Source organism: Camelus ferus, chromosome 15 (assembly GCF_009834535.1).
Source record: "Camelus ferus isolate YT-003-E chromosome 15, BCGSAC_Cfer_1.0, whole genome shotgun sequence".
NCBI classification, from domain to species: domain Eukaryota; kingdom Metazoa; phylum Chordata; class Mammalia; order Artiodactyla; family Camelidae; genus Camelus; species Camelus ferus.
This window is the reverse complement of record NC_045710.1, coordinates 10,116,266-10,183,077: the sequence shown is the minus strand read 5'-3', so window position 1 is coordinate 10,183,077 and position 66,812 is coordinate 10,116,266. Positions and strand designations below refer to the sequence as shown.

General features: G+C 42.0%; 1 protein-coding gene across 1 annotated transcript; it reads right to left on the bottom strand.

Moving 5' to 3' along the window:
• Positions 1–17,116: 17,116 nt before the first annotated feature.
• Positions 17,117–48,530, bottom strand: DDX1 (DEAD-box helicase 1). Its single transcript, XM_032497059.1, has 26 exons — positions 48,430–48,530; positions 45,743–45,794; positions 45,380–45,443; positions 44,376–44,405; positions 43,675–43,771; positions 41,847–41,894; positions 39,530–39,613; positions 39,221–39,304; positions 38,783–38,859; positions 38,152–38,224; positions 37,419–37,495; positions 37,193–37,307; positions 36,364–36,502; positions 32,219–32,279; positions 28,981–29,079; positions 27,680–27,769; positions 26,760–26,948; positions 26,055–26,106; positions 24,334–24,480; positions 21,009–21,100; positions 19,656–19,728; positions 19,449–19,521; positions 19,323–19,365; positions 18,490–18,585; positions 18,091–18,211; positions 17,117–17,450 (listed from the first exon to the last, which is right to left on the bottom strand). The coding sequence occupies exons 1-26, from the start codon at positions 48,443–48,445 to the stop codon at positions 17,320–17,322; spliced, it is 2,223 nt and encodes a 740-aa protein (XP_032352950.1). The 5' UTR covers positions 48,446–48,530; the 3' UTR covers positions 17,117–17,319.
• Positions 48,531–66,812: the final 18,282 nt, after the last annotated feature.

Here is a 66,812-nt window from a genome sequence, read left to right as displayed (position 1 = left end):
AGGGTGGTGTTGAATGTCTGTGGGAATCTCTGAGCTCGCTGGTCATTTGGAACTGCTCCTCTCTGAGGGGTGATTGGGGTGATTTACGGGGGCACGGCGCTGGCTGCTGGCCTGTTTGATCTCTGGCCCGAGCACGGAGCGCATTTAGTGCGGCCATCCTGCCCCCACCCTGTGGGTCTCTCATGACATCCTGGCCCCCGACAAAGCGATGGGGCCTGACTTACGGCCCCAGTGGGCAGGCAGAAGGGGCAGAGGTGGGAGGCGAAGGACGTTCTTCCGTATCATTTCCAGGCAGGCAGAGCAGTGGGGCAGGAAGAACACAGCTCTGAGCCAGACGCACCAAAGCTCTAAGCCCAGGCCCGTACTGACCGATTGAGAGGCTTTGCGGGCATTTTTTGGTAACTCCCTGTTTGTAAAGTGGAGGTGGTATGGCCTCTTTGGAAGAGATCTGGGGTCAATAAAAATAGATAATTAAAAAAAAAAAATAGACAATGAGTCCAAGTCTCTGGTTTAGAGAAGGCATTCACTGAAAGGTACCTACCATTGTTGTTTCTATTCAATCAGGAAAACTAGCCCTGTGACACTAGCCTGGTCCCTAACCATTGGCCCCGGTTTCTAGTTGGCTTTAGTTAAATGAAAGAGAGATTCGTGGGGGTTTCTTTCAAGGTGGCAAGTCAGCAAGCCCTCCTGCCAAGGGCCACGGGCAGCCCACGCTGGTGGATTGGCCTTTGGCTCTAAGTCTGCCCCGGGCCTGCGGTCCTCCCAAGCCCCCAGACCCCAGTCCCGCGCAGGAAGACAAGGAGGACTCCCGACCTGGTCAGGCTTCAGAGCATCAGGCCACGTGAGCAGCAGCAGCAGCAGCGCCTGGTCAGAGTTCTCAACAATCGTGGCTGATGAATGCTTTAGGAAGGGACGAGGTGTCCAGGCGCAGAGAAGCCTCGCCGGCGAGCCGGAGAGCTGGCCGGGACCCCACCTGGGAAGTCAGTCTTTTTTAACAGGAAGGAAAAGCAAAGGCATCGCAGACATGGCAAAGTGGGCGCCATGGAACCGCCACCAACTCTCAAATCAGGGCCCACGGTGCCGAAGGGAGATAGTGGGGCATGCGGAGCCCGGGGTGGAAATTTAAAGACAGGCTGCCCCCCAACTGTGGGAGGACTTTGCTCCCAGCCGCCACATCCTGGGCTTCGCACACTTGTACAGGGCACAACACACATGCGTGCCCAGCAGTCCTGAGAACGTGGTCCCTGTTGGTTCATTCATAGCCCGGTTTTGTGTCAAGACTCAGGTCTGTCTTTAACTCCCTGCTGAGCGGAGGTGGTGGGCCCAGACGATCCCTCCTGCCCTTCCCGGTCAGCTTTCCAGGCTTTCCCGGGGGTTACACCGCCTCTAACTGTGTGCCCTCCCTGTGGAGCTGCTACAGGGAGAGACAGGCCCAGCCCCACCTTCAAGTACAGGCAGGGAGCTAGGCCCAGCGGTGGTGCTTGAGTGAATGGGTGACAGGCCACGTGGGACTGAGCTGGGAGAGACAGAGGCAACATATGAAAATGGAGAGAGAGAAAAAAATACTAGAGAATCAAGTTCACGTCCTACACAGGACTAGCAGGCTCTGACGGGCGGGGAGGGAAGAGGAGGCCTGGGGTCCGGGGTAGCCCTGACCTTCCCTCTCCCTGCGGGAGGTGGCCAGACATGGCTCCGGCATCTTCCAGGAAAGGTAACCCAGAGATCAGATGGTCAGAACCATAGTCCTTCACAAGGTGAAAACCAAAATAATCCAGGAGGATGAGAACCATGGGGCCCTTGACGTGCTAGGACCAGCAAGGTCATCTCCAACAGAGTAAGCCACAGATTTGGGCCTAAGATGCCAATTATTGTCCAAGAAGAGGATGATCCAATGGCAGCTGAGCTGCTCCTAAGACTTGAGAGCTGTCAACACTTCAGGCACCCTGAGGCTATATTCCTAGAGGTCAAACATCCAGTTCCGAGGAGGTGAGGACCCTGCTTCATTCCACACCAGCCAGACCCTACTTAGAGCATTCCACAGGCCTAGATTCCACTTCTTACTACTGGAACATTTTCAGAGCAGTGACCAGGGTGAGGCGGCCCTTGACATCACACTAAAGGGTGAGAGCTGAAGGGGTGTTGGCTCTGTGGTCTGGAGAAAAGCCCAGGGGGGTGTATTTCTAAAGGGCTTGAAGCAGAGGGAGATTGATCTGGCTTGGGGAGGGGAGGCGGGCGGCGGAGGGTGTGAAGAGCAGCGGAGAGAATGACGAGAATCCACGTTGCAACACAGAGTCGGCACTGGTCCAGCAGTGGCACCATGGCCCCACACAGAGTGTGCTTCCCATCCCCAGAGGCATGCAGCCGAGACGAGCAAAGGCCACGTGGAAGGCTGGAGAGGGTGCCTGCGCAGTGGAGGGCTGAATCCTTCTCCTTTCCTGCATCTTTGAGCTGAGATTCCGTGGTTCTAGGCATTCTTCCAGTGGTGAGCCCATAGTGCAAGGTGTGCGTGTCTGTACGCAGAGTCTCCCTTCGGACAGTGTGGACCGTGCACGCTCGTTGAGCCCAAGGTGCCGAGCTTCGGGTCCACCCCAGAGGTGATGTCACCCTGGAAATGCAAGCCCTCTGGCCCACACCTTTCCAGGTCACTGAGCTGTCCCTGCAGCAGGAAGAAGCGTTTCCTGGCCCTGGTCTCCTCTCAGGGGTCCCCGGCCGGGTATCCTGTTTCTGGCAGGGCAGGGCATCCTGTGGGGGTCCCCGGGGCCTCCACAGCCTCACGGGGGGTGGGCCTGGCAGAGCCCTTGGTGCGGAAATCACAGTGCTTGGGTCAGCTGGGGAGTGGGGCGCAGACAACCCGAGTAGGGAGGAAGTGCAGCCCGGGTTCCAGAGAAGTCCCTCTGCTGTCCTGTCACTGCCCTCACTCCTCCTCAGCCAGTTCTCTAATAAAACCCTTTCCCCGCTGTGCTCAACACTGCCCCTGAACAGCCTACCCAGCCCAGCCACCTGCCAGGCCACACAGGGCAGGCTGGGCTTGTCCCTGAGGAGTCTCCGTGTGCAGGGGGTTCAGTGCTGGCGGGGCAAGGGGGGCCTGTCCCCCAGGAACCTGAGCACAGCAGCACGAAGCCAAGTAACGGTGTGGCTCGGCTCCATCCACACTGAGCCCCTTTCTGAGGAGAATCGGGGATCTGTCAGCTCTGGGTTTAGGAAATTTAGGGCCTGAGTACGTGGGGTACAGTTTGCCTGACCTCAGGTCTTGAACTGACCAAAATCATAAGAAACAAAAAGCGCCCCAGGGAAGCAGCACAGACCGTCCCAATGATTTTGTCCAGTGTGCAGGCGACGGGAAACAGGCAGAGGTCGGGTTAGCTTTTCCTTCCTCGAGATTCTAAAGCAAATTTCCCTGAGCAAAGGGACCAGGCTCTGGGTGTCTATGGGGTAAGTCACTCCCATCCTGCAGGACGTGCGGTCACCCTGCCCTGAGGCATCCCCCGGCTCCCAGTGGCAGCAGGCTCGTCCTTGACTGCCCGCCGGCACTAGCCTTGGATGGGTCCCCATGCTGACGTGAAATTGCTCCTGGCGGTAGATTTGCCACTTAGAGAGTGTTTTCAGGGTAAAGGGACCTTAACCTACCCCCAAAGAACATTCCAGTCCCAGAAGAACCCCCAGTCAACTAACCCCCACCTCCGGAAGGCAGGCTCTGCCCCTGACAGAACTCTGCCCACCTCGGGTCAAAGGGCAGCCTGGCGCTGCTCCCCGATCAGGGACTGGGGGTAACGCAGCCTCGCCGAAGAGGTCCATGGACAGCCACAGATGGACACCAGCTCACCATGTTGTTTGGAAAGTAAAATGAAAAACCCTTTTTCCCTGATCCACACCTACTGGTCCCTCAAGACTCAAACCCCATTTCACTTTCTGATCTCTTCCCCAATTCCCAGATTTTCAAACAAACTTGTGATCATCAGCCCCACACCCAGCGCTACAGTTTCCAGCAGAGATGGAGGACATAGTCATCATTTATTCATCAAAAATAATGTATCAACAGCCTATATAAACCAGAAGCTGGCTGACCATGGCTGCCCTGGCCAAGAACTCAGCTGAATGCGAGCAGGTCAGACAAACCACGAAGCCGTGGGAGTGCATGGGGTCCCGTTGTGGGAGGTGGGAGGCAGTAGTGACTGACAAAGACCGTCAGCTTTGCAGTCAAAGAAACCAGGGCTTGAATCACAACTTGCTGCTCACCAGCCCCGGACACTGGCTAAGTTATCTAACCTTTTTGAACCGTATCATTTTCATCAGTGAATGTCCTGACCAATACGTTCCATACCTACCAAGGTCTGTCTGTAGTGGATATTTGATGTTTGATCGTCACACCCCTTCCTTCCAATCACAGGGCTCCAGCTTCCTTTGGGGAGCCATCTTTCTTCCTCATCCCATTTGTTTCTGGTGGGGCTGTGAATTCTGGATGCAGCAAGCACATGACCTAGGTCTGGCCAATCATGTACCAAATACCCCAGCCACAGTAACTAGTCATGAGTGGGTACAGCATCTTCGCTGTTCAGATCATCGTACTATATCTAGCTCTTGTGCAAGAGCAGCTCTCTGCTTTGGCTGGACTCAGAGGCTCTGAGCCTGGACCATCAGGGGTCACCATACGCCTGAGAATGAAGCCAACCCAGAAAATAGCAGAGCCAAGGAGTGCAGAGAAACCAAGGCTCGTTGCCACCCCGTGCGCTTCTGGATCGAGTCCTGTTGCAGGCCACTCTGAGTCGGGGCCTCTGGGTTATGTAGGCCGGTACATCCCCTTCTAGGCTTAAGCAGTTTGAATTGAATTTTCTGTCACTTGGAATCAGGAGGTTCCTAACGGATCCGTATCTAATTTCTCATTGTCTCTTCATACCATCTGAATGAAGCAGGAATTGCTCAGAGGATATTTCCAAGGATTTTTGTTGTTGCTATGGTGCAGGCTGGTATAGAGGACTGGTTGATGCACATCCATTTAAATAAGTCAACATCCTATCTTGAAATACTAACTTCTAATCATCCTTCAAAATTTACCACTGTCACCTCCACCTAGAAGCCTTCCCTGAACCCTCCGCCCTGGGCCCGTGCCCTCCATGTTCCCTCTCTTGTCACACTTGTAGGTCCTGCTGCTTGTACTCTGTCTGCTTGTCTATCTCCCACACAGGAGAAGAAAAAGACCTGGGTATTAATCATTTATGTGTGCATGCCACAAGCAGGTAGATGAAGGGGAAACGACTGATGAATGACAGAACTGATGAGACAAACTGACTGCCGGATTCACGTAACTCCACCATCAAATATATAAAGCGTATGTTGCACAGGGTGTTAGTTGCCTCACCAGTGTCCAACTTTCCATTCTGGCTCAGGCGCAGAAGTCGAAAAAGAAAGAGAAAGGGAAAGAAGAAAGGAAGGAAGGGAGGGAGGAAGGAATGAAGGAAGGGAAAGGAAGAGGAAAGAAGAAAGGAAGAAAGGAAGGAAGAAAGGAATAAAGGAAGGAAGAAACCCTATGTGTTCTAGCCTCCCTCACAGATTCCCTTGCAGTTCTGGCTAATGAGATGTAAATAGAAGTTGTAGGGTCAAACGTCTGGAAAGATTCTTTAAAAACAGGTAGAGAGCACCTTTCATCCCTCCCTTTTCCCCCTCTTTCTGCTATTCTAAGTGCAGATGTAATGGCTGGAGCCCTAGCAGCAAGCCAAGATCATGAGGCATCTTTGGGAATGGAAGCTATGAACTAAGTCTGGCAGAACAGAAGGGACCTTGGTCTCTGATGGTGAAGGACCAACTACATCAGCTCCAGACTGCCTGCCTCCACATCTTTTTTATATTTAAAATAAATGAATTAGTAAACAAATAATAAATACTTTGTGTTTAAGCCACCATTATTTTGAGTGCACCGCTGTATGTAATTCAGCGTAATTCTAACTGATCTAGCACCAATTCTTTATACTAATATGTATTATTAGTAGGTGTTTCTTTTATTTTAATTATAAAATGAAAAATTTTAAAGTAGGTCCAACACTTTGAACAGTGCCTGTGTGCCAGATATTCTGAAGACACCGGTATGTAGGAGAGACGAGAGAGACATTTTACAACTGATCAAAATCCAAGGACCAGTTTATCACTTTCTCTAGGAAACAAAAGGTATTCTTTTCCTGATTTTAAATCTCCATATTTCCTTATGTTAATTCCAGTCCCCTCGCCCCCGGGTACAGCAGGTGGGAGGCTCTGGGTGATCAGAGTAATTCCTCCACATCTTCCTGCCACGGAGCCTGTGTGGATCAAAAGGCCAAGAGAATGAGGAGAATTTTCTCCTTGAAAATAGGTTCTCAGCCCCTTGAAATGAATGAGCAGCTTCTTTACCAGACTTTCCCCCCCTCCGCCCCGCTCACATTCCCCATGGTTGGTGAGGCAGAAAATTCACAAGAACAAAGCTCTTGCCCTAAAAGGATCTTCTTTTCAGTTTAGGGTCAGTTCCACATTTGGGGCTTCCAGAGGAGTCATCTTTAAATTAAGAAAAGGGGGTGCCATGGCATAGAAGCCAGGGAAGTCACACAGACGAAGGTGCACAGCGCCCTCCCAGCGCTCGCACTGCGCACACCGCACACACATCCTTCACGGGGACCATGAATAGTGCCCCTCAAACAGGCTCCCACGATGAGGGGTGGGGGGGCCAGGAACCTGCGAACCTGGGAGTCCAAAACCTGGGTTCATTTCCCTACCCGCGCTGAGTCTCGGGCAACTTCCAGGGGCCTCATCTAGTCCTTCTGAAAAATGGGCAAACAGCCTGCACCCTGCCTTCCTCACGTTGCGGGCCGTCTGGCCGCTTGTGAAGGCCCTCTGCCTCTGCCCTGCCCCCCTAGGACAGGTGGCCCTGTCACTCCAGTCTGAATAGGCACATAATCTACCTGGGATCCCCTTCCCCCCAACAGCTGTTCAGGACATATCAACATGCACTTGGGTTAATTAAAGTCAACATCCTTTAAGTTTCACCCCTTTTAAAGTGTCAGAAAGCTAGACTCCACATAGAGCCTGGGCTGGTTCTGCTGGGGTGCCGTCGCTGCACGCCTGTTCGTAATCTGTCAATCTGGGGACCAAGCTCAGTATCTGGGGCTCTCCGGGATCAGCTGCCCCCTCTGAGCTGGGCCGGCCCTCACCAGGAGTGGGAATCAGGATGGGGAGCGGGCAGCCAAGCACGCACTCCCACTCCGCACCTGGGGCCAGGTCAAGGTGATCGAGTTTCTCACTCCGGTCAGAAACCCCATCACCCCTGGCTCCAGGGTAATAAACTCAGTCTTGGGGCCTGAGCTGTAACACGGTTCATTTCTGGGCCAAATCCCTGAAGCTGAAGGGCTTATTTTCAAGGACAAGCAGTTTGCTGTTTTCAGCATTTCTCATCAGAAATAGTGCAATTCAGCCCGATCTGCCTTGGAAGCATAATTTATCATCTCACACAGATGGTTGGCTCAGGGTGGGGAGGAGGCTTACTTTCCATTTTAGTTTAGCAAACATTTCCTGAGCCCCTACGTGTGTCAGGCACCGAGCGAGGCACTGGGGATGCACAGACCACCAGGTGGGCTCCTGGCCTGGAGATGCTCATCAGAGTCTTAGAGTCCTACTGTCTGTTGGACCACAGCCATTCACTCCTGGAGTCTCACTAGAATCACCTCACCTCTTTCTAGCTAAGATGTCACCTTTGTTGATCTTTTCAAAAAACTGACTTTTGGCTCCGTTAATTTCCCCTGTTGTTTTTCCATTTTCTGTTTCACTAATGTCACTAATGTCCACTCTGGTCTTTATTATTTCCTTCTTTCTGCTTGCTTTGTGTTTAGTTTTCTCTCTCTCTCTCTTTTTTTTTTTCTTCTCAATGCCTTCAAGTAGATGGATAGGGTATCTATATTGAGATCTGTCTTCCTTTTTAAGACAGTCACTCAGAGCTATAAATTTCCCTCTAAGCACCGCTTTACCCACATCCCATAAGATTTCCCACGATGTGTTTCCATTTTCATTCATCTCAAAGTATTTTCTAATTTCCCCTTTGACTTCTTCTTTGACTCGTTGGTTGTTCAGTATTGTGTTGTTTAATTTCCACATATTTGTTCTTGCTGTTATTAATTTCTACTTTCCTTCCATTATGGTTGAAGAACATATCTGATATAATTTCAGTCTTTTTCAATGTACTGAGGCTTGTTTTATGGCCCAGTATGTGGTCTATCATGTAGAACATTCCATGTGCCCTTGAGAAGAAGGTGTGTTCGGTTGTTGGGTGGTGTGTTCTAGAGATGCCTGTTTTTTCTAGTTAGTTTATGGTATTGTTCAAGTCTTCTATTTCCTTGTTCATCATCTATCTAGTTAGTTGTTCTATCCATTGTTAAAAGTGGGGTATTAAAGTTTCCAACTATTATCATTGAATTATCACCTCTTCGAACCTTTGTTTCCTTAGAGGAAAGTAATTATTCTTGCCTTGCAGAGGTGTAGAGACAGAAAAATGCAAAGCACGGTGCCTCTGCCTGCCACACGGTAGATGTGACTGCTGGGTCTCAGGATGACCTGGCAGAGCAGAGGACAGTGAGGATTTCCTCCTAGAGTAACCGGGTGGCTCTGGGTTAAGCCTGCACAGCTTCAGTCAGAAAAACATAAACCCTTCTTAAAGAGGAAAGTGAGGCTCCAAGCCTGTCTACTTCTCTGGTCTTATACTCAGGATACACAGATCTCCTGTCCAAAAAATAAAAATGAAGCCGCTAGCAAGTCCTAACTTCTTATTTTGCTAGCTGATGTCTGAAATTCCTCCACAGAAATTTCTTGTGATAAGCTATTTATCCATCTATCCTCACTCCCTCCCTCCATTTCCTTCCCTTCCCTTCCTTCCTCTCATCCTTCCTTCTTTCCAACTCAGTGAGTGCTTACTGACTCACCTTCTCTGGGTCAGACACTGATCCAGGCACTGAGGATACTGAAATCAGACCTGTGGTAAAGGATCTACCCTACCTAGGAAGAGACACTGACATGAAAGCAGGTAAATAAAACGTAGGAATATAAATGTTATAATAAAGGAAAGAACAAAGGGTTCGGGGTGGAGGCACTGAAGAGGAAGTGACCTGCCCGGGATGGGGGGAGGGGAAGAGAAGAGGCGATCAAGACGGCTTCCCAGCAAATGTTAACAAAACTGAAAAGAAGTTGTCAACAGCGGCTCAAGTTTCATAACCCTCCCTGCCCCTGCCAATCTTCTCAGGTAGGAGGGGGCCCACGGGAGGAAAAGGAGGAAAACAAGAGGATGTTACACGGAGTGAGTCATCCAGCCTCAAATAACCGAGAACTGCAAAGGCAAAGTTCTTGACTTGGAAGTTCGCCAGCCTCCATGCTACAAAAATAACCATGATGAATTCACATATTTCTCTGCAAGGATGGGTCCCCCCAGAACACTGAAGCCTCAACCATAGGAAACAGAGCACTGGGCCCCATATGTTCAAAATCCTGCTCCTGTCTGGGTCAAGATTTTCCTGCAGAATTTTAAAGCTGTATTTTCCTATTGCAAGTGGTCCTGGTCTTCCATCCTGTCCTGCATGAGACCCTGGAATAACGATTCCTGTTTAGGGCTAGAAGTCACCAGGGGCCTTTCCGTTCCGGGTCTCCGTCTGCACAGAAGCATTGTTGGGGTTGTCAGGTGAGTGGATAGGCCCCCCCATAGCACAAAAATAAACTGATCAGTAATTGTCATAGGCCCACTATGTACACTGCAGGAAGGGAAAAGGGGGCATAGCCCAGAAACCTTCTACTAGAAGGATTTCTGATCCACTTGAAGACACAGAAGGCGAGGGAAGTCATGGAACAGTTTTGAAAAATTCAGAGCTACCTAAGGTAACAGGCAAGACCAAGCATCAGAATGCTCCCTAGAGCAGAGCACAGGTTCTGGAAACCGACTCAACCTGCGGATTTGGACTTAACCTTTCTGAAACTTGGATTCCTTATCTGCCAAAAAAGAGCGTGTTGGCTGTTACATGAGGCTGAATGCAAAATCTCTGGCTCGTGGTTGTTATTCAAAAACATGGTGTTCCCTTGCCCCCATGAAGGAGATGAGAGTGACTCAGATCCCTGGCGCTGGGTGGAATCTGACAGGCACAGGGAAGGTGGGGAGGCCTCCCAGCCGGCACCACAGCCACGCCGTCCCAGCAGCAGGGACTCAGGGCAGCACAGGGCACAGTGGGTAAGCACCTGCCTTCAAATCCTGGCTCCACTGCTTACCAGTCAGGTGATCGTGAGCAAATCACTAACCTCTTGGTGCCTCAATTTTCTCATCTGTGAAATGGAAACACTAATAGAAACCCCCTGTAATCGGGAAACCCCTGTCTTCTGGGGTTATGAGGATTAACTGAGTTAGGATGAGTAAACACTTAGAATAATCCCTGGTACCTAGGGACGGGTCAGTTCACGTTAGCCATTGTTATGTATGGAGGGAAGTGAGAAGACCAAGTTCAGTGTGAATCAGGGAATAAAAGAAGTAAGAATAGGGATGCTGGGACCAGATTTTAGAGGACCCCAAGTGTCCAAGTTAGTCTGGACTTATTTTAGTGGCAGTAAAGGCCCACTGCAGGTTCTTGAATAGGGGCCGACACGGATTAATTATAAACTAAAAATGGTGGAAGCAAATGAACTCCTGGTGTAGCTTTAAATTATACCAGAAAAGACCGCTCTTGAATAAATGACTCAGGTCTCCTGCTTCCACCCTTCAAGACCGTATTCTTTGGAAAAAAGTAGAAAGCAGAGGACAGATCACACATCTGGTGGTTTTCCCACTCAGATCTCTCTCAACCTTCAATCCTACTTGGTCGGCAGGGAGACGGGCACTTGGGGCGTCCGATCATCATCTTGGTTTTTCAAATTAGGAGCCAAGGCCACTTTCTGGAGTGACTAGGCTCATTGTCTGGGCTGCCTGTCTAAGCCCACACATCCTGCCCTCACCCCAACCCAGACCCACCCCCAGGCAGGCAAAGTCAATTGCGGATCATCCCACACATCTCCACCGAGCTCTCGAAGGGCAATGCGGTAATTCCTGGGATCACCGGGTAAGTGGCAGGAAGATGAGCAGGCGTGAACATGATACCCCACCGCACTTCATTCAGATCCGGGCTTTCAGACACAGGCAGCACCATGGCAATGACTGAGGAAAAGCAGCCTGTGCTCTGGGGACGGTAATGAGAATGGCAATTAGCATAAGTGCAATTTTGACACGTGTGGAAGTTCTTCTGTGTAGAGAACTCCCAAATGCCGGGCCCAGGAGACAGCGGATGCGGTGGTCCTGTAAGCGCTTTGTGACCGGAGAAACCACTGCAGCACAACCTGTGTGGGGCCAACTCATGGAAAACAAAATCCTAATGCATATTTCTTGGCCTTGGGGATCCAGAAAAAAAAAAAGACCACAGACTCTGACAGATGTAATGGGAAATAATTCCTTTGAATCTGTGATTTGCTTAGCAGTGAAAAAGGATGTCAGGTAATCCTTAAGTGACCCCAAGTGGTAAAAATATCCCAGCATAAGTGTTTAGGTCTCTGTGGGTGTTCACAGTGTGACATGAGCGCCACCTGGTGTACCTGACTGGAAATGAGAAACGACAGACCGAGAGCTGGCGTCCTTCCTCGTGGTGCTGCGCTGAGCCAACAGTGGGGAATGGATAACAATTTATGGACGGAAGCATCTCAGAGAGTTTGTTATTACAACCAACAGAACTAACACCATCATTTCAAGTGCACAGTATTTAACGATATGGGTATAATCCAATGTCTCGAAATTACTAGGTTTTCAGAGCCAAACAAAATACATCAAGCTTCCAGCCTGTGTGATGACAGGTTAGCCAGTTCTCTCCCAAATACGAACTCTACGAAGCGTCGGGAGTGCCTGCTGCCCCTGACTGCCGCTAAACCTGACTGTCACCTCTCTGAGCTTCGGTCTGGACGACTGCTCCCCTTGTCCCTTCCTGCCATTACGTCACAAGTTCCCACAGGACAGGGTCCTAACCGACTCCCACACCCCCCAATAGCACTCCGTCCACACACTACCCAAACCACACTAACATAACTAATTGTTAACACTTGAGCAACATTTCAGGATTTCAGGGGAATCACACTACAGAAAAGGAAAACCAAAACTCATTATCAGACCCTGTTGCTCCCATGGGACTCAAGTGACACCATCCCCATTGGCCCTCTCTCCCGGACTCCAACCTCTGCCCAGACGACTCCTGTTCTGATCAGGATTTCCATGCCAGACTCTCTTCTCTGAGACCCTGGCCCACCACAAAAAGTGCAAAGCCTTTACCATCCAATTACTGCCCTGCAGAGACAACCTAGGAATGCCTCTTCAAAGTCCTACTTGGCAGCAGCAAATATTTATCCTTTAACTGGGATTTAAGTCAAGGAATCATACAGGCAACAGCCAACCTGAGACTTTTCCTGTGAACAGAATGAGTTACCAAGCTGGGGAACAAGATTCGAGGTAAAATAATGGGTTAAACCAATGATTTCTACAGTCTGTCGAAAGCAGAGGAAATGTTTTAAATAAAAATAAAGTGGTAATGTCTAAAACAAAAAGGAAAAAATTAAAAGGCCAAATGGGTTTTGAAAAATTGAAGCACCCTTAAAAGATCTGAATCCCCAAAGTAACTATTTTGAAAATAAAATTCATCTGGTTACAAAATTTATTTTTTAAATAATCTTAAAATAATACACCGATACCATTTTGGTCAGTTTTTCTCTACAATACCTTCTACTGTGTAGTGACAGCAAGGGCTCCAGCTTGAATCTAAACTACATTTAACTTTAGGACACGTATCAGCCGGGCACGTGCAGAGGGCACAGTGATCTGCAGCAGGATGGAGAAACGTCTGCAGTCAGGCTGTTGGAAGCGGCGCTCAACCCTGGCTGCACACGAGCAGCACCTGGGGTGCCAGGCCCCCCTCCGGAACAATAAAACCAGACTTTCTGGAGGTGAAGTGTAGATAGACACTGGTATTTTCTTTTAAAGCTCCCTGAGGTGGTCCCCATGTGCAGCCAGTACTGAGAACCACTAACCTAAGGGAAGGAACCACAGCAAAGGCAGCAGACCAGCCCTGGAAGACAGGGATCCCAGGCACGCAGGCACCTGTCACTCGGGTATCCTCCGTCACCCTGCCTGTGTCTTGGGGTAACAGATTGCAGTGAGAATTAAAGCACGAAGGGCCATCTCTCCACAACAGCGTTTCTTGGTTTGCAGTTCAAGGTCCACCTGCTTCATGATCTTCTGAGGAATCTGTTAAGGTGCAGACTTCAGGTCCCACCTTGGACCTCATGATCCCTGCCTGTGACTTAACTGACGGGAAGTCAGCGACATTGCCGAGATCAGACCCAGGCCTATCTGACCCCAGGTTCTTTCCAATTCCCCTCAACGCTTTTGACCAGTAAAAGTGGAATCTGTCACAAAACCAGAGCTTTCGATGATTTTAATGAAAGGTAATTACTTAAAGCGACAGAATGGAAAACAACAGTAAAAATTCCCCTTCCACTCCTCCCACCGAAGGAATCCTCTATCAATTACTCTGGAGCAGCAAAATACTGTCCCTCCCTTTCCTTCCTGTTCCACTACATTTTTTCCCTTTTAACAAATATTCCCTTTTCCCCCCAAATAAGGTCACTTGGAAAAAAATTCCTGATAGATGTCAGTAACTATAGGGAAATAATAAAATTACTCTCTAAGGAAGCCTACCCCAGGTCTCATTTTATATCGACCAACACATTTCTCATATTTTACAAATCTATTTTAAGCTGCAATAAAATGCATAGTTTCCTCAGGTCAGAAGAATAAGGTGAAAAATCTGACTACATAGTTTTGCCCACTTAGAACTGGCCGGGAAACAACTTTTTTTTTTTTTAAATCTAGGCCGTTCTCGATCATTGCCACACACACTTCTACCTTCAAAGAAAAAGAAAAAAGAAAGAAGCCTTGCTCCTTACTTACATTAAGTCTGGATCCCTGTCTGTAGTGATAATGATGGTGGTGAGGCAGGAATGGGGGGAGCGCACGGGGGATAAAGAGAAATGCAATCTCAAAATGACCCTGGAAAAGTGTTCACAGGTTCATTTGTTTTTATTCAGTGATCCAGTTTCTAGGAATCCAGCAGATGGAAACAACTCAAAAGACAGAACAAAGATGTTCACAGCAACATTAAGTGAACACAAGAAAACTGTAAACAGCGTAAATACTGTAAAATGTGGTCTGAGAGCCTCTTATTGGCCAACTTTTGCCAAATGCTTCACATAATCCTGAATGATGAGAATCACCTTCACCACTTTTATAAACAAAGAAACACAAGCTTAGAGAGGCTAAGGACCTCGCTTCTGTCATTCTGCTGGTGGGACTGGAGCCGGATCCGCACCCGGGCCTGACATGTGAGGCTCCCATCCTCTTCAGTTCCCCTAGACGCTCGAGTCGCACAGACCACAGCACTTCCAGTGCATTTTGCAGCCATTGAAGTATTCATAACAAGAAAAATACTTACGTCGATGCAGATGTAAAACTGCACATACGGTGAGATCTAAACTGTACACCAAAACATTTTCAGAAAAAAGAAATGAGCCAAAATGTTGTTTAGTGATCTCTTTCTCTGGGAGTCAGGACACAAGTAAAAAGTAGGGAGAAGGGGGATTGCTCTAACCCGGAGTTCCTATTTCCGTCAATAACAGGAAAATCTATATTAAGAACGATACAGAAATGTTCTGTCCATCTTTAATTAATGCCGCTGGCTGGAGTCCTTTAGAATCAGTTCTTTTAAGGCAAACATCCCCAGGCATTGAGAGCATTTGGTCCTTTTATCTGGTTTTCTATGTTTTCTCTCATGTGGCTCTGTCCTAACAAGAGGCTTCTAGTACCTTCCAGATTAGCAATACAGCAAACACTTAACCCGGAGTTAGAGCAGCTCACTTTGGTTTATTACAATTTGGACAGCAAAAAAAAAAAAATCCCCAAACACAAGACCACTTCAGTCACTATGAAAAGTGTAGCTCTCGTGAAGCCTGAAGGTGGCTCTGAAGAGAAGGAACAGAGAAGGAAAGACGAGGTGCGTAATGACAGAGACCGTGCCAGGACTCAAGACCCCAGGCCGTGTCTACTAAGGGTTGACAAGGGGGCCGGTCACTTCTGTGCAGAGGGAGACGGACAAGAGATCTGTGAGTTCACTTATCAATTCTTACACTATGCAGCGGACAAAGCTGAAGCCATGAGTCGGAAACACCAACATTCGCTGGTTGATATTTAACATTTTCTGGACTTTCCAGTGCCTCCAGTGTCTGATTAGACAGGGGCAGAGACCGAAACACACGGCAGCTCACATAAGACCAAGTTACTGTGACTAGGCGGCCTCTCTGAGTGAGCAGCTTTCACAAGGTCACCCAGGTTCCTTCTATCTTGTTGCTCTGCCATTCCCCAAACATGACACTCTTCTAAAGATAGACACTGGCTCACTAATACACCAAGTTCCAGCCCAAGGCGGGAGGGGCAGGACAGATAGAAGGATGCGAGCCAGGAGTGGCACGGGCCACCTGGCCTCGTACCCCGCTGACCAGAGCCTGGGAAGGACAGTCCCCAGCCAGGTATCTACAACCAACTGAAGCTCAGGAGGCTCTATATCTAAAAGGAAGGAAAGGGGAGTTAGCATCTCTCATGTCTCAGTGACCACATCTTAAACAGACTTTCACAATCATCTACGTCCTTAGCATTAATCCAGAGGCTTGAGGAATGGGCATCTGGAAGTGGGGACCCAGGGTAAAGGGTAAGGATGCACAGCGATGAAAGTAGGTGTCCAGGCAGCCCCTCCCTCGGTCTGGTTACATGCAGCGTCCTCTTTTAAAAACTCTGTTGCCTGAGTAATTTCAGATGGATGGTATTTTGAAGAAGAAAAATCAGACAACCCCTTCCACAGTCTAGGCAGCATTCCTCTCTGACCTACCCATTCTGACCTGACAAAGGGAGAGCAAAGAGTAAAAGCCAAAACCAGGAAACCCAGGTCCTGGTTCCAGCTCTACAAACCAGGCCCTGTGAACACGTATTCCTCGAAACTCAGCTTCTGCATCTATAAACCACAACGTGCACAAGATCAGAAAGATCTCTCCCAGCTCCAGCCTTAAATGGTCTAAATCTCAAGTCTTTTCTTGGCCATTATGTCCATTAAAAATTCATTTTCAAAGCAGAGATTAAGGGGATGAACATTACAAGGAGCTGTCATCACACAGCTTTGAGACTGGTTATGGGAGTTCTAGGAAATCTCCAGAGAAAGTGGTCTACCTGTAGGAGACAGAATGGTACCCTCGTAATCATTTCACACAAACTATGACTCGGCAGACTAGGTAATGATTTTCCCAATGTTCACATACTGAATTCCACTCAAAGTTTTGTTTGAAGAAAATAGTTCAGTGCTAAAACGAGGTTAAAATTATAATAGCCTTTGCTCTTAAAGAATCTCTAGGGCAAAAATAATTTTCCCCAAGAAACTACTTTATAAACCAAGAGTCAAAAGGCACAAAATCACAACTGTATCTATATAAATTTTCCCTTTTCCCTCTGGTATTTCAGGCAAGTGTCTTTTGGGAAACATATTTCAAAGAACTGCATTTAAATGTATGACCAAGAGGGACACCAGAATAGTTTTATCTTTATAGGTTTGTATCATCTGGAAGGAAAGGTTCTTAAAAAGAAGGTAAACCTTCAGAGACGGATCTTCGCCATCACCATCACCAAATCGGGCACCAGCCCTAGACACAGAACCCGTTCTAACGCCCTAAACAACTCCAGGCTTCCAAGCTGACCCCGCGGTCCTTCCACCTCGGGATCCCCCAAGTTTTTCTTCCTGTTACAGCTCTTCTTGAGCTTCAGCGTACACCGAGGTGACCACAACTACCTCGAGACTGTCTCCATTCAGGATCACCTCCTGGGGAAACCCTACTCAGGGCAGTCACCAGAGGTTCCACTCAGGTCCTGTGCCAAAGTCACATACCCATAAACTTCACCTCACAAACCCAGAGCTTTCTTGAAGAAGAAAACCTATAAAATAACTTTAAAGTAAGACACAAACTCTCGTGAAAATACAGTCATCAAATTTATTATTTTCATTAGGTCACCGTTTATGAAGAATTCCTAAGACTGATGTTTCCTGACATGCAAGCGTTTGCATTAACAGCTTAAGTTACTATAAATACTGCTGCTTGTACTGCAGTACGACTATTTAGAGTTTTAATACTACAGCCTTTCATTATTCAGATCTTATTCAGGGTATGTTAAAATCAGAAGGTTCTGAACAGCTGGTTAGGAAGGTAGCCAAGATGCAGGAACGATGTCTGTGCCTCCTTTTCAAGGGCAGCCAACTCTTGAACTGTAGGTGCCAAAACATCCACGTGGCCTTTATAGTTTCCACCTGCGTCACACAGGTGAAAGCAACGTAAGTGACGTGCTTGAAATAACGTGTCAGCAATACTTTCGCTCAGTTGTATCAACTTAAACAGGGTTTCCAGCAACAGAAAGGTACTGCTGGGAAAGTCATCTCCAGAGCCCCGAGCTTTAAAAATGTTTCATCAGTTAAATAAATGATACGGCCTTACGAACAGCTGTCCCAATACCCGTACCATCCCCTCCCCGATCCTCTTCTCCTTGGTTTAGAAACCACTAGTTTAGCCTGAATCTTAAAAAAAAATTTCAGGAATGAGCTAAGTGTACTGCAGGCAAAGGGAATAAGCAGCATCCTGGGTTACCACCGTTCAAAATGACCACTTTCCTTGTCTTTCCTAATGACTCCACAGATGTTCCACTATTCTTATGACATTAACCCCTCAAGAGAAGCAGCGAGGCCGCCATCCTGCATTCACCCAGAGATCACACAGCAAAACACGCGGCAAGACGGGCATGGACAGAGTGCTATGGGGGTAATAAGGAGGGGTGACTGACATGCTAAAAATACACACTTAACGTAAGGGAATGAAATGCTCTCTTCTTAAGCTAAAGCTCAAAAAAGAACAGACTCACATTTAAAACAGAATTAGAAGTAATGCAGTGCTTACCACCAATAGTCCTTTTTTGACCATAAGTAACTTTCCCATCAAATTCATCCACAGGTACCTTTATATCCGGCTCAACCTGAGAAATGGTACAGTTCAGATGTTCTTCTATCTCAGACAGCAACTAAGACAGGGAGAGGAAATTAAAGCATTTTAAAATAAAAATTTCATTTTAACAGCCCTGCATTTGAACAGCATTAAATAAAACCAGGAAGGCTATAATACTTAGCATAAATGGAAGTGAGATTTCTGAAGTGATAAACTCACAAGCTACAATTTATAAACTACAATAACACAGTCACTCACTACCTAACTGACAAAAAGACAAAAGCTGATACATAACTTTAATAGACAAATGCAGCCTATTTTTACCAACTTTAGTAAGATTTTTGTAAGTCTCACCTGCATCTCATTGTACCATATGGTACAGCCTCCATCTTCCTTGAGTCTTGTGTTGTAACACCCTTTTCCACGGCTGCTACATACATGGTACCAAACCTATATTAAAGAAAAAAAACATTAATATGTATGGAGACTGAAACATGCTAGATATCTTTGTTCTCAATTAGTTTTTTAAGACAGACTGCTGGTATGGGATGTCACCCAGCTACCACCACCATTCAGCAGCTCACTGACTAGGTTTTCTGAAAGAGTTCTTTTTGCCAGGAATCCAACACTTTTTCTAAAACAGACATCAACTACAGAAAGGAATTCTCAGGTAAAAATAAGGAGAAAGAAGCAAATGTTAGAGAATGCTAAATCAAGATTAGTATCAAAAATAGGGTTCAAGTGTTGTCTGTAAGATTATAATAAAGAAATAGCAAAAAGCAAAATGAACAATTAGTTTGGGCAACGAGTTTGTGGGAGTTCCTCACTCTTGGAACTCTTCTATAAATTTGTATCAAATTATTATATCAACTTATATCAAAATAATAAGTTAACCCTCTCTCCCATAAAATGTCTACCATGGCATGATGCCAGAGAGTTTAAATGCTTTTCTGTGAAAACAATTATATTAAAGCTATTAGGGAAGATTGTGCTTTGTATTTTCTCCTTTCTAAACTTCACCCTACTAGCCGTCAATTCAATGAATATAGAGAAAAAGATGCCATTAAAAAGTTCATTTACATTCCATATGCAACTGAATTCAGTGAAAGAAAAATCAAACTGCTTTTCCTTCCAACATCTAAAATGACAACACAAACAAAGAATATATGTAGCACTGAAAAGGTTACCTTCTCCTTTTCTGTTGCCACCAGGGAAATAGCCAGACCCATCCTGAAAGATTTTTAAAAGCCTTTATTAGACTTTACTCCTGAAGCACAGACGCTTAAAAAGGAAAAAGGAAATGACAGGGCTACCTCTCAGCTCTTCCCACTCTGCCAATTCGATGGACGTAGTTTTGCTTTTCATCAGGCAAGGTAACATTTATAACTGTAAAGAAAAACAGTTTATTACCAACTGGCATTAGTTCCTGAAATTTTCAAATATATTTGATGTTCTAAATATCTTAAACATATTTATGTACTCCATAAAATTCAAACTGCAAGCATAAAAACTTTTTTTACCATAAGGAACACCATGGATGTCAATTCCTCTGGCGGCTACATCTGTGCAAATCAAGAATCTTACATCTCCTTTCTAAAGAGAAGAGAGAGGAGAGGACGGAATTTATTAGTATGTGTGCTAAAAAATAAACACAAATGCCACTTTCCCACCAAATGAGACCTCTAGTAACTAATGTACCATCAGACCAGAGGTCCAGTCATTCATAATTCACTGGACCAAGTCTTAATTTTTAAATTATATATAAAGGGCCAAAACATGACATTTAAGGTGAATAAATCAGTGACTCATTTTTGCTTTTCTTTTTTCTTACATCAAAGTTATTAAACCATTGCTAAAATGTGTCTTTATCTTTAGAAATCCTGACTGGTAATTCAAAAGAAAGACAGAACAAAATGTAAAAACATTAAGCATTACTTTTATCCTTGCATTAAAATAAATTCAGAATACTACGTATTTTACCTCGAGGTTATACTTTTTGTGACAACAGATAAAATCCTAAAGAGAGTGGGCCCTTGATGCTTTTACCAAGAAAACACAAATTAGCCTTCAGATGTCATTTGTGCCCCCAAGGCACAGCAAAGTTATCAATTTGAAGTGGGGAAGGGCACACTGACTCCTGGTCCAACACAAAGCCCAGGACAGAGAAGGGGGACACATGCTGAAATGAGGCCATGTGCCATGCTTTAACAACCACATCAATTATGCTCAGCACGGACACATAATCCAAAGTTCCTAAGCCTAGTACATCCCACCTTTTTTCATATTATGGGTCTGAGAGAAAGGGTGTGTGTACTGCACCCTGGAGTAAACCCGCTATGACAGACGGATGAGAACGCTCGTGGGTGGAGGCTCCCGACCTTGAATTCTAAAATGGCTCAAGTCCTACCCATCTACACGGAGAACTATGTAGCCTGCTCACAGGCTGCAAGCACATAACTGGGACAGTCTACCCCAAATAACTCAAAATGTATTTAATTCTACAAAACCATAGTCTGATACCTGTCTTAAACTAATCTGTAAATTATGTTTCCTATGGGTATTAAAACCAGCTACTAAATTTAAAAAAGGCTCACAGACATGATTTAACTATCCAGTGATGCTTCTTCTAAAAATATCTACCTGAAAGATTTAAACTAAAACTTAAGTTGAAAACTCTTATGACAGCAGTGTTGTTCCGACAGAGAATGTGTAATTAACCATTACAGTGGTGATGAGGACACACCAACAGAGGCAAAATGTTCTGAAATTCCTAGGACAAGAATTGCTTTAATAATATTAACTGGAACTGATTAAAACTAGATACAGCTCCCCTTTTAAGTATTAAGGAAATGCAGTCAGTCAGTTATCAGTACCTTGAACCTTTCCAAGTTTTGCTTCCTCTCGTGAGGCTTTCTGTCGCCATGAAGACAAACACATGAGAACTGGTGTCCTTTTTTATCAGGTCCTAGTGAACAGCACATTTAACAGTTAACCTTGGAAAACATTACGCCCGAGACTATGTCAAAAAATCAGTAACGTTTAGACTACAGTGGTATCATATACTTCTACGGAAATCTATACTCTAACCTGTCACAGAGCACGGTTAACAATTTCTGTCATAGGTGAAATGTCATTAAAATGAACTCCATGAGCATTAAAACTGATTTGCTTTGAAGGACATTTTAAGCAACCTTTCCCAATCTGAAGGAGCAGACACAGCAATATGCCAACCAAAATACATCAGTAAGAGAAAAATATCATGTGTAAAGCAGGGACCTCACCTATCCCACGTAAAGAAGAATCAAAAAGTAAACAAAAGAGATCGTTCTTGGAAGAACCAAACTAGACATTATGAAGTTCATGCCCTGACTAAAAGGCCACGCCCACAAGCTTGCTCTCCTCAAGGTTTTCTAAGCCAACTCAGTCATGTGGCTTCCTGGCCAAAGCAGATTAGAAGCAGCAAACGGGAAGGATGGAGAAGTGGTGTTTTCTAGGCAGGTGCAGTGGCAGCCAATCCTAAAAAAGAAACTCTTCAAGTAGATCCAGTAATAAAAAACAGTGCAGTCTGGACCCGAGTAAAAGCCAACAACGGCCTTCTAGAACTCAACAGGACCTCAACAGGCACCATCATGAGACAGCCCAAAATAACAATTACTCCACTGAACTACTCTCCACAGTACATTAGATTCCATAAAACACACTTCAGAATTTAAGGAAACGATACAGTTTGAAAGACATCCACCCAAAATGACTAGCCAAAAACTAATTATGCAGAAGAAAGAAATCACTAACTAGAACCTCCAAAAGCTTACAGCTAAGGTCGTACTGCATCCTGAACTGAGTCAGCTGGCTTAAGAAAACATCACAGACACCCCTAGTCCCTGGTTGAGGTGCATGTGTGGAGGAGAGATTCTCCTCCCGTAAAGTGCTGGAATCTGGGACGTATGAGGCTATTCTGGCTTCAATAATGGTTTGGGAAACTTGTTTTCTAGGCAGAAGTAACCAGAATACACAAAGAAGGAAGGTACAAGGAAGGAAGGACATTGCTGCTTGACCTTCAGCACTCCTAGCCACACAATCGACTCCTCCATTCAAAAGCAACATGGAAATGAAGAAAGATTTATTACAAAACAGTCACCATTACTAAAACAATCAAGCAAGTCTGTTTGCCAGGACTCTGGGGGAAAAAAAAAGTTACTGAACCATTCCCTATAATAAACAATGTAACATGTTTTATATGACCATTAGTTCACACTTTTTAAATTGTTCAAATTTTCCATATCCTTTTTGAGTTTTCTAGCTCCTTGATGTACATCAATTACCAAAAGAGATGTGTTAAAGCCTTCCCCACTATGGCAGAATTTGTCTGTTACTTTGTACTTCTGTCAGTTTCTACCTTACATATTTTAACTTATTATATTTTCCAACACAGCAGAACAGAAAGACTTCCAACAATGAACAGCTATATTCTCACCACCTAAACTTTACCACTAACATTTACTGTACTTGACCACAAACTATCTATCCACCCCTCTGTCCTATCAACTCATATTTCTGATACATTTCAATGTAAACTGCAGATATCAGTACACAGTTCAGCATGCATATCACCAACTAGAGTGCAGAATTTAGGGTTTTTTGTTTTCCTGTTGAAGCTGAAGTTACATACAAGGAAATATACAAATCTTTAGTGTACATTTGCTGAGTTTTGACAAATGCGTACACCTATATAGCCCGAAGCCCTATCAAGATACAGAAATCATCCACAAAGTACCTTCAATGCCCTTTCCCAGTTATCTGCACTCCCACCCTCCTGGGAACAGCCACTGTTCTGGTTTTTTTTCCCACTACAGATTAGTTTTGACTCTTCTAGAACTTCAACAAATGAAATCACATGGTATATACTCTGGTGTAAGAATTCTTTCATTCAGTATGCTTCTGAGATTCACCCACAGTTGAGTCTGTCAGCAGACTATTCCTTTTCAGTGCTGACTAGCAAGTATTCCATTGTATAAATACCTTGCATTTTGTTTAGCCATTCTTCTATTAATGGCCACTTAGTATACAGTTTGGAGCCATTATAAATAAAGCTGCTATAACCATCTTGCAGACATCTTTTCTCAATGTATGTTTTCACTTATCTTGGGTCACTACTCAGAGGAGGTGAACTGCTAGACCACAAGATAGGATGTTTAATTTTATAAAAAAACTATAAGACCTTTTACCAAAGTAATTGTACATCAACAATGTACGAGAGTTCTGGTTTCTCCACACTCACACCAAAATTTGGTGTTTTAAGTATTTTTAATCTAATCATTCTAATGAGTGTACAGTAGTAACACACTGTCATTTTATTTTGCATTTCCCTAATGACTGATTATACCTAGCATTTTTTTCAGGTTGGCTTATGTATTTGATGTTATAAGGAGCATAAGGTTATAAGCATTATATCTTCATTGTAGATTGAATACTTTATTAACAAAGTAACCCTTTTTATTTCTAGTAACATTTTTGTCTTAAAGCCTATGGCATGTCTTATTAACACAGTTAGACCAACTTTCTTTTGCTTAATATTTTAGCAGACATTTATATATTTTTTCATTCCCCTTCCTTTCAACCTTTCCATGTCCTCAGGTTTCAGGTAAGTTTCTTGTAAACAGCATGCAGCCTGATTTTATCCAGTCTAACAACGATGGCTCTTTATCAGAAGACTTCAGTCCACTGATGTGTATTATAGCATTTACTCAAATATTCAGATTTTTCCACCAGCTGTATTATTCTACAGTTTCTACAGCAACTGTTTTGCTTTTTCTCATTGTTCCCTTCTTCCTTTCTAACCTTTTTTTAGATTAAGTTTTTTTCCTCATTTGTTGGTTGAGAAGACATACATTCTATTATTTAACGATTACACTTAGAATTTTAACATTAATCAATAACTTTCCCTTTTTCCAAATGACATAAGGGCTTAGAAGGCTGCGAGTCACCTTCACTGTAATGAAACTGTCCCTGTGTGGAAAGTTACCTCATTGTTTTTCCCAGGGCTTATCATATGGAAAAGTACTGGATAAGCACAGATACTTACAATGCATCATCACTGCTTTACATTCTGGGCATGTACGCTATGCTGCACCAACGTGAGATTAATAATCTATTAAGTGAGGAAATAAACACAGTTTATTTCAAGTGAGGAAACATTACCTCCTCCTTGTTGCATAAAATACTGCTCCAAGTTATCACAGTCGATTTTGGTTCTACAGAAAATAATTGCTTGATCCATCTTGTGCTCCTTGATCGCTCGGACAGCATACTCCCCCTTCAGGATTTTAATAGCTTCAGACCACATCTCTTGAATAACACAAGAACAACAAAAAAAAAAACCCACCAGAATTTCAATCTTAAACTGTCACAAATGCACATAATTACAATCATAGACTTATTGCTTAAACTCACCAAAAAAAATCAACTTTAATACATGTATTATAGACAAAATCAAGAAATAAGAAGATAGGATGAAATGGGGAGATAATCCACTTGTCCATTTATTTTCATTTCTCTTAGTGTTTTTTATGCCAGTTTATGGGCTACCAAAACACCCACCACCATACCTCTTGTAAAGGAAAATGTACATGTACACACACACAGACCCCCACCCACACACAACACTCTGCTCTTCCCTCTCATGGAGAACTAATCATATTCCGCCAAGGATTAACTTCCCTAAACGCTCAATAAATGTTTACTCAATCACTTTAAACCCTTTAAAATATAGTAAATGTACCTTCTGAATCAATCTAAACACCAGGCAATTCACAATTCACTCTGTGAAATAAAAATTCTACATCAAACCTAGTTAGTAATTTTTTTAGTTGCCATCCTCCAAATGTCTATTTTCCAGCATGAAGCTGGGCTACAGTTACTCCTCAGCTGTCTAATAAAAAATTTTAATTCTGTAACCCACCAAGCCTAAGGTCTCTCTAATTGTAGTAAAAATTAAGCAAAACTTTAACAAGGAAAAATAATATGAAGCAGTAAGAACTGTTATTTTATAAAATGCAGTCCCAAACGGTGGGATGATACATTAGTTTGTCTACCAGTGTCTCTGCTCCTCCCCAACAATAAGGCAACAATAAGGCCAGGTGAGCACGCACCTTATAAATCTGGAGTTGTACATAAAACTAAGTTCAAAGGTACTCTCTTTAACCAAAACGTCAGATAATTCACCTTTCAGAGACCTGTCAAAAACCTACCAATGAATCCGACCATGAACAAAAATGCAGTCTAACCCTTGCCAGTGATCCACCTGAGACGTGTGATATCAGACACCTGCCCTAATGGGTTGAAGATGGAATCTAGGTTCTAAGCACTATTCCTGTATCAGGATGTGTCTCCATGTATCTTTGAAATACTGTGTACCTAAATAAACTGGCTCAATTCTGCTCAGAAGCACCTTCACTGAACCAAAATGGTTAAAGTGGTAGATTTATGTCTCCTTAATCACACAAGAAGAATCAGTAAACTATTTCAAGATCCTTTCTGTATCTTTCACAAAGCTGTGGCTAAAGATACTTCCCTTTGTTACTTAATTCTCAGATATGAAGCCTCTAGGTGGCATTTCTCTTGGAATTCAGGGCCGATGTAGAATTTGTCACCAGAGAAATTTGCTGGTTTCCTAGGAAAATGAGAATTCTATAATCTAAAATATTTTATTTTGATCCCAGGAGACTAATACCTTCAATTCAGTGATTGATAATCCTCTAAGTTTACTGCTATCAGCTTTTCCCCCATTTCTTCATTATTTTTATTTCTTTATTTTCAGATTTCCTGTTCCTTCACGAAGAGTCGATAGGGCATAAATTCAAAAAACAAATCAATTCATTTTCAAAATCTTTCAGCACATTTTGTTGATTCTTCTAACTCACCTGGACTGTTAGCACCGGGTCTTGTGTTATCTTTTGTGTGCACCTCATCAGTCTATCCAGAGGGAAAGGTAACAAAAGAGGTGAGGAGCGGTTAAGTAATGATTCAGAACAGGTATTTTTTTTTTTTAAAGGAAGAACTGTATCTAACTTTAGACTGCATTCCATACATACGTCTTTATAACTGACAGGCAAAATCATTCTTCTGATTCAGAAAAACCTTTTATTAACTGTAGGTCTAAAGCTAATTAATTTTAAATGTAATAATAATAATAACGCAAAGGTAGTTTTTGGCATATTGTGTATTTACAATAAACATAACCTTATTATTATATTAACGTAAATCTAACAGCAGTGGAAAAAAATGAAAAGACAGACACATGAAATTGATTTTTAGGAAAATAAGGCACATTAAGAAGAGTCTAAAACACTCCTAAAAATGGAAATCACTGTATCAGAAAGTAGACACACACATACATAGAGCGTGGGGGGGGAGGGTAAACCTATTTACTTAGAGAAAAGTAAAGCACGAGCGCATCGCTTATTCCACACCTTACAGACCTAAAGTTTTCTGGTCGATGTGCCAGCCTTCTCTTTTCTTAAAGGTACAGTATCTGGTTGCTTCAAGCATCACCAAGAGCCCAAGGTTAAATTAGCTCATGAATGCCGACTTCTACACAATATTTGTTAACGTCATAAAGTACTTACTCTAATGTGGTTTTTGCCAAGCCTCTCCCAGAGTCTGTCAGCTTTGGGATTCACGGGCACAACAACGTGGTGCACAGTATCTGGAACAGAATCTTCTCCTTTCAAATCCACCCAGGTAGGAAAGTGCATTATCTTCTCAGACAGTTTCTTCACATCAAAAGAATGCAAAGTGGCTGAGCAGACAATCACCTAAGAACAGAAAAATCAAACTTTAGATAAGCTTTTAGTTTATTATAATTTATAATAATTCTACCATACAAATACAGATGGGGGGCGCAAATTATGCTAAACCTGGAATCTAAAGGCACGTGCGCTACCTGACTCTGGAGCAACAACTAGGGGGTGACTTTGGGCGGGTTAGTCTCTCTGAGCTTCCGTCCTCTCACTGCCACAGAAACCACGCCATCTACTCCTCAAGGTCCTACAGAAACTAAGTAGGATGGAAAGGCTTTTAAAAATCTTAAGTCGTAAGTTACTACCTGTCCCCTTCCCTTACAAGCCTCTACCTCTCTAATTCTTCCTAAGAAAACAGAATGAGAGAGTAATATTTTAAGAATTACTAAGGAAACAACTGCTTTTTAACAGCTCAAGGCATTTTTCCTTCAAAGAGTCTAGAATATAAACCCTGAAGGCTCTGTAGGGAAAAAAAAACAAAAACAAAAACTAAGAATCTTTTATTTACAGTCTTCTGTAAACACCTAAGTAATTTCTTCAAATTCCCTTCACCTGTATTTCTAAAAGCAGCTCCTAAGACTGCTTCCTTTGTGGGTACCATTTAATCAGGTAATGAAGAAAATGTTTCATACAGTAGTTAACTTAATCAGAGGAGCCTAAAACAAAATGTGAATGTAAAACAAAAAAAAGCGAGCATCCATAACAACTGTCTACATGTATTTCAACGTGCATTAGTTATTTTATACCTGAAGTCTTTTTCCGTCAGAGGTAATCTGAGGAATCTGATTGTGAATCCTGTTTATAAAATCAGAGTACCCTTGAGAAAGAAGGCCATCCTGCACAAGAAGCAAAGAAAAGTATAAGACTTCTTAATCAGTATCTAAATTTTTCTTTCCTAAATCAAATGTAAAACTTAAGATATGGAAACTAATTCATTCACATACATATCTCCATATTTTCAAAATAATTTTTTTCTATTGGATATTGAACAAGGTACAAATTCAAGTTTAAATTCCATTTGACTACAATATGAAAAAGCTGACAGTAACTCAAAAACCATACTCTGGTATTCTAAAATGAATATAAGAGTTAACAGCTCTGATCACATCTCCTTACAGATATGATTTTTTTTTACCATTTTGTATTGATTTATAATCATTTTACAATGTTGTATCAAATTCCAGTATACAGCACAGTTTTTCAGTTATACATGAACATATATATATTCATTGTCACATTTTTTCCTCCGTGGGCTACCATAAGATCTTGTATATATTTCCCTGTGCTATACAGTATAATCTTGTTTATCTATTCTACAATTTTGAAATCCCAGATTTTAATATGAAAAAACGAAAACCTTCAGTGTTGAAAATGACTTCAGCTTGAAAATAATTTGGAACTATGTCTCAAGAGCCTCAAAAACACTAATGCAATTTGTACTGTGTAAAAACAAGTATGTACCAGCACGATAACTGTTTGCAGTAATAAACAAACCTACATAACTAGTAATTAAAGTGGTTAATGAGCCACGAAGTATGTATATAAGGGACCATTGGACAGCCTTTAAAACCTGTTAACAAAAATGTGACAATGAATATATGTATGTTCATGTATAACTGAAAATTTGTGTTCTACACTGGAATTTGACACAACATTGTAAAATGACTATAACTCAATAAAAAAAAGTTTAAAAAAAAAACCTGTTTACAAATATGACATGAAATATTCATGCCCCACAGCAAAAAAGGTTTCCCAGGTTCCACAGAGCCTGATTGCAACCACATAAAACAGAATTTACATATATGTATAACTGAATCACTCTGCTGTACACCTGAAACATTGTAAATCAACTATACGTCAGTGAAAAAAATACTGTTCATACAGATATAAGGAGTGAATGAAAATATGCCAAACTGGTGACAATGTTTCTCTCTAGGTCGTAGGATCCTGACTGAATTGTACTTTTTCTTCATCATTTTGCATATTTGATCTCCAAAAACATAAGCAAACTTTATTTTTAAAAAAGCATGAGTATATTTCAACATACAGCTTCATCCAGGACCAGGAATCTAACTTGGGATAAGTTCAGTTTTCCAGTCGAGACCAAATCATCCAGTCTTCCCGGTGTGCCAACGACTATATCTACCTGGAAATATCAAAAAGGAGCACCTAATGAAAACTGAAGAACTATTACAATTACCTTAAAATAACAACCACCAACGGTCTGCTTACAATAAAAACACGCATATTGAAGTAGTCACAGTCAACTCTAAAAGTGCAAAAGATGAATTCTAGATAATGCCGTATTATTAAACTTGTATCTGGTTTGAGATCAATGTGAAGATTTTGGCAACTGTTTTTGACATTTTTAACTGTTATATGCAGTCTAATATGTAACATTTGTGTTTTCCAAGTGAAAAATCAGGTGAATTTATAGGAACTCTGAAATTAAACCAGGATTCAAATTCCAGCTGCACCATTATCCATCTGTGTGACCTCAACTTAATAATCTCTTCTAGTTTCAATTTTCTCATTTTTTAAGTGGGTGATGAAATGGGTAATACCTTCTGCTCTGCAAGATGGTTGTGATAATTACAAGATGAGACACATAATGATTTGATGCCAAGTGTACCGGGGTGCTTGATAAGTTTGGTTATAATTAATAATGATGATGACCTGACTAATCCAGGAAAACAACTATTATTATTTGTCAGGTGCTGATAATGAACGTGCATTGTGCTAACGTTTTACAAGCATGTATCATCTCATGTAACCACTAAGGTTACTACTTTTATTAACTACTATTATTATTCCTATTTTTAAATGAATAGACTGAAGTTTAAAATTCTAAATTCATAAGAACTTAGCAGATACAGCCAGGAAATATCCAAACTGGGATTCAAACTCTAAGTCCAAACATGAGAAAAGGTCTGATTCAATATGACCAAGTTTTATTTAACTTTTTATTATAAAAAGTCTCAGATATACACAAAGAGACTAGTATAATGAGTCCCCATGCCAGTACAAATAATTAACAGTATTTCCTATTCTCAAATACACACACATAAAACCCACACATCTTTTAATCAACCCCATGGTACAGTGATTAGGAACATGGGCTCTGAAGTAAGCTCTACTTGTGAGTTGCAAGATTTGGGGCAAATTAACATTCAGTCTGAGCCCTCTTCACGATCTGTGAAAACAGGAAGTGCACCATCACAAAGGGCTGTTGTGAGGGCTGAGTAACAAAACGTGTACAACGCATTTCCCAGGGCCTGGCCCATTTCTAGAAAGTAGTCAATGAAGGCGAAGGATTTTTCAAGTGTGTATATGGATGTATGCATGTGAGCACAGATAAGGTATTACATAAAACCAGCCAATAAATTAAGACAGTTCAGAACTTCTACGCTTTATCAACAGGCAGAGATAATCCCTGCTCTTCTTCACTTGCTTTCTCCATTCCAGACTAAACACATACCTGTCCCCTAACAAATTCATCACTGTCATCTCATTACTTTAATATCTAAATTCTTGAAAATTAGAAAAGTACTGTGCTGAATGGACTTTTAATCCAAAAGAAGGCATTTTATATTCCCATGAAAAATGAAAGACATTTCTGAGGCTATTATTTCAACTGTATTGATAACTATAAGCAAGTCTCAATTAATCTAAAAATACTGTCTGAAAGTATGAAGATAAAACCTGTTCGATGCCTTAAGAATCTCCTATGGGCCAAACACTGTGACAGGTACTGCACACAGCAATGAACAAAATACCACTCTGGTTCTCTGTGTACTATCTCTTCACCACAGGATTCTAACCCACCATGTAAGTTTCCTCCCTCCTCAATTTCAGTAGGTGGAGTCAGCATAGAAACAGACATCAGGTCTCTCAGGTTAAAAAACAAAAACAAAAACAAGGTCAGTTACACTGGAAAAGCCTGAGAGAAATATTTACATGACTTGGATAATAGCACCAACCACGTCTTCAGGCCTGACTGAACACGCTGCATAACTGCCCAACTTTAAAAGATTACAAAATTTACATAGTTCTCTTCCCTGACTTCAAAGCCAACTTCTGCCCGCAGTGTAAGACATAACACAGGGCTAAGGCTGAGCCAGAGGCTGGGGGCAGATAGCAGAAGTAGAGAATGTAAGACACGAAGAAAAGCAGAGAGAACATATCAGATCCCCTAAGTGGAATGGAACTGAGTCCTGCCAAGAAAGCTACGGAATGACACTGCCTTTACTTTGCCTTTAGCGTCAGCCAGTACCAAATTTTAGATCTGACTGGCAAAAGCAGATCTAATCCCCTAAAAACTCTGTAGCTAGAAAATGTAAGTTAAGAAACTTAATAACTTATGGGGAAAATGAATTTGGGTTTGAGGAACTAAGATAGAGAATGGACATATTAAATCTCTTTTATAACCACTAAAATATAACACATCAAATAAGAACACAGCAAAGCAATATTATCATCTTAGAACACTATTAAGTAGAGTAATATGATTCCATGCCCTTAATATGCCACACCAGTCAAACATAAACCATTCAGCATAAAATTCCACTTGTCAGGGGCACCAGTGTAACTGGAAAGAGAACACACTTGCTCACCATGGCTCAGTATCAGGTGGTTTAGATTAAATGATAAAATATTCAGAGAAGAAAATGGAAGAGAAATTTGTAAGGAGAAAGTTACTTCCTACATACGAAATATTTTATGAAGTCCTACTCGTATCTGAATTGACGAGCAGTTAAGGGTTTCCCAAACTTCTTCCCCAGTAATGAAAATCACAGTTCTAGGTTTGTCCTTTGTAAGCGCACAGCCTTTAAGACTTCCCTGTACACAAACCTGAACTCATCCCCCTCCTGCTGGAACCACTCTCACCACTACTCAGCCTTCCCAAGGCTCCCTGCCAAAATTTCCACATTCTCTGCAATTCGCTTCATCCCCATTTCTATTCTTAACTCCAGTTTCTTTCTCAATTATCCCCAGAAGAAAGGACTTTTAATGCATAAAAATGGGAAAGAAATTCTCAAGTGCTCAAATGACAAACCCAAAAAGAAAAAAAAAAAAATTCATGTGTTGAATTTTGCATGGGGTGTTCAGAAGAGACTCCTGTGCTATATATTTTTGGGAAAAGGAATACAGGGAAGACATTTTTGAAAAATATACACACTTTTGACCTTGTCTCATTTTAGCCTCATTTGGTATTTCTTGAAACACAACAGAACTATAAAGCCAAAATGACGTATTTCTTTTTAAAAATTAAAAGTACAACTTACCCCATTATCCAAAACAGAGAGCTGATCGCGTGCTGCAACGCCTCCAATGATCAGAAGCTCCCTGAAATAAATACCAGAAAAATAATGCAGAACAAGATTAAAGCTTGCTTTATTGTTTGTTTTGTTTGTTTGTTTGTTTTTTGGAGGGTAGATATTAAAATTGAGTAACTGAGAAAGAACCTACAACAAAAGTCTGGAGAAGGAAAGAAACAAGGCACCTTATTCCAGTGACTATATAAAATGCTAACACACAGTGAAGTAACCAAGGAGAATGTGAAAGCCTGGAACCCAGAAAACATCAGTCCTCATCTATACATATATCCTTCTGTATTAGGGTAATTCCACGTGCCCCCAAATCTGGTTTCAATCTACCTTTTTAGACACATGTGGCTGTATGTGTATAAAATATATACTCTAAAAGAATATATAAACGTCAATTTTAAAAAGTTGCCTCCAGGTAGGATAATTAAAAACTGGGGGATGGGGGTGAAAGGAGACTTACTTTTCACAGAATAGTCTTTTGTGTTGTTTGAATTTTTCTCATTCCAAATACTTCTAAAAATAGATTTAGATTAAAAAAATACTGCCCTGTGCCAAGACAATGAGGGGAGAAGAATAGTCTTTTCTAAAAAAGGCGCTAGAACAAATGGATATGCACGTGCAACACAATGACACCAAACCTCTTCTTTATGCCGTGCACAAAAACTCAAAATGAACCTCAGACCTAAATAAGACCTACAACTGTAACACTTTAGAACAAAACACAAGAGTAAATTTTCATGACCTCAGGTTAGGCAAAGTCCCTTACAACACCAAAAAAAAAAAAAAAGCAGCAAATGAAAAAAATAGATAAATTGGACTTCATCAAAATTAAAACCTTTTGTACTTCAAAGGATACTACCAAGAGAATGAAAACGCCCATAGAATGAGAGAAAACATTTGCTAATCATGTATCTAATCATATTATACATCTGATATGTATCAGAATAAAGAACTCTTACAACCCAATTGAAAAATGGGGAAAGAATCTGGACGTTACAAAAGGCCAATAAGCACACAAAAAGATGTTCAACATGATTAGCCACAAAGGAAATGCAAACCAAAACCACAGTCAGATACCACTTCACACCCTAAAGACAGAAAATAAGTTGAGGATGTGGAGAAACTGGAACCCTCACACGTTACTGGCAGGAACATGAAATAGTGCTGTCACTCTGGAAAACAGCTGGGCGGTTCCTGAAGATGTTACACATGAAGGAACTATCTGATCCAGCAATTCCACTCCCGGGTATGCAACCAGGAGAAATGAAAATGTGTGTCCACAGAAAACTTTGTAACTAATGTTTATAGCACGGTACCCCAAAATTAGAAACAACACAAATGTCCATCAACTAATGAACAGATTAACAAAAATGTGGTATATGCAGATAATGGGATACTTCCGGGCAATAAAAAGGAATTAAGTACTGGTACATGATATAATGCTGATGAAACATTAAACACATTTAAACATTATGCTACATGAGAGAAGTCAGTCACAAAAGGGCACATATTGTCGCATTCCATTTACATAAAATGTCCAAAATAGGCAATCCTATGGACGGAAAATCAGTCAGTGGCTTCCTAGGGACAGGAAGGTTAGAGGGAAACAGGAGAGACTGCTCAGAGGTATGGTGTTTCTTCTGAGGGGGAGAAAAATGTTCTAAAATTGGTTTTGGTGGTTGCATAATTCTGTGAATATAATAAAAACTAAAACAACTTGTACACTTTAAAGAGTGAATTGTATGGTATGTGAATTATGTCTCATGACAGCTAGTTACAAAAAGACTGTCTCATTTTAATAAACAGCAAACAAAATTATTTCCAGGGGCAGCCAGACAACTTTTAATCAAAACTACCAAGGTGGGAGGGTATAGCACAGTGGCTGAGCACGTGCTTATTAGCATGCACGAAGTTCTGGGTTCAACACCCAATATCTCCACTAAAAATAAATAAATAAGCCCAATTACCTCTCCCCAAAAAATAAGCAAAAAAAAGTAAGAAGTAACTACCAACTACCTTCATTTATTAATTTTATTCTTATTTGGCCATTCATTTAAAAAAACACCAGAAAACACCAGGAAATGATGTTAGCAGTGAATCTTACAATTCTACAACTGATTAAAAAATGGCTTCATGATTGCCTACCATTACCTTAAGCGACCTAGATAACAAAAATGACCAAACCAAACAAAAAGCCTTCTAGTCTGTGGACATCCATTACCTTAGCATAGACCCTAAGCACTCTAAAGTCATTACGTTTCCTGAATCAGGTAACATGAGATGCCAGACTGGCTACTTAGAATCACCTGGCAGAGCTGCCATTCTTCCCTGAAAAAGAAACAAAAGAGTTCCAATTCCTATTTCCTGGAAAATCTGATTTAGTATATCCAGCGGAGGAACCAAAACATCTGTATTTTTAAATGAGGCCCCTGAGTTCCTAGGTTTGCTAACTATGCTCCTAAATCTATCATTTCTTCTACAAAACTTTACTCTTATTCACCTTCCTAATCATATATATTTTTATCCCTATGAATTTAGCAGAAGAAAAATGTACATGCACATAACAATCTGTGCTTGTGCGCAAAGTGTAGGGCTGAGGAACGTTAACAGACCAGCCCGTGCCCTAAGGAGGGTAAGGCTGAGCTGGGACGAGGAGAGCCCACTGTTTCAGACGAGAAGCACCAGCGCATGGCCGAGTGGAGGGACCGAGGGGAGGCATACACAGTGGTACCCGAGGGGGGAGAAAGGACTGAGCCGGTACAGACACGTCAGCTTCCCAGAAAGACCAGGACTTGAGCTGGGTCTTCAAAAAAGGAAAAGGCTCATTTGTACTAAATACCAAAATGCGTAACACGCAGTTTTACCATCTTAACAAATAAACTGACTTTATTATCCATCTTCTTTTCCAGCCTTTGTTCAGATGCATGTTAACCTTTACACACAATTACAGCGTGAAAATCAATTCATATTAGCATTTTACATTCTTCTAAAAACACTTTTAGGAGAGTTCTGAGCCTCACACGGGGCAGACACTCTGGTTATTCCTCTCGCGGTGACTCCCTGTGGTGCCCTCGGGGCATCTTATCCCACTACTTTCGGTGTTTCCATCCCCTCCACGCCACCTCACACTCCCACACGTAATTCTATGAAGGCAGAGACTAATTCTCACTGTCATTCCCTGATCCTTAGCCTAAGTCTTCTCACGTGGTAGGTACTCAAATAGTTACTGAAAGAGTGAAATGCATCAATCCTCAAAACAAAATTAGGAATTATTTTACCCAGAAAGCTTTACTAAGTATAAGCTTATCCCTGAATGAGTTGAATTTATAGGATGGATGTATATTAAAAAGATGGGCTGTGTGACATCAATAATTCAAAGTTTCTGAAGTTAGATCGTGGTTATGGTTGCACAACCTTGTGACCATACTAAAAACCACTGTATTGTACCTTTTAAACAGTGAATTTTACGGTGTGTGACTTATATTTTATTAAGAACCAAGCAAAATTAATAAAAATCAACTGGCAAATCAACTGAGAGTAGTTTACTTACATGGCATGGCCCCCCTCAAGTTACAAGGGATTCCTACTGAGCAAGCAGTTCCACAAGATGACAAGACTTAAGGTCTCCCCCCAGGGACAGAAAGAGCCCTCGAACTACGGAACTACGGTGACCAGTCCGAATGCCCAAAGGGGAGAAGGTCACCACTGCGAGGCAGGCTAGAATTCACCTCGCCAAGTCAGTTTACCAACATGCTAGAAACAGAGCGATGTGCTTTCTATGTAAATCAAGTGATGAAAGAAATGGCCGCTTTAAAGAATTAATTTTCACTCCGATATCGTTTTGCAAACCAGGACTCTTCAAGTAAGAGGCACAGGAAAAATCTCAACTTACTTTTTTAAAGTCAAACTTACCTCTATCTTAAATAGAAGTTTTATACAGAAACTATTCGTTACTATAAATCAATGTTCAATATATTTACACACTCATGCACTGCATATGGACACACACTGAATCTCTTCCTCAGTTTTTTCTACTTTACTCTTCTTCCGAAACTCCTCAGACCTTAAGACATTAGGCGTTTAAGCACAAAAGGAAGCTTTACCTTAATTTAGGGTTATCGATATATTTCTTAAACTGCTTGACGTTATTCAAAGTTTGTTCAGCTAACTCTCGGGAAGGTTCGACAATGAGAGCTTTCGGAGCATTGGGGAGAAACTTGGTTTGTGCCACCTGCGCGTTACCTTAAGAGAATAATAAAGATTAGAAGACACTCAGATCACAGCTTAGAATACCTTTATTTGTAAAACATGAGTGCAAATATTCCAACATCAAAATTTTAAATAACAATTACCAAAGGGTATCGGAGATAGTCAAACTAAAATGAACTAAGACTTCTTTAAACCTACTGGCCGTAACTTAAATTGATTATATGCTTTGTGATAAATTAAATGAGCTATGAAATGAACTTATTTTTAAACAACTGGAACAGATTAGGCAGTACTACAGGTGAGAGTAGGTACGCACTCTAGAGTCAGGCTGTTTGCGTTTGAATTCAGTTCTGCCACTCACTTGTCTGTGAGTTACTTCATGTCCCTATTCCTCAAGTTCTCCGTCTGCAAAACAACCTTACAGGACTGCTGTGAAGACTAAATAATGCAGGTGACACAGTATCACCGCACTTACTGAGCACACAATTTATAAATACTGAGGCACCATCATCATCATGACTGGGTTCCCCAAAATGCCTAAACTGAAACTAAATACTTGGAGTCTATGAATTAGGCTTGGAAACTGACTTTTACTGACGTGTTCAATAAAGATGCTGACTAAGCCAGCAAAGGGAGTATATGTAACTCACTACAAGAAGCCCTGTCACTGGAGTTTGCGCCAATACCCCATTCCTGAACTCCATACCCCCTCAGGTGCAATACCTGTGTGCTGTGATTTGACCACGTAACTATCCAGTGCCTTGGCAAGGGCAACGAAACCATCTTTGGGCGGAAACTTAAATTCTTCTTCCCCGAAGTTAAATTTTAGTTCAGCATTCTAGCATTGAATAAAGGAGAAAATGGAAATTCTTAACCTAAAAGCAAACTAACCAATACGAATTAATGCAGATCAAAGAAGTTTATGAGTACAGCAAATTTTTCTAATTACCTTCAAAACACAGGCAGGAAACAGGGCTTGGTTCTTCAAATGTGGTGGTATTTCAAATGCTAGACCGAGGTCTTTTCCTTAAAAAAAAAAAAAAAAAGAGAGAGAGATTGAAACTACCAGAAAAGAACTTCCACACACTCGAACCATCAGGATCTACCAACCTACCCTCTATAAGGCCCTACATGGCCTGGCCTCACCACCTCACTGACCTAAGATTCTACCACCTCCCCCCATGCTCAGTGTGCTCCAGACCCCCTGGCCGCCTCACTGTTCAAATACCCCAAGCACGCTTTCATCTCAGGACCTTTGCAATTACTGGCCCCTCTGCCTGAAAGGCTCTTCCAAGATATCCACATGGCTCACCACCCAACTCATTCATATTTCTACTCACATGTCACCATATCAAAAAAGCCTTCTCTGACCACCACAGACGGCCATCACTCTCCACTTCCTGACCCCGATTTAGACGCTCCCTCGGCGCAGCTGTTCCCACCTAACGAATCATGTATTTGTCTTTCCCTACCAGTAGGTAAGCCCACAAAAGTACACGTATTTGTCTACTTCACTTTCTGCTCTATCTCCAGCACCTACCAGCATGCCTAACACACAGCAAATGCTCAAGAAGCATTTGTTCAAAAGAAAGGCAGGGAGGGGAAAAAAATTGAAGAGGGTGAGGGAATTTAAAAAATCACAAATGCTGGACATGTAACAAGATGATCCATAGAAAGCTTACCGTTTTTGGAGAATTTGATATGCCCTTTATCTACATCTAGGTAACATCCAATGGTATCATGCATAGTGAATTCCTAGAAAACCAGAAAGTCAAGTGCTGTTAATAAAAAGCAAAATTGCAAATAAGGTTAAACGTTCAAATACAGCTGCATCCAAAGTATGTGTCGTGTTAATGTCTCAAAACAATTCCTTAAAATTCTAATGTAGACGTTAAAATGCCTGTTACAGCACGTCACATGTGACAGCAGGAGCACCGAACAGACTTCTCAGAATCAGCATGCTATCCAGGCCCTCCCACACTGCTGCAGACTCAGGTGACCAGAGCAAGTGTATTTAGATTCACCACAATTCAAAGTAAGAAATGAGAACAGCCTGAGTATTAAAGTCAAAATCGTAATGGGGTGAAAACAGAAGACAACGTAATATACTCCGCAGAGGCTCATAAATGGGGTAAAAGAAAAATACTTATCTCATTTGGTAACATTTCTTCACTTTAGTCCAAATCTGAACTTCCTGTGGAAAATTCACTTGAATTGGAGAATCATTTCTACACCCTCAGTCATGTCATGAGTGATAAGTGAACATGCGCAAAAACTTACTAGGGCTACAAGTAAGTCATTAACACAACTCACCTCTCCGTAATTATCAAATTGTTTATTGTGAGATTTCTTTCCTGTTCCGCCAAAGCCAAATCCAAACTTGTCAGTACCTAAATTGTAAAAGTATCTTACATATGTGGCAAGAATAAATATAAAGTTAAAAGCACGATAAAAGAAGTTTACAAACTGAAGATAACCTGAAGCATCTATGCAGCATCGTGCAGTATTTATGAACACTAACTCTGCTGGCCTCATTCATATTCTTAACCTCATTCCTCCTGATTTTATAATGCTGTAGTAACTACTTTTTGGTAGTTCAAATATTCTTTGGAACAGGGAGAATTATAAGTAAATTATTTCCACAGCTCTAAAATATAAACTTTGGTTAAGTTTATTATTTTGCTCCTCACTAAAGTAAAATGTTGAAAATCCACAAACATAAATTGGTAAATTCAGTTTAGAAACACTTACCTAGGTCTAAGGAAGCCTGCATAGAAGACCACCCGACTCTGCATAATCCCTGGTCATGACAGGACACTTCATAGTAGTGTTTCCCTACGAGGGCAAAATATTTTTATATATTATACACATATGATTCATTTACTACAGAGCCAGTTTTCCACTGTTTCTGAATTACAATTTGTATGCTTCAAATGAAGAACTGTAGATCTTTTTGTAACATTAAAAATCTGTTCAGATCCTCGATTTAAAGCTATTTACAGTTCCTGTATTAACAGACAACTTTGGAAATGTACACAAGTATCAATCCTGTTTAAATACCTTTCGTTAATCCTTTAGTAGCTCTACATCCGTGCCATTCTTTTACTTCTCTGCTTTGACAACAAAGACCATCCGACCCAATTGCTGGATTTGAGGAAAAACACAGAAAACCGTATCAGTACAGATTATGTAAATCACACATTCTGAAAGAAGTATTGTTCAGCCTCACTAATGAGATCATTCCTTCACCTGCTACAGTGTTCCAGCGACCGAGACGTGCTGATTCCCGAAGGCCAGCCGTCCTGTCCCCTGAGTACCTGCTCCTGCTCAGCCCCTGCAGGGCCGTGGCTTACGTCGGGGACTAGTTTCTATACTGTTATCTGTTAACGAGGACAGGATTTTATCACGAGTCTAAAAAGGAATCCGCACAGCACCTTATCTGATCTGCACTAATGTTAGCTGTATCAGCAACACAGGTTGAGACCACCATTCTCTAGAGTCCTTTAAAGAAATGGGTACAAAGAAAACGGGTACAAGAAAGAAAGAAAGATGCAGCCCCCACTCATTTATACTAGCTGCTCTGATTTTACGCTTAAATTAGAGCTTGAGTAAATCCTAAACTAGCAGGAAAACAGAAACCACCTCTGGCTTGTTCTCCAACCCATGGATCCAAAAACCACAAAGAGAAAGCAGGGAAAGTCTGAATAAACTTGCAGCTGTTATCTGCTAACATTAGGACTCTAAAAGATGACATTCTATATTATACATCAGCCAGTCACAGAGCTTCTTGGTGCTTTTTGGCTTTAAGTAAAGCATTTGGCTTTTGTCTACACTGGAAACTGTAACTTCCTTCCTGGTTGGGGCTTCCAATCATTTTCAGCACCTGAACGCAGAAGAAATTTTTTTAAAAAGCACCTCATCACACATTTTCCTTCACTAATCAGAAATTATTCAAAGTATAAATCCTTACTCATATGGGCACATTATATAAAACTTCGAATTTTTTAAAAAGTTCTGACAATGGCAAATCCTTAATACTCTTGTATTTAAAATTCTTTATGTATATATGCATACATAAACCTTTATATAAATTAGATACCACATGGTGGAGAGTAGTATGGGGTGGGTGGGTGGTTTGTTTTGGGCTTGATTCGTCACGCGTACTCTACCTTTCTCTGCATCCTGCTTTTCCTCTCATTGACACCTGGTGTCAATTCCTCCAAGTCAACACTATAGCTCTGACTTATTCTTCACAATGGTTATACAATAGTCCTTGGATGCACTCTAATCTTTGTTTACCTTCTAGCAGTAGCATTTACTTGTTGGCAATTTTTAACGTTACAAATAACGCTGCATCGAATAGCTTTGTATATATATCTCTGCACAGTGGCACTTCCATTCCAATGAGCTTGACCTTCCAGGAATACATATATTTTAAATTTTAATAGGTAATGCCACACTGCTTTCTGGAGAAGCATTAATTCGTAAGTCAGTTATCACTCTTTTGGATTCTTGACAATCAGATGACTATAAAACAATGTTCCATTTCCCGACTACCTGTAAACTTGACCTTTGCACGTTTATTGCCACTTGGGTTTGCTCTTCTGTGAATTGCCTGTTTGTATCCTTTGCCCATTTTCCTTATTGGTGGTTTAGCTCTTTCTTACTAAAACAGGTAACACTTTACCTGCTATCAACACAAGAGCCCTTTTCCAATTTACAAGGATTCTTTATTTTTCATCAACATTGAAAATATTCTTCCTATTTTTTTTGTCTACTGCCTTTCTTCTGTGATATCTTTTCCATACATATATTTTTAAATTTTATACAAATGTACCTATTCTTCTACACTTTCTGAATTTTCTATTTGGTTTAGGAAAATTCCCCCACCCTAAAGTGGACATGTAGTTTTGTGTATTTAAAGTTCATATATATATATATATATATGTATATATATGTATATATACACACATATACACACACACACATATACATATATACACAGATATATATATTTATAAGTCTTAAATACATACAGAATTTGTTTCTAATTATAAGTCAATTTTTACATTGCTCCAGATGGATCAATTGTGCCAATACCCTTACTGAATAAATCATCCTTTTCCCCCCACTGAAATAAAGTACTTTTATCTACATATTAGTTTCTCATATACACTGGGATTTATTTCCATTCCATTCCACTTATTTGTCTGTTCTATGTCAATACTAAACTATTTAACTGTAGAAACCATATTCTAATATATGGTAAGTTAAATCTTCATTTATTATTCTTTTTCATAATTTTCTTGATATTTTTGGGTATTACTAAAAACAAGCTTTTGGATTACAGATGAGCTGCTAAAATCTATCCACTTACCGAAAGCAGATCCTCTATCATATGGGTTCATTTGCCATTTGTTGAGCACTAAGCAAGTTAAAATAAGAAAAGTTACCCACAAATGTAATTTAAAAAACACTCCATAAAAATTAAAACAAATATTTTATATAATATCTTAATTCCTCTTGATTCAATGTTTTTACACATTATTTAACTTAACATTGCAGCTGTTTTTACTAAAGGCAAAACTGAAATTGAAAACTGAATGATGTCAAAAATAATAATCACTGGCGCATCTAGGGTTAAAACCTTTTCTCCTCACTTGTTTCACTGACTTTGTTAGATGGTGCTGATCTCTGTCATAATCCTGAGGCCACTTATAAAATGAAGTTTTGGTAACTAAACGAGCTGACTTCAATCATTATGGAAATAATTGACCAACATTTCAGGATCTAATTATCATTTTATCATTATTAAAAGTCCTTTATCTTAAATAATTCAACATTACACCAAAAAATTACAATGTTTTTCCCTTCTTTTATGGAATCAGTGTTTTCCTTTTCTAAATCATTTCAGAAGTCTGGATAATCAAAGAATCACGACTGCTAAAGTGAATTCTGCATGTGTTCAAGCCCAAGTTTCACCCAAGCTAGAAATCTTTTCTAGACTTTTTCTGGTCAAACGGCACCTAGCATCTGCTTGAACACTTTGAATGATGGAGAAGCAACTTTCTCTTGAGGTTCTCTCTTCCATTGTGGGCTCAATCTAGCTACTAGGAATTAAGTTCAACAGAAATCTTCAACTAGACTATTTTTAATTAGTCCTGGTCTACTTCCTGGAACAATGATTCTCTCTCCAGATCCCTTCAATGATTTAACAATTATGCCATCTCCTTTTATACTTGTTTCTTCATGTTTAAAGACCTAGCTTCTTTACTCCTCACAGGACATGATGTTTGGAACCACAACCATTCTGGTTATCCTTCTGTGGAAGCATCCTCTTTCATCACCATCTCTCATAAATGATGGCTTATAGTTGTTACAAGTTCTGAAACTATTTCAAAATAGGCTAATAGTCTAGTTTATATCCACTATCTCACAATCCATTTACAAATGAGTTCATTCTATAAACTGTGTAACTGTTACTTTCAAACTACTGAGTAGAATGCCAAGTTCACTCCACTTAAGCTTGTAATTTTGTCACAATCCTGTTTAGTGACTTAAAATATGGAATAAGTTTTGTTAAAATATAAGAAAACCATAGACTACTCAAGATAGAATGGAATTCAGAAACCATTTTTAAAAAGCAACATAATTTAAAGATGAGAAAATTGATGTAAGATTGTTCATGTCACAGACAGGACCTCAAACTCCATATAGACAGGATGGAAATAAGAAACTGACTTTAAAATATACACTTTAACTTCCTGGCTTCTTCTTTCTTATCTTAAAGGAAAAAGCATGCCTCTTTTCCCGTGGAAGGCAGTATTTTTCACCATCATGAGTTTTTATTCCATCAATTATTTGTAAAATCCTTCCGTAATACCTTGTAAAACAATGTACCAATCTACCTTTAATATTCTGCATAAAAAGTTATCAGGCTAAGAAAAATATTAAAATAACTTAATACAATTTCCAAGTGCCAGTGTCTCCCCAGAGATGGCAATATTAGTATTTTAGGAGGAACAACCTCTCGGTGTTTACGCTCTAAATGACGTTTAGCATCCCTGGTTTCCAGGGCAGCAAATGCCAATACCACCCTCCAGATACTGACAATAAAAACACGCACTCAAATTTCACATCTGGAAATGCCAGGAATGAGAGTTACTAATTTATACAAAAGGAAATTATTAATATGCAAAAATTACCTGAAGCACCAGTTTTAATTGTCGTTTTTCCTTTTTTGCCTTCCTGCTGGTCTTTCAGAGTTTCGTAAACTATCTGGATAACTGGAATACTGAAAGCCTAGCAAAGAATCAATAGGTCTCCACGTTAGTATTCAGATATTAACGACAGCTTAATAATCAATATAAATTACAGAAATTATGCATGCACCATAATTATACATATTCCTGACTGCTGCTCCAACTTGCCCAAACCCAAAATACCAGTAAGATAACACGAGTTGACTGAATAAGGGAGTCAGAGCCAGCTGACAGCACAAAACAGTAACAATAGGGACCGACAGAATGAACCCAAGCTGCAAGGGATAAATATTCAGTCTGACAAACTGTTTCTCTACGTCAGGAGATCGGGCGATCAACCTCTATTGGCAACTGCTTTATTATTCGAGCCACCACGTTAAAATTCAGAAGTGAGTATAAATACTAAAAGACCCTTTCTCCAAGGGTAACCTTCTCTAAGACCAATTTAAAACCATATTTTTAAAGCCATCCCCTGGTAGATCTCATTTCAGAATTAGCTGGCAAAAAAAATCACTCACCGTGGCAAGCAATCAATTTCTTACATTTTGGAAGGAAGTTATTTTATTAACTATTTTAAAGTATCACTGTTCAAACAAGTAAAAATCAACTCTTGCAAAGTAAGTCAATTTAAGTTTATTACTTACACCAGTTTTTCCGCTTCCTGTTTCTGCAGCCTAAATGAAAAAACAAAATTTTTGTCAGTTAAAGTCAAATTAACATGATACCATGTAGAAATCTTTAGCAGTTCACTAGCTCACTTTATTTTCACAATGCCTCCAATTATTCAGATGTCCCCAGTCAACTACTGCCAATCCTGCCACTTCTCTTCCATTCCCTCAAGAATCTGTCCTCCCTTTTCTTTGCCCATTGCTACAATTCCAAGCTAACCCCTCACCATTCTAACCTAGATTATGACAAAAGTACCCTAACAGTGACTCATCTCTCAGAGCCACACTACACGCTGTTACCAAATCAGCCTTCATTAAACACAATTCTAACCATGTATCACATCCTTAAACATTTCTGATGATTCCCTGCTCCCAACACCCAAATTCTTCACCGTTGACACTTGAGAAAGGGCTCAAATAATCTTACCTACTGTATACCTCCCATCTTATTCCAAGTTACACCCCCAATCCAGACACACGTTTTATGCTGCCGTCTTACTGAACTGCTCTGGGACCATATCCTGCACTCTCCTACTCACTGTTTTTATTGACATGCTGTCTACTTAGAGAGCACTTTTCCTTTATCTTCCCTTGTCCAAAATCTACTTCCTCCAAGCAGAGCCCCTTATGATTCCTCAAGCAGAAAGGTAGCTGGACCCCTCACTGGAATCTTGTCATACTTTGCATTTCTTAGGCAGGTGCCACCTTCTGCCCATATGACATTTATCTGTGTACATGTCTACTGCGCTACTGGGTTTAGCTTCTGCAGGGCGGAGACTGCACCTTACTCACCTTCCTGTTCCCACAACTTCTACCTAATTACTTTGTATGTAGCATATGTTTCCTAAACGTTTGTGAATAAATAAAACCCATTTGGTGAAAATACCATTTTTAAGCCGATGGAGCTCTTAAAGTGGGTTACAACATCCCCAGAACTGTGTTTTCCCAGCTTCCGACCACCTCACCACATTTAAACGTACCATCAGTACATCACCTCCTCCTAGGATCAAGGGGATAGATTCAGCCTGGATATCAGTTGGGAGACTAAAAGAATCACATTTTGAAGAATTTTAGTTATTTAAAAAAAAAATCACCTAAGCTAATTAAGTCATGTTAAACTATAAACCTAAAAGAGAAATTTATTTGGCAAATATATCGATCCTTTTCAGCTAAAAATATACTGGTGTTTAAAAAAGAAACTCTAATTCAGAGAATCATAAGAAAAAACTGAATTTCACTCACCCAACTACGCCCAAAAATATCTGATAAAATCACTAACTACTGTTGAAATTATAAAACGTTGTTACAGGGACATTCAAGCTTTAAAAGATGGCTGTACTTACAGCCAATCCATCTCCTCCACGGCTTGTGCAATCTCAGGCATAACACCCATCTCTGAAAGTAAAAATTAGTTTAAAAATCAACACATACTAAACTTAAATCATATTGCTCTTATTGTTCAACAGGTAAACAGGTTTGAAGTATAGCTCAGTTATACGGTATCTCCTGTGTATGGCACTGCTGACAGTATAAATTTTGGAGAAAGATTTGAATTCAAATCCAGGCTCTTAGTAGCAACGTGACGTCAGGCAAGCTATAAGCCTACTTCTCTGCACAAAATGGAGCTAATGTTACTTACGTGGTAAGAATACAGGATGAGTAAAGATAATCGTATGTAAAGCACCCTGCACATGGTTGTCACTTAATACATAGTATCCACCAGTGTTTCCCTCCTATGACTAGTGAAAAACCTGCCAGAGTCGGAGAGAAGATTCTAGACCAGCACCTTGATTGTTTCATCTAGAGATATTGTGGAAGTCCTGTGCCTTGGCTTTTTGAGGACCATGTGAATACCCTCACCAATCTGAGGAAAATGACCAAGCAGGCAGAGAGAGCCCACATTTATAGGCAATCATAATCAGAACTCTGGTTAACTGAAAAGAGAGGGGCTGGTGGTGAAAACTTGAGTAATTAGAAATGTCAACTGGAGAACTACTCTGTTCTTAATTATTCACATATTTAAATGATTTACAACAAAGTGAATCCTAAATGAATAGATTGGGTTATTTTTTATCATTTCTCAAATGAACTGTAGAGGGTCCACATGGAATAGTCAGCTGTATTCCTTAAACCTCCTTTCCAAGTAAGAAGTGATCTTTATTTTAAATATGCATTTATAAAAATGTATTTTTTATTTATATCTTTACAAAGTATATATTCCTATTTAAAAAATGAGCCACACTCAAATATATCCAAGCCCCAAAGATAACTAATTTGGAAATTTTCTATTTCTTGTAATCATTTGTGAAAAGGCATAAAATAAGTCTACAAACTGAATATATCCATTGCAAAAAATAGCTTTTTCTTTGCATCAGGTGAGAAGAATCATACCAGCAATGAATAATATATACAACGCTAAAATTTTATACAGTAAACCAGTTAATATCAACATTGATGACATGGGAAAGTATAAAAACTTTTTTCAAAAAGGAAGGCTTTTGTACCTCTAAATTTCTTTAGGAAAATCCACAGATTGAAAAACTAATCAAGATCTAAAGTTGTATAAGAATTGCCCCCAATAGAATCTAGGTGTATCCTTTCTCCTAAAATGCAAACTGCTTGAAAAAAGGGAGTGACAGTCTTATATATGCTGTCTACATAATATATACAGCATACATTATATATGCTGTATACATAATACTGCAAGCTGAAGTTGCTCATGAAACTGTTCTACTGCAAGCAGCAACCACAGACGGCTTTCAGCAAATTCCAGACAACTTTTTGCTCCATTCTGGTCATGTTCTCTGCAGGTCTGCTTTGAAACTATATTTTCTTTTAATATAACATTTTTAACACTTAAGGGAAAAATAGGAATAGTTAACACTCTTTAATTCCACTTCTGTCTTTAATTTACATCAGACCCCTTCTAGTGCTTTTTAACACTCCTGTAATTTGTGCAAGACTCCCAGAGAAGTGAACCAATAAAATGACAACCTGGAACTGGTCTACACACCTTGGCTCTCATTTGAGGAAAGAGCTGGGAAAAGAAAAACAGCTACCTGTATGAGCAGATTTTCCCCGGCCTTTAATGAAATGCAACTAAAACGATCCAAAATCCTGTCTCGTGACTAAAAATGTGGAATTCCTTATGTTCTTACATTAGAAAAATGAAAGTACAATACTGTGTTACACCTGAAGTCATCTGAAAAGGTTAAGAATATCAAAAAATAGTGTGCCTAACTTGACATATATATTGCTATATAAATTTACCACTTTTAAAATATAAGGCTTATTGCAGCTCTATAAAACTGTGGATGTATAAAGAAGAGGAAACAACTATTTCGTTATATAAGCCAATTCAAATTTGTTTGGAATACAGGTGGGTATCATCAGCAATTAGTAAAAATTTTCAAAATTTGTGATGGGCTCGTGTGCTCGCGGACACAGACGCCTTCCCTTTAGCTTCAATATTTGTTAACGTTATTAAAATAGCGCTTAAATAAATATCAGGTTTGGACCTGTAGATTTGGAAGCGCCTGAAAAAATCAGACGCAGGATGGTCATTTTCAACCGACCCTCCCCGCGCCCCGCTGCTTCCTGGCCTGGACAACCCTCTATCAGGCGCGGGCAGAACAAGGTGCCCGAGCACCACTGCCACGTCAAGGGGCAGGAGGCCTGGGCTCCGGGAGCAGCTGCAGCAGCGCCGCCGCATCCGAGAGCCGTGGGTCCCCTGGCAGGACACGCGAGCGGAGACTGGAAGGCGACAGAGAAGAGAACGAGCACGGAGAGGCCGGGCCCGGCCAGCACCTGGAGGGAAAGGCACTCCCTGCAGCATCCAGGCGCACCGACCGGGCCTCTCGCGCCTCCACTGGTCCCCCACCAGTGCGGGGATCGAGGGGTCCGCCGCGGACAGCTCCCTCCTGGACCGCGATGCACCTGTCCGCCCCCGCCCCCGCGGCTCCCAGCCAGCCGGCGCAGGGCCGAGGCGTGGATCGGGCCCCCCGCCCCAGCCCCAGCTCCGCAGACGCACCGGAGAAGGCCGCCATCTTCGCCCCGTCCTCCGCGACTTCTCTCGCTCCCTCCCTCCGCTCCGACACGCTGCGCGGGAGCGGCGCGCGCTTCCGGTCCCCCTCCCCGTGGCCTGCCGCTCTCCAAGTCCGGGCAGGAACCCAGCCCGGAGAGAATGGTTCCGGGCCCCACAGCGCGGACTCAGTTCAAATGCACTTTGCCTAAGTAGCCAGGAGCCGTCGTCATTAGCTGTGCCCAGAGTTACCATTTATCTAGAGCATGCTATGTGTCATCTGGACCACTCTTGCACATATAAGGAAGCAGACGTTACGTGGAGAAAAGCGAAACCCTCAGGCAAGATGTTTTAGATAGAGGTGAAACTATAACTTCCGGAGCCATGCTCCCTGGGTTTGAATTCTAGACACTTGCTGGTTGCATAACCTTGAACAAGTCTGGGCTTCAGTTTACTCATTTGTGAAATAACCAGGAATAACACTACCTATTTCATAGGATTGTTATGAGGATTGAATAAAATAGGTAAAGCACATACAACAGTGCATAGCACATGGTAACAAGGCATGTGTTAGCTCTATCATTACTATTACATGTGACAGGATTTACCTGAAGTTCCAAAAGTCAAGGACAATCACCTCCAGGGGGCCTCATTCACATTAGTCCATGTTCTCATTATAATTTGTATAAATTTAAATAAATGATACCACTGAGAGTTATGCAGTGTAGCAGTTCTGAATAGATGACACGTACCCCATTTTCTTCCTCTCTCAAGGGACAAGGCATTTTCCAAGGGACTAGTCAGAGAACTTTTGATCTTAGGAGTTTGAGAAGGAGAAGGGAGGCTTTGAGATGCTGTGGCCAGAAGACCCCAAGGCAGCAGGGCAGGAACAGAGCCAGAGGGGAGAGAAAGCAGCTGTGGAAGCAGATCACGTTCCTAACAACTGCCCAGAAACATGTGTGACTTTTTCCCCCAGGGATAACTGGGCTTGTGGAGAGTGGACTTGAAGCTCTCTTCAAAGAGAATATGCCCCAGGGAGCTGCCTGGAGAAGCTAAGTGATACACAGAGAGACCCCCAAAGGACCCTGTTTTATTCATACTTTTTAACCAGAGGACAGATATCACCTGCCTCATGTGAGTTGCACTTGGAGGATACATACCAGAAGAAGAATCTCCAAGATACCAAACAAAAAGTGCCCTTGAGTGAAAAAATCGACCTTGGGCATGATTGATCCAGAGAGCACCGGAGTCAGATCACATGGGCACCAGATAAAGGTGGATCTCTCCCCGACCAGATTTTACCCCTCCCCAAGGGTCATAAACAGCAGCTCATGGGGGGGGGGGGGGAGTGCAGAAAAGAGATTGATCACACCCTTTACCACACTGCCAAACTGGGGAGGGAGGAAGCTGTAATTTTGGTTAAAGTTGTGAATTTTGATCATAACACTGGACCCAAAAGTTTCATTACAGAAATCAGACTAAAATTGTGATGAAAATAACGGGGCAGATTTTCATTATCTGGGAGTGACCAGAAGAATTCCGGAAGATGCTAGAGACTCCATCTAAGTCAGGGGAAGAAATAGCCCCCAGAGCTCATTTTATTTTTATATATATATATTTTTTTATATAATGTGTGTATATACACACACACACACATATGTGTGTATATATATATATATACACACATATACATATATACATATACACACATTATATATACATACATATAATTACTATATGTGATATATATATAGTAATAATGCCATCAATAATGTGAATTGGGACATAACGTTATTGGCTCCCCTCCTTGGCAGGTAGGACAAGGCTAGGCAAAGAAGCGGCAGGCAACCCCTTCACCAAACCAAGAGATGAATGATGGGTATCGACAGTCCAGTATCCTGCTGGTCCACTCTCCTCAAAACAGGCTGATTAAATGGGCACCTACTAACAGTCCTGGAATCCTTGCCTGGTCCCAGAAACCCACCTGTGTAAATCATTAGGCAGGAAGATAACCACCACTAGGTGGCGCCAAACTGCAGCTGAGCCAGGTAGAGATTGAACTGGACTGAACTCCCAGCTGGGACTTCTTCCCACAGCTGCACCCCCCCCACCCCCAACCCCAACCCCTGCCGCAATATTTTATGTAATTGGATCTTTTGGACCCATAGCCAATCATGTTATGGTGGAATTGTGCTGTATTATCCAGGCACCCAGAGAAATAATGCTATGTATTTTCAGGTAAGCTGTAATATAGGTTGTTGCAGAACAAATAGTTTTGCAATTGCGAAGGCAAGTCTAAGAAATAGGCCCTTGGGATACCCAGGCCCTTAATACTGTAGAGAGGATGGGCCCCGTGAAGACTCTGTGGACTGGTCACCCAGAAGCCACACACAGTCCCCTTCCCCTTGCCTTTCTCTATTCTACAGCCTGGGGAAAATGTCGGGGGAAAATGTCGGGGGACAGTGGCCTTTCCAGACTCCCTTGTCAGGAGAGGCAGCATGAGATCTGGTTCTGCCTGGACAGATGTAAATGGAAGTCCCTTTTTAAAAAGGAAAAAGCTCTGACTGGCATGTATGCTTTGCCTGGAAAAGCAGCAATGAACCACGGGGAAGAAAGCTTCACACTAAGGCTACTGAAGCAGAAAATAGGAGGAGATTGGGTCCGTGATGATGGTGGTGAGCTACTACCAGACCAGTTCTGTCTGCCTCAGGACCTCTTGCAGCTGGAGAATACCTTACACAGTTGAACCACTCTTCATTCTCTTTCCCTCTTTTTTTTTTCTTGTTCTTTTTGTTGGTGTTCTTTTTGTTCGTTCTCTCACGCTTGCCGCCCAACCCATTCCTAACAGGTACAGAAGTGAAAGGAGATGGCAGATTCATCAGCATAGATTTTGTATCATGAATCACGCAGAAAGTTTTTTTCTTCAAATGTTCTAGAACAGAGCAATAAGAAACCTGTGGATGAGAAACATTGCCTGCCCTATCGGTAAACAAAGATGTAGCAGCCAGCAAGCCAGCAGCCACTGCAGCTGCCCCTGAATGTGCACCCTGAGGGGATTCAGGATAGAGAGAAGAAGGATACTGGCCCTAGAAAGTTAGGCTGCAGATCAAAGGAATGATTTCAATAAGACCAGACTCTTGCATCTTTCCATACATAGAAAAGTGCTAAATTTATTAACTTGAGATGTCTGGTTTTCTTTAATTAGCAGTAATCTTTTGAGGTTCTGACTACTTGGTTTTTGTTCAAAAACTCCTGTATATCCCTGGCTCCTCCCTTACCTCTTCAAAGCAGTCCCTCAGAGCTATCTGAGAGGCTGTATTCCTGGCTTAAGTCCTCAGAAAGTCTGCCCAATAAAACATAATTCTCAACTTTTAGGTTGTGCAATTCTTTTTTCAGTTGACAAACCTATTGTGGCTTCAAGGTGAAGGAGACATTTGGCTTGAGTCATGAAGGCACCATCAAAAACCGCTCTTGAATAGAACACTTCATTACCACCCAAAATGAAGATGAAATGTACCACATGCAATAGCAGAAGTGACCCTGAACCCAGCCTCCAGAAGGCAAGTCAAATCAGGTCGTTTACTTTGTCCTTTCTTTGACATCCAACTGCACTCCTCTGGCCTTATTCTGGCACCTTCTGGGCCCTAAGTCCCCAGTTTCTAAGGATCCAGCCACCAAGAAGGAAGTAGCAAAAGAGAGTTGTTTTAATGTAAAAGAAGTTGATTTGAAAATGCAATATTTTCATAGGATCCTGGGTTCAATCCCCAGTGCCTCCTCCAAAAAATAAATAAATGCAATATTTTCATTACATGATCTCCCACCAGCAAAGTCCATCCTCACAATGCATCATACAAACCACTCATCATTCTACACAGGTCACTGCAAATTCTCCCTCCTCTAATTCCACGCAGGAAGTTTACCCTCAGATCCACATGTTAGGAGACCAAAGGACTTGAGAGTACTTGCTCTGGATCCTGACTTCAGCTGTGAGAGGATGTGGCCAACCTTCCATCAGACGACTCTCTCCACTTTAATACAGCTCTTGGTTGGTAAGACTCCTGGTTCCACCCTCCTTGGGACGACACACACCAGACCACCGCCCCCACCATGTCTAGCCTCCTGCTTCCTTCCAGCTTGATGCCTGGCATCTCTTTACCTTCTAGCATCTCAGACTATGTACAGTTCCTTGCCTACAGCAGATTGCCTCTCACTACTGTGTATTTTCTTATGCTGTTTGCTCTCCCGAGAATAGACTTCCCCTTTTAGTTTCAGTTATCTATTGCTGCATAACACCCCCAAACGAGTACAACAACCAATTTATTGGTCATGATTCTGAGTCAGGCGTCTGGGCAGAGCTTACCTGGCTGGTTCTTCTGTTTCTCATGGCATTACCTGGGGTCTCTCACTCAGCTGCATTCAGCTGGCGGGCTGGGCTGGCAGATCTGAGAAGACCTCAGCCTCCTGGGTGGTGGCTCTCTCCCTGTGGCCAACTTGGACCTTCTCCCAGCAGGGTTAGTCCCAGGGAAGACAGACTTCCTACATGGTAGCTGGGCTCCAAGAGGACTGGACCCCAAATAGAAAGCAGAAAGTGCATATCTCTTAAGTCAGCCGTGGAAAGCACACAGTGTCACTTCTGCCAAATGCTATTGGTCAACACAAGTCACATGACCAGCACAGCCTAGATTCATGAGGAGGGGAAATAGGCTCTCTCTTTTTTAATCTTTTTTTTTTTAATTGACGTATAGTCAGTGTACAATGTTGAGCCAGCTTCTGGTGTACAGCATAACGTTTCAATCATACATGTACATACATATATTCATTTTCATATTCTTTTTCATTACAGGTTACTACAAGATATTGAATATAGTTCCCTCTGCTATACAGTATAAACTTGTTGTTTATCTATTTTATATATTATAGTATCTGCTAATCTCAAACTCTCGATTTATCCATTCCCACCTCCTTCTTCCCCTGGTAACCATAAGTTTGTTTACTATGTCTGTGAGTCTGTTTCTGTTTTGTAGATAAGTTCATTACTGTCTTCTTTTTTCTTTTTTTAGATTCCACATGAGTGATATCATATGGTATTTTTCTTTCTCTTTCTGGCTTCCTTCACTTAGAATGATGATCTTCAGTTCTGTCCATGTGGCTGCAAATGACATTATTTTATTTTTTATGGCTGAGTAGTATTCCATTGTACAAATATACCACAGCTTCTTTATCCAGCCATCTGTCAATGGACATTTAGGTGGCTTCCATGTCTTGGCTATTGTATATAGTGCTGCTATGAACACTGGGGTGCATGTGTCTTTTCAAATTAGGTTCTACCTTTTGGATGCAAGGAATAGCAAAAGGTTTGAAGGCATCTGTAATAAACCACACCTATCTTCTTGGCAAACTCCTAATTGTTATTCAGATTCAGCTGCAACATGCAGCAAATCCTGCTTGATGCTAATCCCGAGCTAACAGATACTGCTAGTTTGCTCCAATGTTTATTTCTCTTTTTCCTTAAATTTTTTTATGTTAAGCTGGACCTTTGGCTTCCTAGAATAACGACCCTACTTCCCAGCCCCGCAGTTGCCAGTTATGGCTATCTGCCTGTGTTCTGGCCCATGGCATAGAAACAGAAATGCCCTTAATGGAGCTGGTGCATCTCTCTTTCTCTTCCTCCATCCTGTTGCTGGAATGGGGCTGCAATGGCTGGGGCTTGAGCAGCCATATTGGACTATGAAAAAAAAGCCATATATTGAGGATGGCAGAACAATAAGAGAGAAGCTTGAGTCCCTGGCATAGCACCATACCAGCCAGAACTGGGACTTCAGATTTCTTACATGAGAGGAAAATAAACATCTGCCTTCTTTGTTTGGGGTTTTCTGTCCCTAACAACCAAACCTAATCCTAATTTATCTAGCCACGGTGCAGTTATCTATTGCTACAAAACAAGTTACCCCCAAATTTAGTGACTTAAAACAGTAAACATTTATTATTGCTCACAGTTTCTGTGGAGCGGGAATTCAGGGGCAGCTTGGCTGGGCACGTCCACTCGGGGCTATTCTTGCTGTTGTAGCCAAGCTGCTGGCCGGGATTGCAATCACCTTGTAAAGGTCACTCACTCTTGTGACCGCGTGGCAGTTAGCAGGAGGCCTCTGTTCTCCACAGGGACCACTTCCAGGGCTGGCAGAACGTTTTCATGATCTGGCTGCTGGGGCCTCCTACACCCCTCCCTTGCCACTGAAACCAGCAATCCTATAGAGCAAAGCAGAGTGAGTGATATCATTTATGGTCTAGCCATCAAAGTCACACTATCACTTCTGCCATATCTTATTAGTCACAGAGGCCTATTCAGTGTTGGAAACACACAAAGGCATGAGTACCGAAGACAAAGATCACTGGGGGGCCAGCTTAGAGACTGCCTTCCACAGCCCCTGCTTCCCTAGTAGACCCCTTATTTGTTCAAGTAGCAGGTGGTAATCTTTCAATACCAGGAAAAAAAGCATGTTCATCCAGCATCCTCTGGGATAAATCATGTTCCTTCTAGACCAGCCATTGTTGTCATTAAGTTTGTTGGCTTAGCTCACCCTGTTTTTCACAGTTTACCTGACTCAGAGAGCAGTTTGGAGAGAGGGAGGCTCACATTTAAACATCCTCTTTTTTTTTCCCCTCTGAATTTCCTACAGCTTCTGAGCTGAGCAACAATCATTGAATTTTATGCTTTTGTCAAAATAAGCTGTCAGAAACTGGTCCAGATCTATTAGAATGCAACATCATTCTGCCTGCCCCAGCGTTCACCTTATGGTGCAGGGACCAGAGGGGGCCCAGCAAACAGACATAAATCCAGAGATCTATAATTCTCTATCCCCTGAAGAAGTGGCCATAAAGTCCATCACTCCAGATATATGGGAAGCAGGAGACAAAGGACAACTCGGATGAGTTTCAGAGGGACTGTAAAACAGAAAAAGAGATCTCACTAACGGTGTCGGTCTCATTATAAGCAAGCCAGGCAAGGACACGATTTATGGCTGGGTGCTGACTGGCCGGCAGGCATGAATTGCCCTCCCTCCCCAACGCCTGCCACTGTGAGTGCTCATCAGCCCCTGCGCTGGACGCTGATGGCTCCTGGGGAAGTGGTGCCACACTTGGAGTCTGAGTAAGAGAATGTGGCCTGGAGGTTCTGGGTGTTTAAGAACAGACTGTGCACCAGACAGATATTCTGAATCCAGATGCCCAGAACTGCCAGGACCCCTGAGTTCCATTACCTGCTGAAGAGACCCATTCTGCAGCTGCAGCCAGGGTGCAGGCTTGCTTTCCCAGCCCCCCTCCCACGGTCCTTGCTTCACTGCACTTTCTTCCTATCTGTGAAACTGATCCTTTGTTCCCAAGATCTGTAAATTTTTATTTAAAACAGACTGAAATGAGACCACTTGCTGTATTTAATGAAGCAGGGGGTGGTAAAAAGGATGGTCAAGACTTCTTTAAAATGCCTGGAGAAAAGAATTCTGAGTATGGAAATGTCTACTGCCTGGTCATAGTTTCCCATGATGTGGCAATAATGAGACTGGGAATTCGTGAAGCCTCCCTCAAGTGTAGCTCTGAATAGTGATATTCCAGTTACTATGGCTGCATGACAAATTCCCTGAAATGTCGTGGCACAAAACCTGCCTTTGTCACGCTCATAGAATCCATGAGCTTACAGGGCACAGCAGGAATGGCTTAGCTCTGTTCCTTAACAATTAGCATCTCAACGGAAAGACTTGAAGGCTAGGGGGTAGAATCATTTGAAGGTTCCTCCACTCACAAGACACAGTTGATGCCTGTGTTGCGTAAACCCTCGCTGGGGTTGTTGGCCAGCCGTGGCTTCTCCATGTAACCTGGGCTTTCTCAGAACGTGGTGGTTGTATTTCCAAGGCAGCATCCCAAGAAACCTGTGTTCTTTAATGACCAAGCTTCTGAGGTCAAGCAGGGTTGGGTCACTTCCTCCTCATTCTAAGTGAGGCAGTTACCAAGGTCTACCAGGTTCAAGGGGATCATAGATCCCACCACTTAAAGGGGGAATGTCAACATTTTATTGTAAGAAAAGCATGTGGGACTGGGTATAAACTGGCGTGGCCGTGGATTAGAGCTCTTCACAGACACAGAACCAATAGGATGTGTAGATGTAGAGAAAGATATTTATTTTAAGAAATTGGCACAAGCCATTAAAGAGGTTGGCAAGTGCAAAATCTACAGGGTGGGCTGTCAGACTGGAGAACCAGGAATTGCCGATAATGCAGGTCAAATCAAAGGCTGTCTGCTGGCAGAATTTCCTCTTGCTTGGGGGAGGTCATCAAGCCATCAACTGATTGGACAAGACCCAACTTTACTCAGACAAACTGATACATAAAATTAACCATCACAAGTCCACCCCTTGTCAACTTAGCACCCATATGTATCTCCTTAAACCATGCTAATCTCCAAATAAAGATGATAACAAGGTCATACTGTTAGAGCAGGCAGATAGCTAAATATGAGCAGAGAAGGGGGGTCACGGGCCAAACGGCAGGAAACATACATCTTGTGAACAACCGGGGTCCTTGGGCCGAGAGAGGAAAGCAGGAACCTCCAGACTAATAGTAAACCACATATTTTGGGGTGGCAAATATCCTGGAGGCAGACAAAGACTGTTGGGAAAAGGCAGGACTCTCTGGCATCTGAAATGTAACCTTTTGCTTATCATGCCCTCATTACAATAAAATTAGCCTTGCAGATAAGTGGTACCCATCACACACCAATGCCATGACACTTCCTATCTGGATTAAATAAGGACAAACTTCCCTTCTCCCCTCAGGAAAGTGGCACTGGGATGAACATCAGCGAATATGACCCCAAACCCCTCCCTCTCCAGTGAATATTCTGCCTGTTCATTTTTACACCTTATGTAACCAGCTTGCCAAAGAAACAGGGCCGGTACTCACCTGAGTCCGTCTGCTCTCCCCTTGAGAGCATCCTATCTATTGTTTAATAAATCCTTACTTTACTTTCTTGACCTCTGTGTCTCATCTCTGAATTCCTTCTGCAGTGAGACAAGAACCTACTTCTACCTAACATGGTACAACTATCCTGTGCACAACTGAAAACTCACTAACGAGGATGCAAGGTCCTTGCATGATATTTACTCTTCTTGATATCTTGTAGCTTGAATACCATGATGTAAAGTTATCAATACTTAAATATGGCATAAAGTAAATACACCTTATGTTACATGATAAAGGCATAAGAAAGGGAAGGAAATAGAGCTATTTGCCCTGTGTGTGTAAATATATATATATATATATCTCCCACATTCATAACAAAATCAGGAAGAAACACTCATGACAGTTATAGTCCACATTTCTGAAACTGGTCGTGTGGTCGTAGCTGGTATTTGTAATTACCCTCCTCCCCTACCCATCACAGACTCCCATGCCTTTGTGCTTCACGCCACTTCGACCACAACAGCCTACTGATTACAGAGACCTGTCCTGTTCCATGTGGAGGGAAATACCAAGGTGTGGATACAAGGCGGTCAGGATCATCGGAGGGAAATTTGGGGGAGGGACTACCACACCTGGAAATAAAAAATATTTCTCCATTTTTCAGACGTCAAGTTCAAATTCTAAAATGGACAGAAATCAGGTGAGAGAGTCTGCACCTGAACTAGATCAGGGAGGCCTGTGTACGCCAGATTGAGAAGACTGGTTTAACCTGGTAGATCAGCGGCTCTCAGCCTCAGTGTGCATCACCTGGAGGGCTTGTTGAACTGCAGATGTGGGGCCCTCCTCCCCAGAGTTTGATTCAGTGGGTCTGGGGTTAAACCTTTCATTTGCATTTCTCACAAGTTCCCATCGATGCTGGTGCTGCTGGCCTGGGACTTTAGTGTGAGAACCACTGTTGTGCGTGAAGCAAATTTTAAGCCAGACAGTGACATGATCAGTGCTGAAAGCCTGTTAATGGTGCCTCCACAAGTCCATGCTTCACAAAATCACCAGAATTATATAAAATAAAAATCTGATCATGATTCATTCCTCGTCAGCTTCATTGAATCCGTCTTCTGTGGGTGAATATTTCCACTGTAGGTTTCCATTGCAGGCAACTCAAGGGTAAACTAAAGGACTTGACCCTAATTTCATTACAACAGTAGTGAAAAAAAAAATCATAGCTTATGAATGATCTGTTTATTGAGAGAAATTTTCCTTGAGCCTATCTTATTTTGCTGGAGAAAATAAGTGATTTCCTAAAGTTACAATCTCCCTTTTAAGCAAAAAGGGTTAATCTGTCACAGTGTCAACATAACCATGAATAATTCATGGAGTCAATAAAAATGTATTCAGAGCCTTCCTTCAAGCTGGGTTTACAGAGATTAAAAAGCCATTGTCCCTGTCCACGGAGAATCACAGCATTTTGGTTATGTAGTTGCCTTTTGAAGTTTTGAATTACTGGGGTTATTTGAGGCTCCCTAGGCATCCCCGGTCTGGGCATGTGAATGGCAGTCATCACTGGAACATGAAACGCTGTAATTCCCAGTCAGTGACACGTGACCCTCAGTCATTTTTGTCAGCTCCCCTACCAGATATTTCTGGGGAGCCCCAGAGGCATTTTAAACATGTTGGCAAATAAGCCCATTCCTTTTGGATACTGCTGGTCACCAGCTCTCAGAGCCGTGTCTGTGCGCCTGTGAGCTGCTTGGCTGTTGGTGGCAGAACTGGGGAGAATGCCTCCCCCTTTGTGTCTCCCTCTGTGAAGTTCAGTGTTTCATTCCAGCAAATGTATCAGACAAGACGTCCTGGAAGATTCTCACAAACACCAAGGGTGCTGGCTAAAATGTAGAAACAAATACACAACTTTGAAAATGAATGGATGAGTCTGAGAGAAAGTAAAGGACAGCCCGAGTCCCAGGAACAAGCAGGAGAACTCCCAGAAGAAGCAGGCAGCGCGGTCACCAGCTGCGGCAGGGGCGGGGCTCTGACTTCAGGGCTGACGAGGTGGGTGGGGTGGGTGGGGGCGCTGGGGTCAAAGCCTTGGGCCTGTGAAAGGAGGGGAGTTGGATCACTGATCGCCTTACGTAAAGGTAGGACCCAGGAAGAGCTACACAATTAAAAATAAATCTCATTAAACGGAGGCAGAGAGCAAATAAATTTGTCTGCCCGGCCTGGAATATGAGTGGATATAAAGGTCTCTTTTGAGAATTTGTGACCACAGTCTGACCCTCTTGAAAATTTGGGGGCTGAGTTTACATTATTTGTAACATCTGAAATATAGAACCTTAGTCCCACAGGTGACCTGCAAAAATGAAGGCAAGTCTTCCCAGGGCGAGGGCACCCTCTAACCCAGGCCTCCAAAAAATGCTCACAGGTGGTATTCAAGGCACATGAGTGAGCGATAACACACACACACACACACATACACACACACACTACATAAAGAAACAAGCACCTTGAGAAAGAGTCAGCAGGGACAAAAAATCCTTAAAAACTTCAAGTGTTTGAGGGAGGGTATAGCTCAGTGGTAAAGTGTATGCTTAGCATGGACAAGGTCCTGGGTTCAATCCTCAGTACCATCATTAAAAAAAGTTAATATAGATAAATAAACCTTATTACCTCCCACACCCCCCAAAAAACCAAAAAACAAAAACTAAATAAAAAATTTTTAAAAAGTAGTATCAGAAATATCAGGCTGAGAATATGAATTACGTTTGATGTGTTTCTAAAAGTAGGAACTGAAGCATAAATAAGAAATAATCCAACAAAACGACCAGCGTATTTGAATTTTAAAAAGAACTTCTAGAAATTAGATTATCTATAATAATTGATCTGAAAAACTGAGTAGAAAGATTAAATAGAGACGAAGCTGAAAAGTGAACTAGCAAACTGAGAGATATGAAGGCATTATACTGAGTACAGAATCAGAAACACACACGCACACAAATAAAAAGCACGGGAAGGAGCTTGTGTTACAAGGAGCTACAGAATTCCAATGTCTGTCTAAAAAGAATGGTGTCCAGGCAATATTTGAAGATGTAATGACTGATTGAAACAAATAAAAGGAGCAGGGAAGAAATTATATTCCAGACTTCTGAGATTGCTTTTTATGTGTCAAGGCGAGAGTGTGGTGTGTGTGAGGTATACGTGTGGATGTGTGTCTGAGGTGCCCTGTTGTGTTAGCCTAATCGTGATTGTACCATCTTATCCCGATGTGAGAATTTTCTCTTTATCCTCATTTATAGTTGCTTACTTAGTCTGTCCTCCCCTGTCTCAAACTGATAGCTTTTTAATTTTTTAAGTTTCACTCTATGGCTTGGAAGCTGTGTGTTGTATTTCTTTTAAAGATATGTAATTAACAGTATATTTTCCTACCACAAGTCAGGAGTTATTTAGAATCTCAATCTTGCTCCCAAACAGAAGGGTCTTTATCACACGTTCATTGGGCCTTCCCTCCCATATCCCTTGTTTGTGCTATAGAAAGTTATAGATTTACCTTTCCCCCCAATATTTTATTATGAATATATTTATGAATATATTATGAATATATATATATATTATGAATATTTCATATATAGCAAAGTTGAAAGGATTTCACAATGGACACTCAGGTACTCGCTGCCAAGGTTCTATTATTAATATTTCCACCCTTGTTTTATCATGTATCTTTCCATTTATTCATCCTCAAACTAGCCATTAATCCATTTTATTTTTTGATGCTCCCAAGCATATTACAGATCATCTACCTTTGTTTTTAAACCAAATAAAACAAAAGAGCTATTGTTACTAATGTCTACGATTGATTAATTTACCAATAGATTTTTAATTTTTTTTACCACTTTGTTTTCTCATCTCTATACTTGCTGCTCATTTTTTTGCATTTGTAACTGCATGTGTCCCTGGTAAGGCCTTTTCTACAGTTTCTTGTTCCATGTGATTGGTGAGTGAGGAAGATGGGGGAAAATGGCCTGTGTGAATCAGGCAGTGAATTAAAGTCAAGGAGCTCTAAGTAAGGGGCTCTAGATTTCTTCTTAGCTAATACCATGCCTGAACTTTATGAAGTCTATTTGCCTGCCAAGAGGTCTTAGAATATGGCAGTCTTAGAATATTTATAGAAGGATTGACTGGGACTCTTCAAGCATTCTGGAGGAAATAGAGTGTCTTGAGTTGCTCTCCATATTATTTTATTATTACGATTAAAATTTATTCTCTTCATAAAGAGCTACTATTGAATGCATAAAGAGTTTACCATTCAATCAAGTACCAATGTAAGACATCCATAACAGCAGCATTTAAATGTCAAGTTCAATTTTATTATGCAATTTCAAATTGCATTGAAAGCAACTCCATATGCTGGACCAGTCTCTGAGGTCTCTAATACACAGAAGCATAAAGGGTTAAGTGCAGGATTGTTCATGGCTTTTGGCTTAACGGGCTGTTTAGCTGATGGGAGTGAACATGCTGAGTGTCTACAAAATGAACCTCTCTCTCACTTAACGATGGCTCTACTTGGAAGAATTAAGAGGAGAAAACTGATTCCTTTATGTGAGATATTGTTAAGTAATTTTTGTCTGGTTCTAAGGTAGTAATGTCTATGGCCATCAGCAAAGTGCAGGAGAACTATATTTTAGTTCAATTGATTTGTACTCGCTATCTTATGAGAATAGGAAGAAATGGGGGAAATTTTCTGGTTTTTTTTTTCATCCCTTCATCAAAGGCTTATAAAAACATCTGTTACTTCTCTTTAAAATGGATATATCACAGTGCCTTCTCTATTAATAATTTGAATATTAAACAAAACCTGTGTTTTGATTCTGGCTTCATTATGACCTGTGTGTAGCCTTGTTTGGGTGACAGTGATTCAGAACCTCAGTTTCCTCATTTATAGGGATATTAACCCTTTCCCTGCAACACTGTAAAGAGAGCCTTAAACAGGTATAACAAAGTACCTGACCAGTGCTTGGAGCACAGTCAATACACAAAGTGTCCCCATTATTATGATTATGCCTATTTTGGAATTGCCTCAATTTTTACTTCAGCCTTATTTCCCCCAACTAGCTCACAGTTATCTTTGGATTTGTCATTTGGAAAACATGATGTTCTTCCTCTTAGAATGACTTATTCATGACTTAAAATATCTTCAAACCAGACTAGGACCTTCCAGCCAAATTAAGAAGCTGGTTAGATGGCCACAGTCATACCTGGTGACCAAACTCACAGATGATGTATTTAATTTCTCCCCGACAGAACAGGGTGGTAATACTCCCATCCCACATGTTGGTACCTCTGGTCTTCCAAGACAGTGCATTTCTACTTTCAACCATCTAACTGTTCCATCTGTGCGCTCTGTGCTGTGCTGTGGTATGAACGAAGGCGTCCTACACCAGGACCTGAAGAACTGTGCTTGAAGTTTGGCTCCATTATGACCTTGAAATTCTCTGAGCTTCCGTTTCCTTATCTGTGAAATGGGGAACTGAATCTCTCTAGAGTTTCTGTTTATCCACATCAGCAGTGACTGTGAGGACGGAAGATATGCAAGCCATGAATACTGTCAGTGCCTACTATCAATGTATTATTAACTAATAACTCAACTCAGAAGCAACACTGCAGAGATTCATACGCTACAGATTCTAAATTAGATCCATCCACAAAATCCGCTGGTCGAAATGTCAAAAGAGAAGTGGTTTCAAGACACTGAAACTCAAATTAGCTTCAGGTGAATGCTCTAGCTCACTTAACTGGGAGGATGGAAGAATGCAGGTGTTACTAGTTTCAGGCATGCTAATATCAGATGAAGTCTCTATTTCTCCTGTTTTTCTTCAGCGTGTTGGTTTCATTCTCTTACCAAGCAGACAGGCTTTCCCTTGAGAGTGAATACAACGGCTGTTGACAACTCCCAATGTGTATTCTTCAAATGCTGTGATTCAAAAGGGAAAGGTGCTTTATTTCTCCACTTATATCTTAAAAAAAAAAAAAAAAGTCTCAGGGAAGAACTCTCTGCCCAATGCTTGAAGTCAGGGGAAGGGGGCTCCTAGAGTGGGCAGGCTTAGATGAAGGAAGGAGTTTAGGGATTGGTAACCCCAAGAGAATGACCTGACTGAGTGAAGGAAGGGCAGTGGACCAATTTTCCAAATGCAAAAGGCCAGGCAGACACATGCCAGCTGTCACTGTGAGCATGAGGGAGGAAAAGCAGAGAGGATGATGGCTAAGAGTCTTGATGGCTTCATGAACTGTCCAAGGTCTCTTTCTTAAATCAGCCACTCTCCTGTGTACGATTAGTGTGACCACCATGTGTTTGTCTAGGACAGTCCCGTTTCATGCCTGTCTTCCTGGCATAATTATTTTTAAAAAATCACCCCTTTTTGTTCTCAAAAGTGTCTCAGTTTGGACAACTAATTAATTGCTGTAAATAAGATCCATTAGCCATTTGGCTTCAGCCACCCAACCTGTCTTAAATCATCCTAATCCTCTGACTCAGCTGAACTCTGACTGAGCTTTGAGCACCTCTCTGCCTTTTCTTTCCAACCCCCATTTCTGATGGCCTCCATCTGGGGTTCTTTTCAGGACATGTATTCTTACCACCTTCTTCTGCTCTCAGGAATATTCTGGATTTTGAATAGTGGTGATGAAAGCTTTAAAACCTGCCTATCTATCTTCTCCGAGCACCTCTGGTGGTAGAATTTTCCTTCCAGCAGCTGCTCTAAGTTAAATGTCCAGTCACTTTCCAAATAGTGCTGTTTCTGTCTGTGCTTCTGTTCCTTCAAAACAGAAGCCCCCGGAGGTCCATCCGGCATGGTCTTGTTTCCTGTTTCCTATGGTAAATGGGGTAAGGGTGAGGATGGAGAAAGCAATCTACACAGTGTGATGATGGTGAGAGAGATACAAATTCTTGGTGACGTGTTTGTGGCTGTCTCCTAACACCAGCCAAGAAGGAAGCAGCCTCTGTCAGCTTAGCCTGTTACCTCCTGACTGCAATCTTGCTGATCAGGTGAAGGTGGTGAAGAAACTGAACAAAGTAGAAAGTGATCTCAATTTCTATCTGAGAAAGGATGAGCCAGGGAAGAGGAGTAAAGAGTCAAGGAGACATGGGGTGCAGAAATGGGAGAGGGCAGTACTGAGTACAACTCCAGGGGCCACCCCCCACACTGTATTCTATCCGAGTGATTGGCGTTCCTTCCTCTTCATAACTGGCAGCACATGCTGTAACAAGTGCTCCCTGGGGCTCCGCCACGAGGCTCCAGCCAGAGAGGGAGAAGAGATGTCTGGTGTTTGCGATTGAGGATTTGATTAAAAAAAGAAACAACAACAACAACAACAACAACAACAACACCCAAAACTGCTGTGAAGAGAAGTTCTTGGGGGAGACAGTGTGTAAAAAAGGCTTTTTTGGAAGTTTTTCATTTATTCAACAAATAATATATATTTTTCCTCTGCTCTGTGCCAGGTACTGTTATAAACTCTGGGGATTTGGCAGGGATGTACTAGCACCTGTGAGATAAAAGGAAAAATATGTGTATTGGTTTTACCCCAGGTTCCTGGCACAGGGCTTCTAAAACCCTTGTAATTTCCTAGCTGATAAGTACTGGGAGCATTTTTTTGTTCTAATGAGGCAGCTCTGAGTAGGCCCCTGGATGCTGCCTGGTCACCAGGAAGACCAAGCCATGATTAGAAGCTTTGAATTTTTAGTTCCACCCCTGCCATCCTTCAGAGAGGGGAGAGGGGCTGGAAGTGGAATTAATAATTAATCACACCTATGTGAGAAAGCGTCCATAAAAATCCCAACAGTAGGAGGTTCTGAGAGCTCTGGGCTGGTGAACATGTCCACACCGGAAGAGAGCTGCACCCCAACTCCACGGGGACAGACACTCCTCCGCTCAGGACCCTCCCAGACCTCACCCTGTGCATCTCTTCATCTGGCTGCTCATCTGTATCCTTTATCATATCCTTTAACAAAAAACATATGTGTTTCCTGGATTTTTGTGAGCTGCTCTATCAAATTAATTGAGCCCAAGGAGGGGGAACCTTTGGAATCTCCTGTTGATAGCCAGTTGGCCAGAAGCACAGGAGATAACCTGAGTTTTCTGACTGGCATCTGAAGAGTGTGTGCACGCGCGTGCGCATGTGTGCGTGGTGGGGTTTAGTCTCGTGAGACTGAGTTCTTAACCTGTGAGATTCATACTGTCTCCAGGTAGACAGTGTCAGAACTGAGCTGAATTCTTGGACACACTGCTGGTGTCCGAGATTTGCTTGTTGGTGTGGGAAGAAACCTCCACACTTTTGGTGAAGTGTCAGAAGTGAAGAGCTTAGTAAAGGAGACTCCCAGGGAAGAAGCACGTGGCAAGGAAGAACTGGATTTCCCCTTACATGGTTGGAAAGCTGACTTTTTCCCATTTTGGCATCTAACATGTATGACGTGATGCACTCTTCTGGCACAGCCTGCATTTTAGTGAAAGGGAACAGACAATGAACACATGTAATTAAGTATAAATTATAGCACTTTGGTTAATGACAAGTGATGGAAAAAATGTAGAGTGGGTGAGGGAGATCTGGAGTTCAGGGAAGGTAGCTGCACATTTAAAACGAGCAGTCATGGTAGGCTTCAGAGAGAAGATGGTATTTGAGCAAAAACTTGGAGATGAGGGAGAGAAAGGCAAATAATCTGCTAGAAAGCCTTCTAAGCGCAGCGAGAGCCCTTTCAGAGCCCTTGAAGAGGATGTGCATCTGGTGCGTTCATAAACAGCGAGGCCAGTTTGGCTAAAGGAGGTGGGGGAGGGGCGGAGGATATAGTTCAGTGATAAAGTACTGGGTTCCATCACCAGTACCTCCATTAAAAAAAAAAAGCCAAAAAACTCCTAAAAAAAGAAAACTTTAAAAGAAAGGTGATGGGGAGCAGGAGATGAGGTGAGAGAGGAAGGGGAGCAGGCAGGTGATACAGAGCTTGCTTTGAGGTCATATAACTTCGAGAGTAATGGGAGCCCTGGCTTCCCAGCAGAGGCTTTTAATTGTATCTTTGCCTAATGCATATTGATGGATATTATACAGTGTAATTCCTGCAAGAAATGGTCAGCATTTCTGTTTCTTTTGATTGTGGCTCACTGCTGATTCATTCAGGTGTCAACAGGCTCTGCTCGCAGTACAGGGCTTGCCACGGAGACGCACTTGTTGAAGGAATGAACAAATGAGGCGGGACCTCGATGTATGTCCTCTACCTACTGTTTCAACTTTATTGCCCCCATTCCCTTTCTCGACTGGGGTTCCATCAGCTGCCTGCTCTTTCAAGTATATATTTCTGCCTCTATCTTTGTTCACCACAATTCCCTCCCTTTGAAATGCTCTCCCCAAGCCTTCACATGATTTGATTCTATCTGCTGTGAAAGACCCAGGATAAGCTCCCCTTCC

Excerpts from the sequence above, each read along its gene's own strand:
- DDX1 (XM_032497059.1), bottom strand. Across the intron at positions 41,895-43,674 it reads AATTAAAACTGGTGCTTCAG|TGCTCAACAAATGGCAAATG; the intron begins GTAATTTTTGCA and ends TAACTTGCTTAG. Across the intron at positions 19,729-21,008 it reads AAAACTTGGAAAGGTTCAAG|AAAGGAGATGTAAGATTCTT; the intron begins GTACTGATAACT and ends TCTTCTCTTTAG.